Here is a 72,089-nt window from a genome sequence, read left to right on the forward strand (position 1 = left end):
TGTAAATCTGAACGACTGTTAAAAGATTTCTTACAGACTGAGCAGCTGAAAGGTTTTTCTCCTGTGTGGGTTCTCATGTGTGTCTGTAAAGTTGAACGAACGTTAAAAGATTTCTTACAGACTGAGCAGCTGAAAGGTTTTTCTCCTGTGTGGGTTCTCATGTGTATCGTCAGAGTCTGTCTCCTGCCAAATGTTTTCTCACACTCAGAGCATCTAAAACGTTTCTCACCAGCGCTACATCTTGAATCACTGACACGGACGTCATCAGGTTTCACATAGTTTAAACCTGACTGAGGTTCTCTGGTCTTCTTCCAATCACCACCCTCATCAGTGTCAGAAGAGTTTCCAGTCTTCTCATCAGTATCTGGTTCTGGATGTCTATCTGGATCCAAGTTCCTGTCTGGTTCTGGTCCTCCACAGTCCTTTCCATCAACTTCTGTTCCCATCTGTTTAGTTTGTCTTTGATGAAGCTGTGAGGACTGAGCTTCCTCTTCTTCATCTTCACTCTTCACAGGAGTAAATGAGAACTTGACATCAGCCTCCTCCAGACCTTGAAGCTGCTCTCCTTCCTGACTGGTGCAGAGTTCCTCCTGTTCTTCTTTAATATGTGGGGGCTCTGGGTCCTCCTGTTCTTCTTTAATATGTGAGGGCTCTGGGTCCTCCTGTTCTTCTTTAATATGTGGGGGCTCTGGGTCCTCCTGTTCTTCTTTAATATGTGAGGGCTCTGGGTCCTCCTGGTCCAGACTGGAGCTCCACTCCTGCTGCTCAGAGGGAAGCTCTTCTTTAACCAACAACAGCTGCTGGACGTCTGCAGGAAAACAGTAAACACACACAGAGGTGTTACAAAGACAATTTAGAATTGAGCAAATAGTCTCCTGGACATACACTTCCAGAGTATCAACAGAACCAGATAATACAAGAATGTAATCAACTTATGTGACCATGAGCATATGAACCATTTTAAGCTGCCAAATCCATGTGGTGTTATCAAAGAGAACAAACTTGTACTTTAAGTTGAAATATTTCCTGTCATCTAGGGGGGGGGGGTGGGGGGGGGGGGGGGGGGGGGGGGGGGGGGGGGGGGGGGGGGGGGGGGGGGGGGGGGTGTTCCCCAGGAGAATATATTCGATGAACAGAAGACGGTAGACAATCTACAAGTGTTAACAATGTATTAAGTCAAGCATCAAAAACATAGATCTATGGTTTCACAAAACACAAGAATTGATTAAGTAGCCCTAGCAACAGACACAAAGTCAGGGCTCCGTATACGCATCTCTCCTCTCAGTGTTTTGTGAGCGCTATATCTTTCCACTTTATTTGATCGTGTCCAGCACAGGGACGCATTATCTTCACCCACACACAAGCCAGGGTTGGGCCACATTGTGTGTCCTGGAGTCCTGGAGTCTCAGGGATGGGGAAGGTGCTGTTCCTGCAGGTTGCTACACAATGCAACACTATTGCAAATTAACACACACACAATACTGTTGTGTTCAGAATTTCTCAAACAAAAGATAAAAGAAAAAGCCCCCCCCCCCCCCCCCCCCATGCTCTCTGTCTTCCATCTAGGGTTGTCACGATACCAAAATTATGACTTCGATACGATACCTGCCATAAGTATCACGATACCGATACGATACCAGAATTCGATCAAATCCCACAAATAAGAAATACGATACTGGTATAGTTATCTATAATAGTAATAAATAAAACATCTGTACGGTTCCCTTTTTTACCAGCTTGTTCCTGCCCAGCTTTTTGAACACTTAACAAATATTACTATTAGCCTACAGCAGAATGTTACATGTTAGACGTGTTGGCTCCCTTTGTTTGTGTGGCTTTCAAACACTTTTTGCAAACGGGTCTCTGTAGGTCAGTGGGCTTTCCTTCACTATCTGCAATGTAGCCAAAGTATTTCCAGAAGCTACTTCTGGCATCTTGTTTTTCAGCAAGCAGAGGACGGTCGGGAAAAGCTCCTGCACTCGCCATGTCTCCCCTGTGATCACTCGCTGTGAGTGCGCGCGCTGCCTGCTGCTGTGTGAGCGTGCTGGGCAGCCCGCCCCCTTGCAGTCAATTCCTGCAGGCAGCATGACAGGGAGTGGAGCTGCGAGTGCGCTCTGATCGCGTGCTATTTTAATGAAGTATCGATACTAAAAATATGCAGAATCGTATCGTTTTTAACGTACTGGTACCGCGGTACCTTTTTAGTATCGGTACACCGTGCAACATTACTTCCATCATTAAGCAGGGCCGAATCAGCTGGTTGAAGTTTAAATCAAAAGGCGCGGTGGTATTACAGGTGGGGCGCGGGGGAAAATGCAGAATTTTTGTATTAAAAAAAAAAAGTAATAATTAATAAATACATGGTGAAATGCCTGTACTTTCGTGTAAATGTTTACGTTACGCCGTTAACAGGTTACGCTTGCGCATGCACGACGGCCATGATCCTTGGCGACTCACATGTGCGGCTTAGTGTTCCAAATGTACAGACATTTGGCAGGCGGGAACAGAAAAGCAACCGCAAGCGATGCATCCGAGACGAACACGAACATGACGCCTATCTTGCTCTGGGTTTCACAGTGGACGCGTTAGGAGATGAGGAGAGACCAGTCTGTGTTTTATGTCTGAAAACTAGCTGCGGACAGTATGAAACTTGTTTTGTTTAGTTTTTCACAGGTTGCACTTTATTATCTTGAAAAGATGTTTAGTGCAAAACGGGTTAATTGCAGCCAATTGCAATAAGCTATTTTTTGCCAAATTGTAGTTCTTTTTTGCACAGATATAACTTTATTTGCATTGTTCTAACAAAGTGATTGCACATTTTATTTGTTTTTGTATGATGGAGCAATCTGGTTTACTTAAGTGATTGCAATTTTCTTTGTTCTATTATTTGAAAAAGCACAGATGGAGGCGTCACAAAATGTTGTTATTTCAATAAATGTTCAACAAAGACCATTTTGTTACAATTTTGTTGGGGCATGAACATTTTTCTTCCTCCAAAGTGGAGCGCGACAGAAACAGTTTGAGAACCACTGCCTTATGCTGCGTTCACACCGGTCGCATTGATTTTTTGACGCACTGCAAAATCGCGTCCAACGCATCGCAAAAACACGTCCAACGCACCGCCGGTCGTGTTCACACCAAACGCCGCAAAATCGCTCCGTGCCGGAGAGGGGGCGTGGTTTATCGTCCTGGAAGCCGTTCACCTGGCCGTCATTTCTTTCCGCTATCAACCATGAAAGGAATAAGGACAATTGCTGCTTTGTACGTGTTGTGGAAGTCCCTCAAACGTCGGAATGCCAAACGCCGTCATGTCTGGTTCATAATATTGTTCAGAGGAGCTCCGTGGATTGTATCGAGCTGTATTCACTGTGTCTAGCAAGCCACCGGTCGCTGTTTACTACAGCTGTAGGAACACAAAATAAACTGATTTGGCTGTGATTCAACGGCAATAAACCGACAAAAAGGGACTCCGAAATAACTTCGTAATGATACCGATTTGTAGGCTACTTGTCTTCTCAATGGCGCTCTGATGGATCGGTGCTAGGCTATGCTAACATCGTAGCAGGTCCACCAGCACTCAATAACGTCACGTAGACGTAAATACGGCATCGTCTATTCATTGTTTGTACCGTATGGTTTACACACACACACATGCATACACATAGTTTGGTCCGGTCTCTATTGATATGAGGTATCGTAGAGCTCTGGGTGAACACAGACGGCTACAGGATTTATTTCCTGATTCAACAACGGCAGGAAGTCAGTGATGACAGGGGGAGCAACTCAACGCTGATAGGCTATCGCGCCACAGCGTCACGCGATTATTTCGCAGAAGTTGAAAAATTTCAACTCGCGCATTGGCGATTTTGCGGCATCGAACGCGTCCACCGCACTGCAATAACGCGTCAAACGCGCCATCGCAAAATCGCGGTGCGCCAGTCTCATCGCGTCTGTGCATAGACTTTGGATGTAATCTCGACGCGCGTCAAAAAATAAACGCGACCGGTGTGAACGCAGCATAAGCCCATCGATCAGCTCAGTGATTGGCTGAACCCGTCGGACTTCAGTCGGCCACTTCCTTGACCAATTCACCCCCCTTCTTGAAGGCTGTGCTCAGAAACTCGTCAGCAACATCCCCCTCTCTCCGACTTCATGGCGGTGTCATAAATTCTCTGGTTTCTCTCACAATGCACAACAAATTCAGTAACTCTCCCTTTAGTTTAAACCCTCTACAAGTAAACATATTGTTACACATAATATCCATCGCTAGGAGCGCTTTCAAACTTAAATTCCTCACAATACTTACCGGTGCACATTTAATGCCTGTAAATACTGTTGTCATATTTCTACAGTAGCGAGAACCATCGCCCACACAAAATGAAGTGATTACCTTTCATTTAACCCTGTTACTGTATGGCTTCATATTAACTTCGACTGTTACTGTAAAGTAGGGGTGGAAAAAAAAAAATCGATACAGCATAGTATCGCGATATTTTGCGTGGCGATATTGTATCGATACATGGATGCCTAGTATCGATCTTTTATTATATAAACTATAAAAAAAATAATAATAATCTAATAAATTACTTTTTCAGTCCACTAGATGGTGCTGAGTTATTTTCTGGTGAGGTCAGCAAAGGTCCTGGGTCACTCCCCCAGAAGAAATGGCAGCTCCTGTCATATACAGTAGTCTAATGCGCTTGCGCATATACATGGGAGTTCCGGAAATGCATGTAAAGTGAGACACACGGTGATCCTTAAAACCAGCTGAGCAAACTAAGAAGCCTCTATTGCATTAATGTCCAGCTCCCTTCCTCAGAGATCCACTGATGAAGGAGGATATTAGTGTTTTATAGGGCGAGAGTTCTTCCACATCGCCAAGATCCGTTATCACAACATGATGACTTCCTATACGAGCGCTATCGATTCTGCCGACAAGAAATCATTTATTTACAAGACCTTCTCGAGCCATACATTGAACACCACACGCCGCTGCCGAGCACTGACTGTCTCACAGACTGGATGCAGCCTTGAGCTTTTTTGCGAGTGGTACATTGTTGTACAGTGTCGGCGATGCGGAGAACATCGGGAAAGCCGCTGCATGCCGTGCGCAAAGTTTATTTGGCGCTTAATAAACGTATGTGTTCAATACATTACCATGGCACATATTGTGTTGACTCACCATTCTGAATAATGTGTTTGTACTTCGTTTGTACTTGCGCCCATGTCCTCTTGATGGCTGGTTGCATACATGGGGGTTAAAGCACTCATAATTATAGGAGTGTTATAAGTACACCAGCATATCATTATTGCAGAAAATGATTAAGGTGGACTCATGATAAGAAGAGAGAGAATCACACACTATTTATTTTCACTGCTTCAATTGATTGAATTTCTGATTATGAATAATATGACATACATATTGATCCGCCCATACACAGATTCACACACACACATTCAAACTCCTAGTTCTATATGGTAATCTACACAGACATGTATATACACATATATAGTAGGCTACATGATACATACGTGCATACAGTACATATATCCTCATATTAATTCGTATCAATTAGATACTCTTTGGGCTTGTTTTGTCTACTTATTCTGAAAGAGTTGAGATAATTATTTTCGTTATAGATCTCATTCGATGATGCATTTCATTCAGCCTACTGCCAGCAGGCACATTTAAAGACATATCATCTGATTGATTGGGGTGATTAGGCACTTAAAATTAGCCGATACATTTTCCCAACACTTACACATTTAACTTAGTTTTGCACAGGCTGCACTTTATTGTTATTATCTTAAAAATGTATTCAGTGCGAAACAGGTTAATTGCAGCGACAATAAGCTATTTTTTGCCAAATATTCGTTCTTTTTGCACATATAGAACTTTATTTGCATTGTTCTAACAAAGCGATTGCACATTGTATTTGTTTTTGTCTGATGGAGCAATCTGGTTTACTTGAAAGTGATTGCAATTTTCTTTATTCTATTTTTTGAAAACGCACAGATGGAGGAGTCACAAAATGTTGTTCTTTCAATAAAAGTTCAACATGGAGCATTTTGTGCCAATTTTGTTGGGGCGGTGGGGCATGAACATTTTTCTTCGTCCAAAGTGGGGCGTGACAGAAAAAGTTTGAGAACCACTGACTTAACCCAACAAGTCTGAACTGTAACGGAACTTTAACTGTAACGGAGGGAAATGAAGACGCTGTAGACATCTTAACGCTGATTGGCCAAGACTCGATACGTCGCATCAAATACGTTTTATTGCGACGATCACAACATCACCTTTTCTCCTCGTCTCACTCCAATCTGAGAAACGCTGACCGGCTGACCGGCCACACAAAAAAAAACTACGGATGTAGACTACTCACGTGGATGACATTTTGATTAAAGACGGTTTATTTCCCCGAAAAGCGACACGTTTACAGGTATTATCAGGAGAAGAAGAAAACGACGAATTGCAACAGAGTCTCACTCCAAACTACATTAGAAGTTATCAGCCGGAGCATGAACAGTGTTTGAGAACTGAGAGAAGAAATGAAGTGAACCCACGTGCTCTTTGTATCCGGACTTCCGGGTTGAGAACAGCGTCCAGAAGCTCCCGTTGTCGTTTATTCTCCTCTTTTGAACGAGAGAGTTCCTCCTCGTACTCTGCTATCGTTCTTTCAAACAGACCAAATATCTCTTCACCAGCCGCAGTTAGTCGCTGGTTGACTAAAGATCTCAGAATTTCTAGTTTAGACATTTTGAGATGAGTCCTCTTCTTCTTCCTCTCCTCTCCTCTCCTCTTCTCTTTCTTCTTCTTCTTCTTCTTTCACTTAAATGGCGGACTACAAACCCACGTTTAAGGCGCCACCTACTGGACCGGAGTGTGTAACATCATCATTTTATGACAGTTATCATTACACAATAATAGTGTTATTTATAAATAAAGTAAAAGAAGAAAAAGAAACTTAACATTTAAAATAAAATTAATTGAAATAATTGAAATAAAAAATATAGACGTTATATTCTGGATATTGAACCCGTTCCATTCAAAATATTAAATAAAGCCCTTTTAAGCTGAACTAGTTTGTCCCCTGTCTCTAACAGTCCTTTCATGCTCCACTCCCTTCCTGTATCTACCACTCTGTTCTTCAGTCTTTCTCTTTCCACCCTGAACTTCTTCCACTCTATCATGTTCAACAACATGTTCAACAGTTTCTTTACAGTTGCATATCTCACATTTATCCCACTCTGTCTTTTTCATGATGTGTATAACGTGTCATTGAGTCCTGTATGTCCGAACCTCAATCTGAAAGTAACATCTTCTTTTCTACTTTTACTTCCATCACTTCTCAATCTGACTGACGTCTGTATTTTGTTGTAATTTATATCCTTATTGTCATTATTCCAAATTTCCTGCCAAGATGTAATAATTCCGTGCTGTATTACTGATTTTGCTTCTGACCTCCCAAAACAAATTTCTAAAATATCATTTTTGTTTGACGCTCTTTTCTCAAGTTTATCTGCAACCTCATTTCCCTCTATTCCAACATGAGCCGGTGCCCAACAGATATGTACATCTATTCCTAAATGTTGTGAGTTCAGTAATGATGTATAAACTTTAGTTAAAAGATCCTCTCGTACTGTTTGACCGGATTGTATACTTTGTATTGCAGCTGCAGAATGTGAACACAAAAGTACTTTCATTGGTTTGACCTCCTCCACCCACTGAAGACTGATGATTACTGCTGTCAGTTCGTCTGTGTACACTGATAACCAGTTATCTGAGCGTTTAGATCCATCTGTAAAGATATTTCCAGAATTAGAATATCTTTTATTCAGTAAATCTTGAACCAAGTATCCGATGTTTACATTCCTCTCAGTCCATTCTCTTCTCTTCTCTAATATCTCCAGATTTACCTTGGGTTGTGGAAATATCCATGGAGCAATGTTGCTACTAATATGCTGGACTATGTTGTATGGTATCTAATTTGAACTGTTTCACTTTCCTGTTAACTTCCCATCCAAAGCTTTTACCAGAGAATGTCGAGTACTCCCAACCATTGTACAGGACAGTCGCTGCTGTGTTTCCGTTAAGTCCACCCTGAATTCTAATCCAGTGTGATAGTGCTAACTCAGTTCTCCTCACATGTAATGGCAGTTCCCTGGATTTCACCAGCAATGCATTAATGAGTGTGGTTTTGACTCGGGAGATGAGTCAGAGGAAAAACATCCAAAAAAAAAGGTGAACAGATAAAAGTCCATCGAGACAGGTTCTACGAGGAACATCCGGTTTCGCTGCAACTTGGTGGGTAACCAAATAAAAGCCCTTAAACTAATAAAATAGTATACCATTACTCCTATCTTCAGTTACCTTCCATCTGGTCCATATGTAACAGTTGTGGGTCGTGGAACGAGACGACTCAAGTGATTGTTTTCCAACATTTATGTATTGAAGACAAAATATCACCAATGAATTGCCTTCTGATCGTTTTCTGCCCCTCTGCTCCCTCAGCAACGTGTGATTTAATTCCTTTTATTCAAATACACACTGACCAATCAGAGCTCGGTACGTGGACCATTAATGAATGTTACATAATCACACAGTTTAAACTGACAAATGCAAAAAAAGACAGCTGGCAATAAATCTCAGACTGCATGTGTGAAATCGTAAATTAACAGATTTATGACATCACTGCTTCATTTAGAGCAGGATAGATCTGACTATAAGTACATGTGTGTATTATGGTAAATGAATGTGTTGCAGATGTGTTTTCATGGCGTGTATGACAATATTTTAGCCTTGTTCTTTCAGCTGTAGCCTTAGTGGTGCGAAACAGACTTTGGAGTAAATAGAAAAGAAATGTGTAAATATTCTCTCATCACACATTCACTGACGCGTGCCGGCTTCTTGAGTCGTGTCTTACAGTCTCCGGCTACTTTAATGTTTGGTGTGGGTGATTTTAAATCATGGAAGGAAACTTCCTCACTGCTTAGAATTATATTCATATATATTTTTATTTATTTGCCCAAAAGTCCGTTTCACATCGCTGGGTCTCAGCTGAAAGAATAAGAATACATCAAAGTAAAACATGAACGTGAATACACATGTTATTATAGTCAGATCTATCGCGTTATAGATGAAGCAGTGATATTATAAATGGGTTAATTTACAGAATGACACAGTTAGTGATTTCTTGCCAGCTGTCCTTCCTGCATTTGTCAGTTTAAACTGCGTTACTTTTAAACTGCGTTACTTTCAGCCTGACTGAGAGAAATAAACTACCTTGGTTTTGAAATAGAACTCTGCTGTCTGAGTCTGCATTTGGGTCCGCGAAACACCCCACATCATAACAATACAGCTGTTTTCACAATAACTGTATAACCTGGAACCAAGACTGTGATGGCGTCTGTGCAAATTTACAACATGTGATTTCACATTTGATAAAGAGTCTCTTCAGCGTCATAAAACAGTTCACATTATTTTCAAAAGACCTTCTGAGCATGTGCACCCCTACGTTAGGGTATCCCAGTTCTTCCACAGACACTAATCCACGTAGTGCACCTGCGCCTGGAGCTCCTTGGAGATGTACCCGAGAAGGGTCGCCGTCAGCTGCTGCTTCAGGGTGGCGTTGCCCATCACTAGAGCAGTTAGCTGAGCCAAATCTGTCCACTGAATGTCTCCCAGCACGGCCAGAAGACTACCATAAAGCTGCTGCTGCTGCTGAGGACTGAGCTCCATTATGATCTGAGGCAGCGGTTTGAACTGTCCACTGGTCAGCCAGCAGCCCAGAAGGCCTCCGACAGCACCGCCTACATGTTAAGAGGGTTTCAAACATGTGGAATTATGATTGCACACACACGAGTGGGAGAAACTGTTGCATGCATTTATTCCCACTCACCGACTGCGATACCAAGAGGTCCCCCGACTAACCCTCCAGCGAAGGCCAGACCGCCCGCTGCTGCTGCTCCCTTCCCTGAGCCTTTCACTGTGGTCTGGATTTGCTGATTTGCAGATAACTCACAACACAGCTTCATGACATCATCAAGTCGATGGCACATACTGTGGATCAGATTTATACATTTCAGGAGTCTTCGGTGATTGTGTGAGGTAGCCCCTTTCTTGCTATTCTGTGACCAGATATGAAGCCCGTAGTGCGTGTTTTGTAGATGTGATACATTATAAAAGGGAAGCAAGTGTTGTTTACTGGTGGTACATTGCAACTATTATTTAATCTTGATCATTTTAAATGAACCAAACTAAATCCTGAAGAAAACACAAACTGACCCCTTCACCCCTTAATATACTTCATTTATCAGAAGATTATAATAACTTAACATATCTCGACATATTCACCCCAATAACAATTGACCAATGTGTTCAGGCTAAACTAATTACAAGTACCCTAAATTACTTTAATAATCTCTGAATATCACTTTAACATTTTAAAGGTGCACTTGACAGCAACTCATATTTGTGGGATGATCATTTTCAAAACATTTTAAATACAGGAATCAAACATGTATTGTAATATTTCCATGGATTCAGTGATTCAACTCTGATCTGACCTGGAAAGCATCTTTGGGATGCTGTAAAATACATGTGATGTGCTTTATATTCATGTTTGTGGTGATGTAAACTAATATCTGGGGAAATTAATATTTTTATCTTTAGAAGAATGTGACCCACACAGGATGTAGTCACATTGTTGTTCATGTATTTATTTAATTTTGACATAAAATTAACTTTATGTTATGAATGTTAAGAGGATCAGTGTTGGATCCTGTCCAGGCCAGAAGGGGGCAGTAGCGGAGCGGCTGACGTCACCCACTCTAACCTCCAGCTGTTCTGCTTTAGGCAAACATTTCACACTTAAGTCCTTTTAAGCCTCACAAATGTGCCTTCTGATACAAAAGTGATACTTTAAAACATAGATATTTTGTCCTTTTACACGTTTAGGAAATACAACTTCGTAGTTTTTAATTGTCTGGCTCCAAACACTAAGAGCCCTAAAGCTCTCTCATCCACTGTAATGTTATTTAGTTATTTCACATCTGAAAGTCTGTGACACATTCCCCTGCACCTCAGACAACAGTACATCTTCTCCTAAAGACATCTAACCAACATGTTTCAGCACAACAGCTTACTGGCACTATAGGCCATTAGTTGGAGATAATAAGTCACACGTTAGATATTCCATTAAAAGTGTGACATTGTGTCACTTAACTTACTGAAGTCCAGGGGTGGAAGAATAATCCAGATCTAATACACCGCTACTATATTTACTATCTGTAATAATATATTCTAACCTACCTTATGTTGTTATCAACAATCTAACTTTGCAAAGTAACTATAACTAAAGCTTTGAAATATAGTTAATTAATTAGTTAGATTCCACCACTGCAAAAGTAAACATCCGCTCTTATTCATTCAAGGGGTTTGTCAGCAGTTGATACATGATCTAGAATATATATCTCTGTATGTTGTTAGATATTCAGTGAAGCAGATCATGATGGGAAAGCTATACTGTCAGCAAAAAATGTGGCTTTATCATAGTTATTTGGATAATAGTTGAGACTGAGAAGTATTTATTACGACTGGACGTTACAGTAAAGCACATCAACTGTTTTGTGATTATTATTTTTCTTTTGGTTGTGATTATGTTAATATAAGTGATAACTACGCCTAATAGTTTGGGCATTCAAGATACGACCAAAGGGAGAAGTGAGCCATTTAATAAGAAAAGAGCCATATATGCCTGGCTTAAGGATGTGATGTTTTTTTTAAGTCTTGAAAAAATTAAACATGCACTTAGAGCAGGGGTGTCAAGCTCATCTTCACTCCGGGCCACATCAGCATCACGGTCGGCCTCAAAGGGCCGGTTGTAAATGTAAGACGGTGTAAATGTAACTACTCCCAACAGATTGGTAAATAACTGTGTTGGGGTCTGACTCTGACCATATGGCTTCAAAATGTGCTGTGGACAAAGAAAATCAGGCCTTAACTTTTTCAAGCAAAGGTCTCATCCTGACTTGTAGTTTGAGGAGAGCAAAGGGATTTCACACTCAGGTGTGAATTCCCCCCCCCCCCAAATAACCATGGTAACCGCGGCAATCTCATTGGCCGAGAGCCAAGAGACCCCAGGACCCCTGTGGTTCGACCTCTGTTCTATAAAACTATCTGCTGCCCCCACTTCTATGCTTTTTCCAACTCTCCCTCCGGGGTTAACAGGAGGCACACACCGCTCTCCTCGCCCGGACCCCCCCCCTGTCCAGGCCACAGAGAATCCAGCTTTTTCCCGTCGACCTCCGTCGAACAGGGAGCACACCACGCTCTCTTCGCTCGGACACCCCCGTCCAGGCCACAGAGAATCCAGCTTTTCCCCCTTCGACCTCGGTTGAGTTAGGAAGCACACCACGCTCTCTTCGCTCGGACACCCCCCGTCCAGGCCACAGAAGAACCAACTTTCCCCGCCAGCGCAACGCTGGCCACGAGGAAGCAACGGCCCTTCAACCCTACTCAAACCCTGACAAGCCGTTTCGCTGGATGAAACAGCCCGCGATAACGAATCTGCTTCAGCGATCAGTTCAGCGCTTTTTGCTCCTTTTTCTTTTGGTGCACACATTCCGGCGAAGGAAAGACGACAACGCCTCCCTCCTTCACCGACGATTCCCGGTAAGACGCACGGACCACGCCGTCAGCCGCAATTAGATCACCCTCCCTGCCGCGAGGACAGATCACGTCTGCGTTTGCTCCAGAGCGAGCTGCGCCACGACAGACCGAAACAGCGCCAGCTCAACGCCGCGCTGAGAAGCACCCCCCCCCCCCTTCCTCTCGAAGAAAAAGGACAACTTTGCTCAAGAACCCTTCAACGTTGCAACGAAGCATCTACAAGTAAGATTCTTGGCATTTGGGCATAGCTTAGCTTAAATTAACTTAAGTTTAAGTCAGGCCATTCATTTATATGTTGATATTCCCGTGTTTTTGTGTGTTTAAATTACTGTCGCGTGATATTGAGGTATTACGCAATCATTACGGCGCAGAGAAGCGCCGCTGTATTTGTGTATCAACTATGACTGTTTATTTGATTTCTTTTCATTCATTGTCTTCCACTCCGGGTGGAAGTTCTCTTTTCATTAACTCGACTCGGTGAGTGAGCTGAGGTGCGTGGTTTATCACGGCATAAGTTACCGGCAGTTCGAAGACGACAGCGGTATATTTATGCATGATAGAACCAGCAATCAGGCTCCCTACCACATCGCACGCCGAAGCGTGATTCACTTCGAGTTCTCGCTCCTTTTTTCTCTTTCCTCCTTTCACGAAACACACACACATACAGCAGCCTAACTGCCATTTTGGTCCGCGTCACTCGACTCCGCCATCTTTGTAGTTTTTAGCTGTAGTTCTTAAGGCCCCTCCCCTTTGGCCAGCGTCACTCGACGCCGCCATCTTTGTAGTCTTTAGCGTAGCTGTAAGACTCCTTCCTGTTCACCCACAGACCCACACACACACATACACATACACACACAGACATACACCCTCATCCACCTTATTCATTCTTTAGTTTAGGCATATAAAATTGTATGATAACGTTTGTTGGTTGCAATATTAATTGATTTGATCATTTATTATTTTGATTCAATAAACTCTGTTATACTTTCAGGAGCAGTCGTCTGTGATTACTTGTGCATATGTATTTGATAAGACTGTATGTAGTAGCCTGTGCTCGAACTTAAAAACCTTCACTGTCACTGAATGTATAGTCATACGCAGACTATTGACATTATGAGTGACTACTAATTATGAGACTTAGTTTTATCGTTTGGTTATTGGTCCCTGTTCGCAGGGTGGTGCCCCGTTTATATTAATAATCATTAATAATTGTTACATACATCAATAATTCTATTGATGTCAAGAATTCAGTTTCTTAAATGCTGATAACCCAAACACGCTCCTTTAGATCCCAACATAATGGTGCCCCGTGTGAGGGTACGTTATTCCAGTTTTGTTACAGTATATATGCACATTAATCCATAATTATTTTTGAATAATTAATTTTCCAAAAAATATTTTTTTTCGAAAAATTATTTTTTTTCTTCTTTTGAATGATCCAAATTCCTGAAACTTATTTCCCAAAATAGGTAGGCTTTGATATTCAAAATCTTTTCTTATTGTAATTAAATTTTTGATTTTAAATCCAGATTTTTAATCTTAATCTTTAATTCCCTTCTCGAAATTTTATTTCGTTTCCAGGTTTAATTATTTGTTTCATTTCTTAAAACTAACAGCCAGCTGTGTAGTAGATTTGATCGTTTATTTGTAATACCTTGCTTGCTTTCTTAAATCCCTCCAAAGAAGTTACACACAGCTGTCACAGGCCCAAAGTGCTAAACCACATTAGCATTTTCGCACCTCTGGCTGCAAAGCAGTAGTGATACCTCAGAGCAGCAACAGTAGAAACGTAAGTCACAGAGCTAGACATTTCACTGTGCGCCTGCATGAACCGTAACACTAACAGTAATTAACATCTAACAGTAGAAATCCTAAGTTACAGAACTAGACATTTCACTGAGAACCGTAAACACGAACAGTTTCCGTTCTAACACTAGGGAATTAACAACTACTGGGAGTCGTGCTCATTAGAGAGAATGAGCAACGAGAAATCCCTCATTCCTGGAGCTGTAGCTCCAGAAGACACCGCATTACGAGATGTGGTGGCTGATGTCCTCGGACTCACAGCAAAGGAAAGAGAGTACTTTGCAAAATACACTGCTGTCCTATGCGACGAGCAATTAGAGCAGCTGGTGGCTTATGTAAATAACCCAGCAGGTAACAGAGAGCGCCTGATTCAGAACGTAATCGGCGAAATACTGCTCATCTACCATCAGAAAATGCAGCTGCAAGCTGCCCGAACCCGGGCACAGAGCGACCAGCAGCAACGCGAGATCTGGACACTCCGAACAGAGGTTCAGGAGTTGTCACGTGACTGTAGAGCCCTACAGTCAGAAAATAGTAGCCTGCGCAGTGACCTCAGAGAGGTCAACCTAGAACTCTCTAAAGCATCAGAGAGTGATGACAAACTGAAAGCGCTTCAAGGTGTTCCAGCAACCCCGGTAGGTACTGCTACCCCCTACCGAGCCTTTCAGCCCAGTCATTTCTTGGTCTCGGCTCCCTCATTCCCCGAGACCCGAACCACCTTGCATTTCTTGAAAGCGACATCCCCAACCAGGAGGAGAGAGGACCAACACCAGGTCCTAGTCGGCCCAGGTGGCTTCAAAACCACCTCAGGCGACCGCAATCCTCCACGCAGTTCACGCGCGCGACAAGAACTGACCCCATCCCCCTCAGGGAGGGAGGATGATAGTCGTTACCACCATCGCGAGTATGGAGACTCAGACGACTCGGACGGCCCAGGCCCCATCAACCTTGGAGGCCTGCATACTCGACAGATTGAGTCTCTGGCAAAAGACGTAGAGCGCTTCAATCCCGATAATCACGACTCGAGCATCGATGACTACCTAAGGGAGATCGATCGCTGCCTCCTCGACCTATCACGCCCCTCATCGCGCGAAAAGCTAAAGCTAGTGTGGAAAACCACTGCGCGAAGCGTCCACGCTTTCATTGAAACGCTCCAGCCGAGCATCCGCGACTGCTATTCATCCCTTTGTCACGCCCTTAGGGAGGAGTACTCCCTGTACTCCAACCCAGCTTCTGCCACCCTCGGCGCCTTTGCCATTTCCCAGGAAAGGCTAGAGTCTCCGAGAGACTACCTCAGGCGCTTGAGATCTGCGTACTTCCAAGGACGTAACGCCCCAGGTCTAGAAGAAGACCATGCCTTCAAGTCGCTATTCTTGCACAATCTCCACGACAACGTGAGATACGATGTTACTATGCACTGCAGAACGAGTAACCTCACCATGCCAGAGATTAGGAAGTACGCGCAACGTGCATGGAAGACACGCGGACGGCCGACAAATCGGTACGAAGACACCGCCATAGTCTTAGGCATCCAACAGTCGAGCGACTCCGACCTAGCGTCGGAAGACGACGAGAGGACTTGGCCTAGCGAGCCCTGGTCACCCCCGAGGAACAGACGACCCTGGCGGTCGAAAGACCAACGGAACCAGGGGGGTGAAAGACGCCCTCAAGGGCAACACCTCAGGTAACGCTGACTCGCAGCCCACCGGACTAAGCCAAGTGACCTTTCCCCCTGCTGCCAAGTCGACGTGGTAGGGGGGGGGAAGAGAACTCAGCACACTTCCGGAAACGACCACTCCCATTCTCGCACCTCGTTCTTCAACCTTCTTGGGTGACCTTGTTCGCAAAGGCAATGCCCGTTATGTATATATCTATACATATTCTTCAGTCTTACTGGGGGATCATAACACTCTTGCTCTACCCGACTCCGGGTCAGAAACGAGCCTCATGTGTTCCCCCACCTTTTCGCATACACCTCTAGGGTGCCACAACCTTAGAGGCCCTTTCGAGCATCCTAGCTCGTAAGATCTTTCGTCAACTAAGCCTTCTTCTCCTGCTCTGTCAGCAGGATCCACCTCCAGCTTGTTCCACGAAGCCACCGCCTTCTTTCAGCCGAGTCATCGCCCGGGCCTGTCAAGTCGCCAGTGCCGTAGGTAACTGAACTTGACCTGTGCGCCGGACCTGTCTCCATCTCTAATTAGGAGGGTGGGGGAGGGAGATATCACCAGCCCGCCATGACACACTCCAGAGTGAAACTGTTCGCGACGTTTCCCTGAGTGCTGGCGGTAACGTGGTATATCTGCCCTCGCCACTTGAACAGCGCGAGGGGGGTGGATCTCTGACAACAGAAACTTAGAGAGATGCACTTCACAGGAAGTACACTCTAATCTCGCCAGTGCCGAAACCAACCGGCAGAATGGCAGCTTACTATTGACTACTAACGTTTAACTGCATGCTCCAACTCACCCTGTAGACATGCACTAACCGCTAACACAGCCAACTTCAACCAGAACAGTTGCATGACCTGACAAACCATTGTGACTGTAAACTGATGCTCCACTCTCATAGAGAACCCTTTGCATGCTTTATAGACTCTACCAGAAGTAACCAGAGAAGACATAACCTCTGCCGTAGCAGTCAGATTTAACCCAGGACCTCATCCGAGAAGGCTCAGCTGTCAACAGCTGGAGCAGCGAGAGACCAGCCTAGCTAGTCACACTAGCCGTGCTAATGAAATCTGTAAATCTGCTACCACTACTGTTATGCAACCCTCACAGGTACCTCTGACCTATAGTCTTGGCAACGCAACTCCAATATCGATAGATTCTAAAACTTAGACACAGGACTCGCTCTAAATCTACCGATTAGAGAGAGGTAGACGCACATATCATGTACTAATAGATCCAGAAGCGACAGACTAACTGGATTCCCTCCTATTCATAACACCACGTAGCCAACCTACGACTGCTCCGCCGACGGACTCCAGTCCTGTCTAGGAGTTGAACCAGTAACCACTGTTTGCCCCTCACCTGCTTCTTGTCTTTCTATTCTTTCCTTCTCTCTCTTTTGTGTTTTGTGTTTTGTTTTATTTGGGTTGTTACTTTCTTTGACACTGTGCCGCAATGCTAGATTATCACAACATCATAATAGCGATTGAATTATTTGGGAATAATGTTTTGCTCACCTATGATTTGAATTGTGTATGATAGTAGATGTAGGTAGAAGTAGTTAAAGTCATCTGCCCAGATGCCACCTTAGTCATCTGCCCAGATGCCAATGAACTCTGAACTTGAACACAATGAACTTGACCACTATGAACCTTGAACTCTATGAACAATGAACACTGCCTGTTTTAACCACTGCTTTTGGTCTCAGGAACACTTGGACTGTCTCACCTCTTCAGGTTTCCCCACCACATGGATGCACATGCCAGCCCTTGGTTTGCTCTAAAGACCGAAGCCAACACCTCGCTCTTCAGAACAAAGGGGGGATGTTGGGGTCTGACTCTGACCATATGGCTTCAAAATGTGCTGTGGACAAAGAAAATCAGGCCTTAACTTTTTCAAGCAAAGGTCTCATCCTGACTTGTAGTTTGAGGAGAGCAAAGGGATTTCACACTCAGGTGTGAATTCCCCCCCCCCCAAATAACCATGGTAACCGCGGCAATCTCATTGGCCGAGAGCCAAGAGACCCCAGGACCCCTGTGGTTCGACCTCTGTTCTATAAAACTATCTGCTGCCCCCACTTCTATGCTTTTTCCAACTCTCCCTCCGGGGTTAACAGGAGGCACACACCGCTCTCCTCGCCCGGACCCCCCCCCTGTCCAGGCCACAGAGAATCCAGCTTTTCCCCGTCGACCTCCGTCGAACAGGGAGCACACCACGCTCTCTTCGCTCGGACACCCCCGTCCAGGCCACAGAGAATCCAGCTTTTCCCCCTTCGACCTCGGTTGAGTTAGGAAGCACACCACGCTCTCTTCGCTCGGACACCCCCCGTCCAGGCCACAGAAGAACCAACTTTCCCCGCCAGCGCAACGCTGGCCACGAGGAAGCAACGGCCCTTCAACCCTACTCAAACCCTGACAAGCCGTTTCGCTGGATGAAACAGCCCGCGATAACGAATCTGCTTCAGCGATCAGTTCAGCGTTTTTTGCTCCTTTTTCTTTTGGTGCACACATTCCGGCGAAGGAAAGACGACAACGCCTCCCTCCTTCACCGACGATTCCCGGTAAGACGCACGGACCACGCCGTCAGCCGAAATTAGATCACCCTCCCTGCCGCGAGGACAGATCACGTCTGCGTTTGCTCCAGAGCGAGCTGCGCCACGACAGACCGAAACAGCGCCAGCTCAACGCCGCGCTGAGAAGCACCCCCCCCCCTTCCTCTCGAAGAAAAAGGACAACTTTGCTCAAGAACCCTTCAACGTTGCAACGAAGCATCTACAAGTAAGATTCTTGGCATTTGGGCATAGCTTAGCTTAAATTAACTTAAGTTTAAGTCAGGCCATTCATTTATATGTTGATATTCCCGTGTTTTTGTGTGTTTAAATTACTGTCGCGTGATATTGAGGTATTACGCAATCATTACGGCGCAGAGAAGCGCCGCTGTATTTGTGTATCAACTATGACTGTTTATTTGATTTCTTTTCATTCATTGTCTTCCACTCCGGGTGGAAGTTCTCTTTTCATTAACTCGACTCGGTGAGTGAGCTGAGGTGCGTGGTTTATCACGGCATAAGTTACCGGCAGTTCGAAGACGACAGCGGTATATTTATGCATGATAGAACCAGCAATCAGGCTCCCTACCACATCGCACGCCGAAGCGTGATTCACTTCGAGTTCTCGCTCCTTTTTTCTCTTTCCTCCTTTCACGAAACACACACACATACAGCAGCCTAACTGCCATTTTGGTCCGCGTCACTCGACTCCGCCATCTTTGTAGTTTTTAGCTGTAGTTCTTAAGGCCCCTCCCCTTTGGCCAGCGTCACTCGACGCCGCCATCTTTGTAGTCTTTAGCGTAGCTGTAAGACTCCTTCCTGTTCACCCACAGACCCACACACACACATACACATACACACACAGACATACACCCTCATCCACCTTATTCATTCTTTAGTTTAGGCATATAAAATTGTATGATAACGTTTGTTGGTTGCAATATTAATTGATTTGATCATTTATTATTTTGATTCAATAAACTCTGTTATACTTTCAGGAGCAGTCGTCTGTGATTACTTGTGCATATGTATTTGATAAGACTGTATGTAGTAGCCTGTGCTCGAACTTAAAAACCTTCACTGTCACTGAATGTATAGTCATACGCAGACTATTGACATTATGAGTGACTACTAATTATGAGACTTAGTTTTATCGTTTGGTTATTGGTCCCTGTTCGCAGGGTGGTGCCCCGTTTATATTAATAATCATTAATAATTGTTACATACATCAATAATTCTATTGATGTCAAGAATTCAGTTTCTTAAATGCTGATAACCCAAACACGCTCCTTTAGATCCCAACATAATGGTGCCCCGTGTGAGGGTACGTTATTCCAGTTTTGTTACAGTATATATGCACATTAATCCATAATTATTTTTGAATAATTAATTTTCCAAAAAATATTTTTTTTCGAAAAATTATTTTTTTTCTTCTTTTGAATGATCCAAATTCCTGAAACTTATTTCCCAAAATAGGTAGGCTTTGATATTCAAAATCTTTTCTTATTGTAATTAAATTTTTGATTTTAAATCCAGATTTTTAATCTTAATCTTTAATTCCCTTCTCGAAATTTTATTTCGTTTCCAGGTTTAATTATTTGTTTCATTTCTTAAAACTAACAGCCAGCTGTGTAGTAGATTTGATCGTTTATTTGTAATACCTTGCTTGCTTTCTTAAATCCCTCCAAAGAAGTTACACACAGCTGTCACAGGCCCAAAGTGCTAAACCACATTAGCATTTTCGCACCTCTGGCTGCAAAGCAGTAGTGATACCTCAGAGCAGCAACAGTAGAAACGTAAGTCACAGAGCTAGACATTTCACTGTGCGCCTGCATGAACCGTAACACTAACAGTAATTAACATCTAACAGTAGAAATCCTAAGTTACAGAACTAGACATTTCACTGAGAACCGTAAACACGAACAGTTTCCGTTCTAACACTAGGGAATTAACAACTACTGGGAGTCGTGCTCATTAGAGAGAATGAGCAACGAGAAATCCCTCATTCCTGGAGCTGTAGCTCCAGAAGACACCGCATTACGAGATGTGGTGGCTGATGTCCTCGGACTCACAGCAAAGGAAAGAGAGTACTTTGCAAAATACACTGCTGTCCTATGCGACGAGCAATTAGAGCAGCTGGTGGCTTATGTAAATAACCCAGCAGGTAACAGAGAGCGCCTGATTCAGAACGTAATCGGCGAAATACTGCTCATCTACCATCAGAAAATGCAGCTGCAAGCTGCCCGAACCCGGGCACAGAGCGACCAGCAGCAACGCGAGATCTGGACACTCCGAACAGAGGTTCAGGAGTTGTCACGTGACTGTAGAGCCCTACAGTCAGAAAATAGTAGCCTGCGCAGTGACCTCAGAGAGGTCAACCTAGAACTCTCTAAAGCATCAGAGAGTGATGACAAACTGAAAGCGCTTCAAGGTGTTCCAGCAACCCCGGTAGGTACTGCTACCCCCTACCGAGCCTTTCAGCCCAGTCATTTCTTGGTCTCGGCTCCCTCATTCCCCGAGACCCGAACCACCTTGCATTTCTTGAAAGCGACATCCCCAACCAGGAGGAGAGAGGACCAACACCAGGTCCTAGTCGGCCCAGGTGGCTTCAAAACCACCTCAGGCGACCGCAATCCTCCACGCAGTTCATGCGCGCGACAAGAACTGACCCCATCCCCCTCAGGGAGGGAGGATGATAGTCGTTACCACCATCGCGAGTATGGAGACTCAGACGACTCGGACGGCCCAGGCCCCATCAACCTTGGAGGCCTGCATACTCGACAGATTGAGTCTCTGGCAAAAGACGTAGAGCGCTTCAATCCCGATAATCACGACTCGAGCATCGATGACTACCTAAGGGAGATCGATCGCTGCCTCCTCGACCTATCACGCCCCTCATCGCGCGAAAAGCTAAAGCTAGTGTGGAAAACCACTGCGCGAAGCGTCCACGCTTTCATTGAAACGCTCCAGCCGAGCATCCGCGACTGCTATTCATCCCTTTGTCACGCCCTTAGGGAGGAGTACTCCCTGTACTCCAACCCAGCTTCTGCCACCCTCGGCGCCTTTGCCATTTCCCAGGAAAGGCTAGAGTCTCCGAGAGACTACCTCAGGCGCTTGAGATCTGCGTACTTCCAAGGACGTAACGCCCCAGGTCTAGAAGAAGACCATGCCTTCAAGTCGCTATTCTTGCACAATCTCCACGACAACGTGAGATACGATGTTACTATGCACTGCAGAACGAGTAACCTCACCATGCCAGAGATTAGGAAGTACGCGCAACGTGCATGGAAGACACGCGGACGGCCGACAAATCGGTACGAAGACACCGCCATAGTCTTAGGCATCCAACAGTCGAGCGACTCCGACCTAGCGTCGGAAGACGACGAGAGGACTTGGCCTAGCGAGCCCTGGTCACCCCCGAGGAACAGACGACCCTGGCGGTCGAAAGACCAACGGAACCAGGGGGGTGAAAGACGCCCTCAAGGGCAACACCTCAGGTAACGCTGACTCGCAGCCCACCGGACTAAGCCAAGTGACCTTTCCCCCTGCTGCCAAGTCGACGTGGTAGGGGGGGGGAAGAGAACTCAGCACACTTCCGGAAACGACCACTCCCATTCTCGCACCTCGTTCTTCAACCTTCTTGGGTGACCTTGTTCGCAAAGGCAATGCCCGTTATGTATATATCTATACATATTCTTCAGTCTTACTGGGGGATCATAACACTCTTGCTCTACCCGACTCCGGGTCAGAAACGAGCCTCATGTGTTCCCCCACCTTTTCGCATACACCTCTAGGGTGCCACAACCTTAGAGGCCCTTTCGAGCATCCTAGCTCGTAAGATCTTTCGTCAACTAAGCCTTCTTCTCCTGCTCTGTCAGCAGGATCCACCTCCAGCTTGTTCCACGAAGCCACCGCCTTCTTTCAGCCGAGTCATCGCCCGGGCCTGTCAAGTCGCCAGTGCCGTAGGTAACTGAACTTGACCTGTGCGCCGGACCTGTCTCCATCTCTAATTAGGAGGGTGGGGGAGGGAGATATCACCAGCCCGCCATGACACACTCCAGAGTGAAACTGTTCGCGACGTTTCCCTGAGTGCTGGCGGTAACGTGGTATATCTGCCCTCGCCACTTGAACAGCGCGAGGGGGGTGGATCTCTGACAACAGAAACTTAGAGAGATGCACTTCACAGGAAGTACACTCTAATCTCGCCAGTGCCGAAACCAACCGGCAGAATGGCAGCTTACTATTGACTACTAACGTTTAACTGCATGCTCCAACTCACCCTGTAGACATGCACTAACCGCTAACACAGCCAACTTCAACCAGAACAGTTGCATGACCTGACAAACCATTGTGACTGTAAACTGATGCTCCACTCTCATAGAGAACCCTTTGCATGCTTTATAGACTCTACCAGAAGTAACCAGAGAAGACATAACCTCTGCCGTAGCAGTCAGATTTAACCCAGGACCTCATCCGAGAAGGCTCAGCTGTCAACAGCTGGAGCAGCGAGAGACCAGCCTAGCTAGTCACACTAGCCGTGCTAATGAAATCTGTAAATCTGCTACCACTACTGTTATGCAACCCTCACAGGTACCTCTGACCTATAGTCTTGGCAACGCAACTCCAATATCGATAGATTCTAAAACTTAGACACAGGACTCGCTCTAAATCTACCGATTAGAGAGAGGTAGACGCACATATCATGTACTAATAGATCCAGAAGCGACAGACTAACTGGATTCCCTCCTATTCATAACACCACGTAGCCAACCTACGACTGCTCCGCCGACGGACTCCAGTCCTGTCTAGGAGTTGAACCAGTAACCACTGTTTGCCCCTCACCTGCTTCTTGTCTTTCTATTCTTTCCTTCTCTCTCTTTTGTGTTTTGTGTTTTGTTTTATTTGGGTTGTTACTTTCTTTGACACTGTGCCGCAATGCTAGATTATCACAACATCATAATAGCGATTGAATTATTTGGGAATAATGTTTTGCTCACCTATGATTTGAATTGTGTATGATAGTAGATGTAGGTAGAAGTAGTTAAAGTCATCTGCCCAGATGCCACCTTAGTCATCTGCCCAGATGCCAATGAACTCTGAACTTGAACACAATGAACTTGACCACTATGAACCTTGAACTCTATGAACAATGAACACTGCCTGTTTTAACCACTGCTTTTGGTCTCAGGAACACTTGGACTGTCTCACCTCTTCAGGTTTCCCCACCACATGGATGCACATGCCAGCCCTTGGTTTGCTCTAAAGACCGAAGCCAACACCTCGCTCTTCAGAACAAAGGGGGGATGTTGGGGTCTGACTCTGACCATATGGCTTCAAAATGTGCTGTGGACAAAGAAAATCAGGCCTTAACTTTTTCAAGCAAAGGTCTCATCCTGACTTGTAGTTTGAGGAGAGCAAAGGGATTTCACACTCAGGTGTGAATTCCCCCCCCCCCCAAATAACCATGGTAACCGCGGCAATCTCATTGGCCGAGAGCCAAGAGACCCCAGGACCCCTGTGGTTCGACCTCTGTTCTATAAAACTATCTGCTGCCCCCACTTCTATGCTTTTTCCAACTCTCCCTCCGGGGTTAACAGGAGGCACACACCGCTCTCCTCGCCCGGACCCCCCCCCTGTCCAGGCCACAGAGAATCCAGCTTTTCCCCGTCGACCTCCGTCGAACAGGGAGCACACCACGCTCTCTTCGCTCGGACACCCCCGTCCAGGCCACAGAGAATCCAGCTTTTCCCCCTTTGACCTCGGTTGAGTTAGGAAGCACACCACGCTCTCTTCGCTCGGACACCCCCCGTCCAGGCCACAGAAGAACCAACTTTCCCCGCCAGCGCAACGCTGGCCACGAGGAAGCAACGGCCCTTCAACCCTACTCAAACCCTGACAAGCCGTTTCGCTGGATGAAACAGCCCGCGATAACGAATCTGCTTCAGCGATCAGTTCAGCGTTTTTTGCTCCTTTTTCTTTTGGTGCACACATTCCGGCGAAGGAAAGACGACAACGCCTCCCTCCTTCACCGACGATTCCCGGTAAGACGCACGGACCACGCCGTCAGCCGAAATTAGATCACCCTCCCTGCCGCGAGGACAGATCACGTCTGCGTTTGCTCCAGAGCGAGCTGCGCCACGACAGACCGAAACAGCGCCAGCTCAACGCCGCGCTGAGAAGCACCCCCCCCCCCTTCCTCTCGAAGAAAAAGGACAACTTTGCTCAAGAACCCTTCAACGTTGCAACGAAGCATCTACAAGTAAGATTCTTGGCATTTGGGCATAGCTTAGCTTAAATTAACTTAAGTTTAAGTCAGGCCATTCATTTATATGTTGATATTCCCGTGTTTTTGTGTGTTTAAATTACTGTCGCGTGATATTGAGGTATTACGCAATCATTACGGCGCAGAGAAGCGCCGCTGTATTTGTGTATCAACTATGACTGTTTATTTGATTTCTTTTCATTCATTGTCTTCCACTCCGGGTGGAAGTTCTCTTTTCATTAACTCGACTCGGTGAGTGAGCTGAGGTGCGTGGTTTATCACGGCATAAGTTACCGGCAGTTCGAAGACGACAGCGGTATATTTATGCATGATAGAACCAGCAATCAGGCTCCCTACCACATCGCACGCCGAAGCGTGATTCACTTCGAGTTCTCGCTCCTTTTTTCTCTTTCCTCCTTTCACGAAACACACACACATACAGCAGCCTAACTGCCATTTTGGTCCGCGTCACTCGACTCCGCCATCTTTGTAGTTTTTAGCTGTAGTTCTTAAGGCCCCTCCCCTTTGGCCAGCGTCACTCGACGCCGCCATCTTTGTAGTCTTTAGCGTAGCTGTAAGACTCCTTCCTGTTCACCCACAGACCCACACACACACATACACATACACACACAGACATACACCCTCATCCACCTTATTCATTCTTTAGTTTAGGCATATAAAATTGTATGATAACGTTTGTTGGTTGCAATATTAATTGATTTGATCATTTATTATTTTGATTCAATAAACTCTGTTATACTTTCAGGAGCAGTCGTCTGTGATTACTTGTGCATATGTATTTGATAAGACTGTATGTAGTAGCCTGTGCTCGAACTTAAAAACCTTCACTGTCACTGAATGTATAGTCATACGCAGACTATTGACATTATGAGTGACTACTAATTATGAGACTTAGTTTTATCGTTTGGTTATTGGTCCCTGTTCGCAGGGTGGTGCCCCGTTTATATTAATAATCATTAATAATTGTTACATACATCAATAATTCTATTGATGTCAAGAATTCAGTTTCTTAAATGCTGATAACCCAAACACGCTCCTTTAGATCCCAACAACTGTCTCTGCATTTGATTGTTTATTCAAATGTTAAAATATTGTACATGCAGTTATATAAATGTAAAACTATATTTCAGCACATTTCTGTTATTATAACTTAAATCCTTTTAATTTAGGGTTAAGAAACCCAGATTACTCTATCAAAGATCAAACTATTAAAGAAAATAGCAAACACAAGTAATTATAATAACTTTATTCAAAGCTTAAAATCCTTTCAAGGGTGCGTTTGCACAATCCCACGTGAAGTGTTTCATGTGTTGTAAAGCCACGTTTAAAGTAGTCATCAATATACTCACAATAATATTTGCAAGTGTACAGTAAGCAGCCAAAGAGCTGCTTCTGTGACTGTGTGTTTAAGTAGCTCATCATTATGCCTTTCTATCTCATAACTTCGACTTTCGATCTCATGATTTCGACGATGGGGATATTTTTATTATCAAATCTAACTTTTTATTTTATTTTTTTTAAATCAAAAGAAAATAAATTCTGGCGGATTCGTGGGCCACATAAAATGACGTGGCGGCACCCCTGACTTAAACTGTCTGAGAAGTTCGAGGGAGGTCAGAGACTTTCTAGTGGGTTGGTGGTTTTGCCCGTCCTGGCTCTCTGTCCTTCTCTCCAGCCCCTGCTCACTCCCCAGACCTGCCAGTCCTGGTCACATGACAGCCCCTCCCACCTACACACCTGTTCCCACTTTCCTCATCAGACCTGTAGTTTCTAGAAAACGCACCGAACACATTTTACTCTACTATATATTTGAAGATTTTTTACGATAAGTAATTGTTTGTATGTGAGAAACATTTCACCAACAAAGACCACGCTTCTTATGATTGCAAATTAGTTTGAAATAAAATAACATACATCACAAAAAACAAAACAAATAGAACTGAAGCCACCGGGAGATCATTGACACACTTATACAGGGAGACACAGCTTGTTAAATCAGGAGAAACTTAATTTACAGTGAACAAATACATTTATTAAATTGTGCAAAGTAAAGTTAAAATTTTGGAGAGTCGACACTGGTAGAGTTGTTGAAGACAGTAGGGGCAGGTTGAAGATAGATGATGGCATGTGGAGTGGGACTGCCCTCAGTGGAAGAAACCTTGAACACCAGATGTAATGATGAATGGGGAGGAGGGTCACATCGGTTCGTACTGAAATGACAGCTGACTGCACAGAAGAGAACAGGTCTTTAAAGTTTGACAGGAAATATATGATTGGCTGAGGGAGGCCGTGGCGAAATCGCCCACTGTCAGCTGATAGAGTAGGAGCCAGAGAGTGAGAGTCAGAGAGATGAGGGAGTGAATAAGAGCATACAAAGACTGTCCTAATGTAGGAAGTCAGAGTAAATCCTCAAACTTTACATACCGGTAGTTATAGTATTTATAGTCATACAGTTGTAAATTAATTATTTCAAAATATCACTCCTCTGAGCAAAGCTCTATACGTTTTACTGTACTTGACCCTCAGTAAATAATCAATACGAACAATTTGATATTCAAGGAGGGATTTGGTAATCCTTAAATTATTATAGTGGCACCAAACATACTAAGCCAAATTACGAAAAGTGCTGACGGACAAAGTCTATTCTGAATCCAATGCTACAGGTCAGATATGCTGCTGGTTCACACGACAGGAGTTTGGTGAGAGTATATTACCCCATCATTGTACATCGGACACCGGAAGTACCCAAACGCATGTTGGCACATGATTTGAAGACTGGCCATCCCCTTGTTTGATACTACTGAAACAGCAGCCCAACACAGCGACATGTCACCGTTCAGGACTCTCACTCAGGAGATACGTGACTGCCTCTCCCCGACAGTACACGCTCACTGTCACGATCAGGGCAACCAGGGAAGTTACTCTTGCATGTGTCACAACTACGTTAGAGGCAAGACCAGTGTCCAGATATAACAATGATCCATAGAAACTTGTGAGGAGAGAAAGCACAGAGAGTGAGTGAATGACAGCATGAAAACACTGTCCTAATGTAGGAGGTTAGAGTAAATGCCAACATTTTACACAGTTAGTTCATTATTTTACAACTGTATGATTATAAATACTATATTTCAAAATATCCCTCCTCTAAGCAAAGCTCTCTAAGTTTTACTGTACTTTACTCTCAGTAAATAATCAATGCTAACAATTTGATATTCAAGGAGGGATTTGGTAATCCTTCAATTATAATAGTGGCACCAAACATCGTGAGCCAAATTATGAAAAGTGGTAGCAGTCAAAGTCTATTCTGAATCCAAAGTTACAGGTCAGATATGCTCCTGGTTTACACGACAGGAGTTTGGTGAGGGTATTGTTAGATCCTGGGTACTTCTGGCCCGATACGGGGCTAATTACTGACTCAGCTCTCTATTAAAAGATTCTCGAGCTGGTGTTCTGGCGAGGGAACTCGCCTGGCTCCGCTAACTGCCGTTACTCCCGACGTCTACCCTGCTTCCTCCGGTCAGAGCGCGCTCGGCCGAGAGACCAGTCCTGGCCCCGGGCGCTCCCACCAGTCGCGTCGGTTATGGCAGCTTCCCTCTTATGGATCCGCGCTCTTGGTAAATGCCAGGTTAGGTTTTAACGGCTAGGATTAATTCTTGCTAAAACCGTAAGGGATTGTTAAGTGGATTCGGTCTCTAGGATAACCTTTCAGAACTCAGTTGTTAGACATACAATAGCTTTAACTTTTTACTGTCACGAGGAACTCTTTACTACTCGAGCAAATTAATGCACTTGAGGATTTCACTTTAAATGCAGATTAGATATTTATTGCAGGTTATATTTAGTTAGTTTGCAGGGGTTACAGCTACAGCTCACATAAAATGTCACTACACATGATTAGTCAATTTAATTATCTTCTTCGATTATACTCATTAGTTTTAGTCGCCGAGACGGCTCGGTTGGAGCTGGATGTCCAATGGTGCGATGAAAAGAGTTCTTTTGGAGTTGTTAGGAGCGAAGGTCCGGCCGGACCCTCGATCCTCCCGCTCCGCAACGGAGCCCGTTCAGCTGTTCTCAAAACTCAGTACAAAGTCTTTCTCAGGCAGCTGCGGCTTCTCAGTCGTCCAGATGTTTAAGAGGCGAGCGGTGGGGAGAGTTAGAACCTTCGTCTTTTAATGTCAATGTCCACGAACAGAGGTCTCTTTTCCGTGAACAGAGACGAAGTCCTCAATACATCAGCTGCAGGCTGTAGTATCTTCCTCCGATGCGCTTGGTCGGCATCCGCGATGAAATCCCAGCTTGTTCTCCGCAAGCGTCTGCTTATATTCCTCATATGGGCTGTGATCAGCCCCCACCTGTTTGGTCCATTACTCATCCCCCCTCCCTCTGGAAAGGGCGTTAAGCCGAACATTGCCTGTATGACTCAACTATTACATCAGTTTCTAGATCTTTCTCTTGACTACACCCAACCTCTGGTCTTGATTACAGCAATGTCATTCTTGCCTAATACTTGCCCAATACATCTATCTCAGCTCCACAGAACACACAGAAACATTCATTACATTTGTTTAAATCACTTCTATGCAGTTAAACATTTGTTACACAATTGATTAGAACATTTCGTTATATTATTCATACATTTTATCCGTTTGATTACACGTCAACGTTGAATATATGCTTTGCGCTCTTATAGCCTGACTTCTCTCCCTTGAATGTGTCGACACGTTACCGAGGCAGCTTCTGAGAGGTCAACTCTTCTTGACACCCCCTTCTTGAGGTCTCAAGCTGCCGCACCGTGCCCCAGGTAATCCTCTAGGAACTCATCGTCGTCCTCGGCGGTGATGATGAGAACGTCGTCTTCCGGCTCGGATTCGTGTTGCCAGCTGTCGAGCACCACCAGGCCTTCCAGACCTGGTGGCTGGAAATCCAGGAGGGCGTTGTCATCTTCCTCGTCATCTATGGCATCCTTCATCTGCTCGTCCAGGCTCAGCACCAGGGCCAACACATTCTGGTTCAGAATGCTGTCAGGGGAGAGGGAGGCCGGAGTAGGGACGGGGCTGGTTGATGCTTTGTCCTCATCCTCGCCTGGAACTATCAATCCTTCAGGGATTACCTCCACCAGCTCTCCGCAGTCCTCGTCGTATCCCCACATCCCCATTAGATTTGGTACTACTCCTGCGAGCATCGTCTGGCTACCCACGTCTCGGTGTTCCACACCCGTGATGCTTGCAGTGTCGTCATCTTCTTCTGGAGTTGGTACTGGATACTGCAGGGCGGGCAGGCGTGGTCCAATGACGACAAAGCGGCCATCGGTGAGGTGGGTGCTGGACACCCGGATGCCATCAGGATACGCCCATATTTTTGTGTATACTGGGCAGTATACACCATCAGCATAGAGCAGGACCTCTGGTGGGGTTCTCCCAGCGGAAGTCCACACTGGTTTTGCTTTAGCCTCTAATTCCATACAGTCGACTACATTCATCGCAGGCATATAAGGGGTACTTCCTTTGCAGAAGAGGCCGCTGGCTGCTCCTACCGGGAATTGCCCCAGGTAGCATTGGGTGCACCATAGGGCTTGGTTTACCTCCCACAGGTGCAACATTAGCTCCGGAGGAATCCCACAGCGGACACAGCAGACCTCCTCCTGAATGTTGTTGAACACAAAGACTTCATTAATCATTACATTTTCAGCGCATTTTTACAAGCTAAGCTTAGCAAGCAGGGGGTGGTCTTATTTTCATTCTTTTTTTAAGGCCCCCTCTCAGTATTGGAGCGCTTTGCAGAGCGCCTCAGAGCCAGAGAATGCAGCCATGGAGATGCCAACACCATTGGAGGAGGTGTTAGGCCTGGGCTTGTAGGCCTAACCCTTCTTGGAAACAAAGGCTCATACAGCATGAGCCAGGCTGCTATCCCGATTGATGATTCAGAACCCGACCAGTAGATGGCGACAGTTATGCCCCAACCTATGCCCCAAAGAGCAATGGCGCCGATCTTGTGGAGCCAACGCCCTCTTCCTCTTTCTTTCATAGCCATGGTCATGGCCACGAGATACGTCAGGGCCGCAACCGCCAGAAAGGCCTCGACGATTGCCGAGACCATCTTTAGGGGGTTGTAGAAAACTGCAGCGACGTCGATTCCCAGCCAGATGATCACCATTCCACCTTTTACTAGACCGCAGCGAGTAGAGTCGATGTGGATTCTCCCCAGGAGGTATGTAGCGAACCATGTCAGGGTAAGCCACAGTGATCCTCGATAGATGTTTTCAATCGCTGTTTTCAGACACCCTACAGCCAGGGCCAGTATTCTTAGCGGCTGATTCATGGACCATTCGCCCATGCAACAGTAGAAGAACCATATGATCTCAAGGACCCAAAAGTCCAGGTCGGTTAAGCGAAGAAATGGCCTGCATCTGCGTGCTGTGTCGGAGGAGTTCTGTAATGCTTCAGTTATACTCATTCCGAAGGTGGTCATGCCTGGAGGTACAATAGTCGTGGTGTTGGTCATACTCACTCCGAAAGTGGTCATGCCTGGGGGAGAAGTGGCGTTCATGCCTGGAGGTGCAATGGTTGTGGTGTTGGTCATGTTGGTCATCTTGGCTTTCTTAGGTTTATTCGTTCTTATTTCAGTATGAGGCTCTTGGTTCAGGTTCCGGGTCTGCAATGGCTATGGCGCTCCAGTTGTTCACCCTTTATAGGTGGGTGGACTCCTCCTTCCTTCGTGGGAGGAGTCCCTTCTTCACTTCTCCTTTTTCCTTCAACTTCCCCTTAAAGCACGAGGCAACAGTGGCTGCTACCCCGCCCTTAATGGCGGCACAGATTATCAGGCCCAGGATCACAATTCCAACTATCATCAACAAATAAGGCCAAAGCCAGGAGAACAAACTCCCCATCCATCCCTTTATGACCGAGAATCCTTCTCCAATCTTCCCTGCCACTTCTTCCACTACGATGGTTGCGGTCCCGGCTATGGAGGCGCCCGTTAGTTCGATCCAACTGCACTCGTGTTCTCGTCGGCCGCTCCCGCAACTCAGCCAGTGTTCTTCTGGCTCGTAGCATGTTCCGTTCCCGTAGAGGCGGTTAACCCCTACCCATTCAAATCCTTTGTCTTCTTTACCCTCGCAGAGGCTTTTCCTGAAGGCGTGGCCCTCAGCTAGAAAGACTGTAGGGTCGGTTACTGGGGGAATGATTTGGCCGTTCACGTTCACTCTGTCTTTCATGCGATGGCCCAGGATTAAGTTGGTACAGCTGCTGGTCAGGGGCCCTGACCGTCTCCATTTCTTGTCTTTATCCTTCACCCAGGTTACTTCTTGCACGTGGGTTTCATATTCTGCTCCATAGTGGGTCTGGCAATGGTCTTCCCATCCTGGCACAGTCTCACAATGTCCCCCGGCCAGGCTGATGTTGCAGGTCGTGTTTCCTCGATTGCATTCCATCTTCCAGGGCCGCGGGCCTACATATGGTTCTGGTCGGCTCCAAGCACCAGGCCAGATGTCTCTTTCTTTCGAGTACACTGTGGCCAGGTACTGATACTTCACCCAGTAGTTGTCGGTTTGAGTTAGACATGGCACCACCCATTCTAACACTTCATCCTTCTGTAGGCCCCACCAGGTTGAGCTGTCGTCCCGAGTGTGGGCCTCTTTCCATGCCTGCAGGGTTCCTTTGATCGTCTTGTTCGTCTTCAGGCCTGTGCAGTCATATAGCCACGTTCCCCAAGCCCGATACCACTCTTGCCAGAGTGTGCATCTCGGGGAGGCGCCGTCGGCTAGATACTCTGTTCCATTCAGAGCGATGAACATTTTGTTGGTCACACAAGTGTCAATTTTTTGGAAATCCCCTCTTGGGGCTGTCATTAACTCCTCGGGTTTCGGCAGCTTTTGTACATACATGTCGGTCGTTCTTGGTCCCAAAAGGCCGTAGCTGGCTCTGGAGTATCCCTCCGTGAAGGCTCCTTTGAAATGCTTCAGCTCGGTTATCCATATCCACGGCAGGGTGTTGTTGAGCCAGGCCTCGTGCCGGGCATTAGGTTCGGGTAGATAGATGAACTTATGAGCCTGATACTGTGGTTTGTTTACCGGAGTTATTACGAAGTAATTCTGACCTTCGCAATAAAAGAACACATTCCAGAAGCACTTATCTAGGAGAGGGAGCTTGCTGGTTTTACAGTGCTTCGTCCATTTCCTGCTCCGATTTCTCCGCAGACTGTCACTTGACTTGAATACCGGCGGCGGCTGCGGCTGCTCTTCTTTTTCCTCTGAAGCCGTAGGTAGTACTTCCACTACTTCTTCTTCCCTCTGCTGCGTGACATTCACGGCTCGGCTGGTGAGGTTGTTCCGCTGGCAGTCGGTGGAGTTACCTAGTGTGGTGTTACCTAGTGGCCTCACCTTAACTTTAATCCGCCGTGGTTTACGTCGCGGTTGTGTGGCCTCACAGGTGAGATTGTAGTGTCCCCAGAACATTCCTTCTGCCGGTAAAATCATCAAACACGTATCATTGCGGTGGCTCGCTGCATAGGTTACCTCGGGTTTCCAGTATCCCTCGTTCCCTTGCTCTGACCATGAGACACATGCCCATGAACAGTACCAGCCTGGGACACCGTTTTCGGGGTAGATCCAATTACACTGTGCCCGTTTTTCTTCTTGTGCTTTCTTTATCATTACCGTAATCTTCATCTCCGCTCCCAGCGTAGATACTTCATCTATTCTCCATGTCGAATTCTCTATTACCTTCTGGAATTCGCCTGCCCAGTCTGTTTCTTCACCCGTGTCGTTGATTTTCGAATCGTTGATTTTCTGTTCCCAGATAGTCATCCACGCGATGATAGTAGCTGTCAGGTTCGGAGCCGTCCCACCCCCTTCTTGGACTTGACGGGTGGCATTAGAGCCAACCTCAAGGTCCAACCAGGGCGAGGCGCGCTTCTGTCCAGCGAGTTGAGAGAGAACGATCGTTCCAGAGTCGACCGTCCAGCATGTCTGGTCGAACTTCTTTGTGGTAGTGTAGGACACCCTCACATGGGTGAGGGCCCATGGGATACTACCATAGTAGTACAGTATAGCCAGGACAAGGCATAGTCCTGTTAATACTGCTACTACTTTAGCCATTAAGCAAAGCCATAGTCGTTTTCCATTCCGAGGTCGTTCACTTGATTGGTCCAGTCGCTTGCCGGGGCGTCTTAATGAGACGGGGGTAAAGGTTGAGGATCGCCTAAATTCATGAACTCTCCCGTGAAGTAGCGGGAGATCCATGGTCTCGGGTTCTGCAGTGCTCGGGTCGGTAGCACTTCTGGAAGAGGTGCTAGGCATCCGGAGCTGAGGCGCGGGGGAGAGTCAGGATCGCACTGACTAATCCTGCCCTTCAGTAGCTGGTGATATAGCACCGATGGGTATCTGCCAATGGCTAAGTCCAGCCCCCGCCACACCCATTGGTAGTAGGTGACGATTAACGAGGGGGCGCAGGGGGGGGGTTCAAAGCAACCCTCGTTCCCAGCAATTTTTTTGCGCCGCAGCCATGCGTACACCTGTCTGTCCACAAGGTCGATAAGGTTCCGGACTTTGGCAAGAGATGCACAATCTTTTCGCCTCATCGTTTGTGGAACTGGCTTTTACCATAAGCCATTTCTGTGTCAGGTATTCTTGCACTGATTCTTTTGGGTCTCGGTTTGTCACCATCGCCTTGATCTTTTTGAACTCACCAAAGCTCTGGGTGGAAGCCTGCATCTTTGTTATGCAGTCATTTTCTTCAGCGGTGGTGGGGCAGCTGCTTCGTGCGAGGCCCTGCCCTGGAGGTGGCTGTTCGTCCTCGGTGTCCGAGATGTCTTGCCTCCGCTCTTTGTCTTCCTCCGCTGCCAGCTTGTAGGCTGCTTTCTTCAGGCGTCGCAACATGACGTCGTACACGATTGTCACAAAGCCTGTGCGAAAGTTACCCGTCAGCTCCGTGGCTGTTGCGAGGGAGCCGTAGGTCGGGGTCATTAGAAAATTCGCCCATTCTCTTTTTGTCGCGTAGACCATTGTTCCTTTCATTCCTTCGAGGTCGTGCAGCCATATTTCTGGAACATCATAACTTGTTTGACCGACCTCTGGAGCATAGGCTTTTCTTCCGTCTTTGGTGGTCATGGGCCCGTAACGATCGTCTCGGGGGAATTTCAGCGAAGCCGTGCACACTGAAACTAGGGGCAGCGCGTTCTTCTTGCCTTTTCTGCTTCCTATTCTCAGGTCGGTCATTCCTCCCGGAGCCTCGTATTCGATGGAGGTCAGGCTTGGCGCTGTTTCTTCTTCATCTGAACTCACATCTGCGGCTTCTTCCTGCGCCTCTCGTTCTGGTTCTGCTGACGGCGAGGCCGGCTGAACTGGTTCTGGCATTCTTTGTGGAGTCCTGGGACTTTCCCTGTTCCCGCTGGGACTTTCGAACCTTATCATGGCCGCTTCTCCGCCTCCTGAGTAGCGCATTGTCTGCAGGCCGACGGACTCTGCTGGGCTGGGGATCCCCCGTGGAGGTTTGGTTGGCACGGGGGTTTCCTCTTCTGTCTGCACCGCTACTGTCCGGGGAGAGGGGATTGGAGTTCTTCTTTCCTTTTGTGGTTTTTCCTGGCTCAAGATGACCTGTGGACGTCGCTCCTCCCGTCCTGAAGGACCGGGTGTTGATTCCTGGTAGCTCCTCTGCTCCGTCCTGGTTTCTTTCTTCAATCTTGCTGATTGCGGGAGCCGTGGCAGAACTGCTTTCGCAACTGGGGCGTTCTCGTCCTCGTATTCCGGCGGTCCTGCCCTCCAGTTGTTTGGCCCCTCCGTTTTGAAGAGGGGTCTCAGTATTCTCTCTTTTCTCTCTTGGTATTGGGCCACCGAGGTGACTATCACCAACTCGCGGATGTTGTTCCACCCGTGGGGAGCGTTCATCAGGAGGTGCAGAATCCTCATTGCCGCTTCTTCTGCTACCTCCCAGGGTAGGTTGCCGGACCTGGCGCCGTCGTTACATATAACGACTCTTTTGTAGGACAATTCGCTTGCTCGGGTGACACCTTTTTCTAATGCCTCCTCTATGCTGTCCCGATAGGCGTTCTGATCTTCGCTATCTTCATATCTTTTGATCGGTACGTGTAGCACCGCAAAATGGCTTGATGCTCCGCCGCTCGTAACCACCACCTCCTCCTGTCTTTGTCTGCATCCGTGGAGGCGCCCCTCAAGTTCTTCTTTGTAGAGGCTGCCTGCCTCTCTTACCAGATTCTTTCTGAACCGGGAGATATGAGGCTTTAGATGTGAGTTGGTTAAGACAACCAGTCCATGGCTGTCTATGTCCCAAGGCTCTCCGAAGTGGTTATATGCGGTTAACCCTGTCTGGTTCGCATATTTTTTGGTCCCCTCGGGCATCTTTTTCAACTTTTGAAGATGCTCTTCTGGGTTCGGGGAGTGAACATGTCTGGTCTTACCCCTAGCTTTCTGGGGCCGCCTCGGCTCTGGGCCGTTGTAGTCCTTCAGGATCGTGCGTACTGCAGTGGCAGCGGGAGTCCCGGATCCCATGGAGGGCGGGAGCAGTTGGTACTCGTCGCTCTCGTTCAGCTTTGAGTCTTCCCCCACTTCGTCCTCCTCTGAGATCTCCTCGTCTTTGCCACTGTCCTGTTCGTCTCCCACTTCGGCTTCCGAGGACGCCTCCGTAGAGGAGTCCGTGTACACCTCGGTCCCTTGGGTGCTGTGCTGATCGTCGCCGGTCTCCTCAGTATAACTTAGGTTGGTGGCTATGTATGCCGCTATTGCGTCTTGCTCTTTTTTATTTTCTTTATAGCGGGCGGTGGCTATCACTTTCTGCTTTATAGTCACTGCCCCCGCTCCGATTTCTGCAGCGAGCATCTTCACGACTGAGTCGTATTCTTTTGACGGGCTAATAATGGTGACTATTTTTCCTTTAATAACCCTCATTACTACTAGCCACCATTGTAGCCACTCTCCCACTTTCTTCTTGCCTGAGGGGGGTCCTGCACACCCTACCACTGCCGCCACCATTCCGGACTTATGGGTGAGGGGAGCAAGATAACCCCCCTCCCTTTCGCAATTCTTTTTTACTTCTTCTCCCACCTTCGCTCTATCTGCCTTGTCATGCAGCACGAGTAGGTGTTTTTGAATAGATTTGTCCCAGGTGTCCCATCCTCTGCCATTCAGGATGATCTGATGTTGGACGTTGCTTCTGCCTCTTGGAGCCGGTGTCGGTGTCGGTTCTCCCGATGTCGCTCCTCGTTGTCCAGCGTCGCCCTCTCCCTGGTTCCCGCTGCTCTCTGCTGCCTGGTCCAGGGGCGCTGTCACTGGCTCGTTCTGCTGAGGCGTCGCCGTCTGCGGGCTGCCTCCGTCGCCGTCGGGTCCTCTCTGCTGTCCGGTGGCGCTTCCTCCATCAGGGCCGTTGGCTCGTCCCACTGGGTCGCCTCCGCCGCTATCGGATCCTCCGGGCGATTCTTCCATCTTGGACTTTGTCTTTGTCTTTGTTGTCTCGAGTCGCCTTCCTCCCAAAGCCTCTCGTCGCGCGTTGAGGAAGGGATGGGATCAGGCTCTGGTCCCTCTACAGGTCGGGCGAGTCTGGTCGATGCTCCCCGTCGCCTGCGGATTCTCCTGTGTTGGCCTGTAAATACCACACACAGCTTCGATTCGTGGATGTCTTCGCAATCGGACTTCTTCGAGGCTTGGGCAGCTTTGCTTTCTACCACAACGCCTCCTCTCAGGTCTTTTCGTACACGAACGACAGCCTCTCTTAGCTGCCGGGGTTCTTCTTTTGGACTCAACGTACTCCTTTTCCGTCGAGCCCCACGTTGGGCGCCACGTGTTAGATCCTGGGTACTTCTGGCCCGATACGGGGCTAATTACTGACTCAGCTCTCTATTAAAAGATTCTCGAGCTGGTGTTCTGGCGAGGGAACTCGCCTGGCTCCGCTAACTGCCGTTACTCCCGACGTCTACCCTGCTTCCTCCGGTCAGAGCGCGCTCGGCCGAGAGACCAGTCCTGGCCCCGGGCGCTCCCACCAGTCGCGTCGGTTATGGCAGCTTCCCTCTTATGGATCCGCGCTCTTGGTAAATGCCAGGTTAGGTTTTAACGGCTAGGATTAATTCTTGCTAAAACCGTAAGGGATTGTTAAGTGGATTCGGTCTCTAGGATAACCTTTCAGAACTCAGTTGTTAGACATACAATAGCTTTAACTTTTTACTGTCACGAGGAACTCTTTACTACTCGAGCAAATTAATGCACTTGAGGATTTCACTTTAAATGCAGATTAGATATTTATTGCAGGTTATATTTAGTTAGTTTGCAGGGGTTACAGCTACAGCTCACATAAAATGTCACTACACATGATTAGTCAATTTAATTATCTTCTTCGATTATACTCATTAGTTTTAGTCGCCGAGACGGCTCGGTTGGAGCTGGATGTCCAATGGTGCGATGAAAAGAGTTCTTTTGGAGTTGTTAGGAGCGAAGGTCCGGCCGGACCCTCGATCCTCCCGCTCCGCAACGGAGCCCGTTCAGCTGTTCTCAAAACTCAGTACAAAGTCTTTCTCAGGCAGCTGCGGCTTCTCAGTCGTCCAGATGTTTAAGAGGCGAGCGGTGGGGAGAGTTAGAACCTTCGTCTTTTAATGTCAATGTCCACGAACAGAGGTCTCTTTTCCGTGAACAGAGACGAAGTCCTCAATACATCAGCTGCAGGCTGTAGTATCTTCCTCCGATGCGCTTGGTCGGCATCCGCGATGAAATCCCAGCTTGTTCTCCGCAAGCGTCTGCTTATATTCCTCATATGGGCTGTGATCAGCCCCCACCTGTTTGGTCCATTACTCATCCCCCCTCCCTCTGGAAAGGGCGTTAAGCCGAACATTGCCTGTATGACTCAACTATTACATCAGTTTCTAGATCTTTCTCTTGACTACACCCAACCTCTGGTCTTGATTACAGCAATGTCATTCTTGCCTAATACTTGCCCAATACATCTATCTCAGCTCCACAGAACACACAGAAACATTCATTACATTTGTTTAAATCACTTCTATGCAGTTAAACATTTGTTACACAATTGATTAGAACATTTCGTTATATTATTCATACATTTTATCCGTTTGATTACACGTCAACGTTGAATATATGCTTTGCGCTCTTATAGCCTGACTTCTCTCCCTTGAATGTGTCGACACGTTACCGAGGCAGCTTCTGAGAGGTCAACTCTTCTTGACAGTATATTACCACAGCAGCCGACATCGGACACACCGGAAGCCTGAAGTGAGGTTGAAAAGCTTGCAAGTTCATCTGCCAATTTGCCAGATGACAGACCTTCACCTCAACAGGGAGTCTGACCAGTCATATAAAATAAAATAAAATAAAATACTTTACAAGAAATTTTGAGGAGTGGTTTTGCCTGTGGCTTCCCTCAGAGCTGTCCAGCTGTCCTCTGTGGAGCACTGGGCTTCATCCACAAGATGACACCTCAACATTCTAATCCCAGAACTCAGCTGTGTTCCAGTTCCATCCAGCATTCTATTCTATTCTGTTCTATTCTATGAATTCACTATTTGCTAGTCCAGTGTTCAGCATGTTTTCCATGGCAGTTTTCACAAAACTCCACACATTATGACCCATTAGCAGTAATGATACAACACTGTATATTAAAAAAAATTATTTTGTCTGTTGCTTTGCAGATATTTAAAATCATACATGCAAGTCACAACAAAAGTTTAAGCTGTTGCAAGTAACTCCACAAATGATCCTTTTAACATTGCTGAATCGGTGGCAGCCCTCCCATTAGTCTCCCATTACCCCATCTGGGGGTAATGGGAGACAATGACACCCGAAGTCTGTTCTTGATGTCCACTCTACTCCGCCATTTTGTTTTGATTGCTGTCACTGCAGAACATCCCGCTTCACAAAGAGGATGTTGGAAATGGAAGCAGGGTTTTCAGTGCTTTAGTGGCGATCTCAGGATATTCAGCCTCGATTTTAATCCAAAACACCAGCAGAGTTGTGACCGAGACAAAGCGTCTTGACATGTCAAGAGGCACAGGCGGATGAAATTGCGAGAGAATCCGGTCATTTTTCAAAATAAAACTTCCTTCAGACTCTGATAATCAATAAAACGGAAATAATATACAGTCCTTTGATGCTCCACTCCCTTCCTGTATCTACCACTCTGTTCTTCAGTCTTTCTCTTTCTACCCTGAACTTCTTCCACTCTATCATGTTCAACAACATGTTCAACAGTTTCTTTACAGTTGCATATCTCACATTTATCCCACTCTGTCTTTTTCATGATGTGTATAATGTGTCATTGAGTCCTGTATGTCCGAACCTCAATCTGAAAGTAACATCTTCTTTTCTACTTTTACTTCCATCACTTCTCAATCTGACTGACGTCTGTATTTTGTTGTAATTTATATCCTTATTGTCATTATTCCAAATTTCCTGCCAAGATGTAATAATTCCGTGCTGTATTACTGATTTTGCTTCTGACCTCCCAAAACAAATTTCTAAAATATCATTTTTGTTTGACGCTCTTTTCTCAAGATTATCTGCAACCTCATTTCCCTCTATTCCAACATGAGCCGGTGCCCAACAGAGATGTACATCTATTCCTAAATGTTGTGAGTTCAGTAATGATGTATAAACTTTAGTTAAAAGATCCTCTCGTACTGTTTGACCGGATTGTATACTTTGTATTGCAGCTGCAGAATGTACAAAAGTACTTTCATTGGTTTGACCTCCTCCACCCACTGAAGACTGATGATTACTGCTGTCAGTTCGGCTGTGTACACTGATAACCAGTTATCTGAGCGTTTAGATCCATCTGTAAAGATATTTCCAGAATTAGAATATCTTTTATTCAGTAAATCTTGAACCAAGTATCCGATGTTTACATTCCTCTCAGTCCATTCTCTTCTCTTCTCTAATATCTCCAGATTTACCTTGGGTTGTGGAAATATCCATGGAGCAATGTTGCTACTAATATGCTGGACTATGTTGTATGGTATCAAATTTGAACTGTTTCACTTTCCTGTTAACTTCCCATCCAAAGCTTTTACCAGAGAATGTCGAGTACTCCCAACCATTGTACAGGACAGTCGCTGCTGTGTTTCCGTTAAGTCCACCCTGAATTCTAATCCAGTGTGATAGTGCTAACTCAGTTCTCCTCACATGTAATGGCAGTTCCCTGGATTTCACCAGCAATGCATTAATGGGTGTGGTTTTGACTCGGGAGATGAGTCAGAGGAAAAACATCCAAAAAAAAAGGTGAACAGATAAAAGTCCATCGAGACAGGTTCTACGAGGAACATCCGGTTTCGCTGCAACTTGGTGGGTAACCAAATAAAAGCCCTTAAACTAATAAAATAGTATATCATTACTCCTATCTTCAGTTACCTTCCATCTGGTCCATATGTAACAGTTGTGGGTCGTGGAACGAGACGACTCAAGTGATTCTTTTCCAACATTTATGTATTGAAGACAAAATATCACCAATGAATTGCCTTCTGATCGTTTTCTGCCCCTCTGCTCCCTCAGCAACGTGTGATTTAATTCCTTTTATTCAAATACACACTGACCAATCAGAGCTCGGTACGTGGACCATTAATGAATGTTACATAATCACACAGTTTAAACTGACAAATGCAAAAAAAGACAGCTGGCAATAAATCTCAGACTGCATGTGTGAAATAGTAAATTAACAGATTTATGACATCACTGCTTCATTTAGAGCAGGATAGATCTGACTATAAGTACATGTGTGTATTATGGTAAATGAATGTGTTGCAGATGTGTTTTCATGGCGTGTATGACAATATTTTAGCCTTGTTCTTTCAGCTGTAGCCTTAGTGGTGCGAAACAGACTTTGGAGTAAATAGAAAATAAATGTGTAAATATTCTCTCATCACACATTCACTGACGCGTGCCGGCTTCTTGAGTCGTGTCTTACAGTCTCCGGCAACTTTAATGTTTGGTGTGGGTGATTTTAAATCATGGAAGGAAACTTCCTCACTGCTTAGAATTATATTCATATATATTTTTATTTATTTGCCCAAAAGTCCGTTTCACATCGCTGGGTCTCAGCTGAAAGAATAAGAATACATCAAAGTAAAACATGAACGTGAATACACGTGTTATTATAGTCAGATCTATCGCGTTATAGATGAAGCAGTGATATTATAAATGGGTTAATTTACAGAATGACACAGTTAGTGATTTCTTGCCAGCTGTCCTTCCTGCATTTGTCAGTTTAAACTGCGTTACTTTCAGCCTGAATTATGTTCATGTTCTTGATGTTGGTCTCAGAGTGCACCAGACTGATACATTTAACTTTAAAATGTACAACATTTTCTTCCAGGTGAGCGTGTCCCCGGCCCCCTCTAGAAAACCAACACTAACTAGAAAATAAAAACTCAATTCGTCTACCGGATCAAGCTAAAGACAGTACCAAATCTGAGCGTGGACTCAATGAGCGATGCTCTCAAATTGAAAGAACACGGTCTTGGATAAAGATAGGATGAAAGCGCCATCGTTCCTCCCCTGTGTGATGTTTCATGTGGTGTGTCAAATGTATTTTATACATTTTGTATAAAACCGTTATCACAAACAGAACCACTATGTCTCTTATATGATTAACAGTGCCATTGATGAATACATAATTCCTTCATCTGATGAGTGTACTTCCAATAATAAATGAATCCAGGTATACATGTGACCTGCCACCTCCCGGCTAGGATCCGTGCGGAGCGCGAGGACGTGCCTCCGTATTTGACGTTTGACAGTTTTCCTGTCTGCTTCGTCTGCCGCTGTGTAGGATTAGCCACTTTCCGGCTTGGAACCGTGCGGAGGCGTGGAGACGCCTCCTATTGCCTTTGGCCATTACCTGTCTTTTCCCTTGACTGAGAGAAATAAACTACCTTGGTTTTGAAATAGAACTCTGCTGTCTGAGTCTGCATTTGGGTCCGCGAAACACCCCACATCATAACAATACAGCTGTTTTCACAATAACTGTATAACCTGGAACCAAGACTGTGATGGCGTCTGTGCAAATTTACAACATGTGATTTCACATTTGATAAAGAGTCTCTTCAGCGTCATAAAACAGTTCACATTATTTTCAAAAGACCTTCTGAGCATGTGCACCCCTACGTTAGGGTATCCCAGTTCTTCCACAGACACTAATCCACGTAGTGCACCTGCGCCTGGAGCTCCTTGGAGATGTACCCGAGAAGGGTCGCCGTCAGCTGCTGCTTCAGGGTGGCGTTGCCCATCACTAGAGCAGTTAGCTGAGCCAAATCTGTCCACTGAATGTCTCCCAGCACGGCCAGAAGACTACCATAAAGCTGCTGCTGCTGCTGAGGACTGAGCTCCATTATGATCTGAGGCAGCGGTTTGAACTGTCCACTGGTCAGCCAGCAGCCCAGAAGGCCTCCGACAGCACCGCCTACATGTTAAGAGGGTTTCAAACATGTGGAATTATGATTGCACACACACGAGTGGGAGAAACTGTTGCATGCATTTATTCCCACTCACCGACTGCGATACCAAGAGGTCCCCCGACTAACCCTCCAGCGAAGGCCAGACCGCCCGCTGCTGCTGCTCCCTTCCCTGAGCCTTTCACTGTGGTCTGGATTTGCTGATTTGCAGATAACTCACAACACAGCTTCATGACATCATCAAGTCGATGGATCAGATTTATACATTTCAGGAGTCTTCGGTGATTGTGTGAGGTAGCCCCTTTCTTGCTATTCTGTGACCAGATATGAAGCCCGTAGTGCGTGTTTTGTAGATGTGATACATTATAAAAGGGAAGCAAGTGTTGTTTACTGGTGGTACATTGCAACTATTATTTAATCTTGATCATTTTAAATGAACCAAACTAAATCCTGAAGAAAACACAAACTGACCCCTTCACCCCTTAATATACTTCATTTATCAGAAGATTATAATAACTTAACATATCTCGACATATTCACCCCAATAACAATTGACCAATGTGTTCAGGCTAAACTAATTACAAGTACCCTAAATTACTTTAATAATCTCTGAATATCACTTTAACATTTTAAAGGTGCACTTGACAGCAACTCATATTTGTGGGATGATCATTTTCAAAACATTTTAAATACAGGAATCAAACATGTATTGTAATATTTCCATGGATTCAGTGATTCAACTCTGATCTGACCTGGAAAGCATCTTTGGGATGCTGTAAAATACATGTGATGTGCTTTATATTCATGTTTGTGGTGATGTAAACTAATATCTGGGGAAATTAATATTTTTATCTTTAGAAGAATGTGACCCACACAGGATGTAGTCACATTGTTGTTCATGTATTTATTTTATTTTGACATAAAATTAACTTTATGTTATGAATGTTAAGAGGATCAGTGTTGGATCCTGTCCAGGCCAGAAGGGGGCAGTAGCGGAGCGGCTGACGTCACCCACTCTAACCTCCAGCTGTTCTGCTTTAGGCAAACATTTCACACTTAAGTCCTTATAAGCCTCACAAATGTGCCTTCTGATACAAAAGTGATACTTTAAAACATAGATATTTTGTCCTTTTACACGTTTAGGAAATACAACTTCGTAGTTTTTAATTGTCTGGCTCCAAACACTAAGAGCCCTAAAGCTCTCTCATCCACTGTAATGTTATTTAGTTATTTCACATCTGAAAGTCTGTGACACATTCCCCTGCACCTCAGACAACAGTACAGCTTCTCCTAAAGACATCTAACCAACATGTTTCAGCACAACAGCTTACTGGCACTATAGGCCATTAGTTGGAGATAATAAGTCACACGTTAGATATTCCATTAAAAGTGTGACATTGTGTCACTTAACTTACTGAAGTCCAGGGGTGGAAGAATAATCCAGATCTAATACACCGCTACTATATTTACTATCTGTAATAATATATTCTAACCTACCTTATGTTGTTATCAACAATCTAACTTTGCAAAGTAACTATAACTAAAGCTTTGAAATATAGTTAATTAATTAGTTAGATTCCACCACTGCAAAAGTAAACATCCGCTCTTATTCATTCAAGGGGTTTGTCAGCAGTTGATACATGATCTAGAATATATATCTCTGTATGTTGTTAGATATTCAGTGAAGCAGATCATGATGGGAAAGCTATACTGTCAGCAAAAAATGTGGCTTTATCATAGTTATTTGGATAATAGTTGAGACTGAGAAGTATTTATTACGACTGGACGTTACAGTAAAGCACATCAACTGTTTTGTGATTATTATTTTTCTTTTGGTTGTGATTATGTTAATATAAGTGATAACTACGCCTAATAGTTTGGGCATTCAAGATACGACCAAAGGGAGAAGTGAGCCATTTAATAAGAAAAGAGCCATATATGCCTGGCTTAAGGATGTGATGTTTTTTTTAAGTCTTGAAAAAATTAAACATGCACTTAGAGCAGGGGTGTCAAGCTCATCTTCACTCCGGGCCACATCAGCATCACGGTCGGCCTCAAAGGGCCGGTTGTAAATGTAAGACGGTGTAAATGTAACTACTCCCAACAGATTGGTAAATAACTGTCTCTGCATTTGATTGTTTATTCAAATGTTAAAATATTGTACATGCAGTTATATAAATGTAAAACTATATTTCAGCACATTTCTGTTATTATAACTTAAATCCTTTTAATTTAGGGTTAAGAAACCCAGATTACTCTATCAAAGATCAAACTATTAAAGAAAATAGCAAACACAAGTAATTATAATAACTTTGTTCAAAGCTTAAAATCCTTTCAAGGGTGCGTTTGCACAATCCCACGTGAAGTGTTTCATGTGTTGTAAAGCCACGTTTAAAGTAGTCATCAATATACTCACAATAATATTTGCAAGTGTACAGTAAGCAGCCAAAGAGCTGCTTCTGTGACTGTGTGTTTAAGTTGCTCATCATTATGCCTTTCTATCTCATAACTTCGACTTTCGATCTCATCATTTCGACGATGGGGATATTTTTATTATCAAATCTAACTTTTTATTTTTTATTTTAATAAAAAAAGAAAATAAATTCTGGCGGATTCGTGGGCCACATAAAATGACGTGGCGGCACCCCTGACTTAAACTGTCTGAGAAGTTCGAGGGAGGTCAGAGACTTTCTAGTGGGTTGGTGGTTTTGCCCGTCCTGGCTCTCTGTCCTTCTCTCCAGCCCCTGCTCACTCCCCAGACCTGCCAGTCCTGGTCACATGACAGCCCCTCCCACCTACACACCTGTTCCCACTTTCCTCATCAGACCTGTAGTTTCTAGAAAACGCACCGAAAACATTTTACTCTACTATATATTTGAAGATTTTTTATGATAAGTAATTGTTTGTATGTGAGAAACATTTCACCAACAAAGACCACGCTTCTTATGATTGCAAATTAGTTTGAAATAAAATAACATACATCACAAAAAACAAAACAAATAGAACTGAAGCCACCGGGAGATCATTGACACACTTATACAGGGAGACACAGCTTGTTAAATCAGGAGAAACTTAATTTACAGTGAACAAATACATTTATTAAATTGTGCAAAGTAAAGTTAAAATTGTGGAGAGTCGACACTGGTAGAGTTGTTGAAGACAGTAGGGGCAGGTTGAAGATAGATGATTGTATGTGGAGTGGGACTGCCCTCAGTGGAAGAAACCTTGAACACCAGATGTAATGATGAATGGGGAGGAGGGTCACATCGGTTCGTACTGAAATGACAGCTGACTGCACAGAAGAGAACAGGTCTTTAAAGTTTGACAGGAAATATATGATTGGCTGAGGGAGGCCGTGGCGAAATCGCCCACTGTCAGCTGATAGAGTAGGAGCCAGAGAGCGAGAGTCAGAGAGATGAGGGAGTGAATAAGAGCATACAAAGACTGTCCTAATGTAGGAAGTCAGAGTAAATCCTCAAACTTTACATACCGGTAGTTATAGTATTTATAGTCATACAGTTGTAAATTAATTATTTCAAAATATCACTCCTCTGAGCAAAGCTCTATACGTTTTACTGTACTTGACCCTCAGTAAATAATCAATGCTAACAATTTGATATTCAAGGAGGGATTTGGTAATCCTTAAATTATTATAGTGGCACCAAACATACTAAGCCAAATTACGAAAAGTGCTGACGGACAAAGTCTATTCTGAATCCAATGCTACAGGTCAGATATGCTGCTGGTTCACACGACAGGAGTTTGGTGAGAGTATATTACCCCATCATTGTACATCGGACACCGGAAGTACCCAAACGCATGTTGGCACATGATTTGAAGACTGGCCATCCCCTTGTTTGATACTACTGAAACAGCAGCCCAACACGGCGACATGTCACCGTTCAGGACTCTCACTCAGGAGATACGTGACTGCCTCTCCCCGACAGTACACGCTCACTGTCACGATCAGGGCAACCAGGGAAGTTACTCTTGCATGTGTCACAACTACGTTAGAGGCAAGACCAGTGTCCAGATATAACAATGATCCATAGAAACTTGTGAGGAGAGAAAGCACAGAGAGTGAGTGAATGACAGCATGAAAACACTGTCCTAATAGGAGGTTAGAGTAAATGCCAACATTTTACACAGTTAGTTCATTATTTTACAACTGTATGATTATAAATACTATATTTCAAAATATCCCTCCTCTAAGCAAAGCTCTCTAAGTTTTACTGTACTTTACTCTCAGTAAATAATCAATGCTAACAATTTGATATTCAAGGAGGGATTTGGTAATCCTTCAATTATAATAGTGGCACCAAACATCGTGAGCCAAATTATGAAAAGTGGTAGCAGTCAAAGTCTATTCTGAATCCAAAGTTACAGGTCAGATATGCTCCTGGTTTACACGACAGGAGTTTGGTGAGGGTATATTACCACAGCAGCCGACATCGGACACACCGGAAGCCTGAAGTGAGGTTGAAAAGCTTGCAAGTTCATCTGCCAATTTGCCAGATGACAGACCTTCACCTCAACAGGGAGTCTGACCAGTCATATAAAATAAAATAAAATACTTTACAAGAAATTTTGAGGAGTGGTTTTGCCTGTGGCTTCCCTCAGAGCTGTCCAGCTGTCCTCTGTGGAGCACTGGGCTTCATCCACAAGATGACACCTCAACATTCTAATCCCAGAACTCAGCTGTGTTCCAGTTCCATCCAGCATTCTATTCTATTCTGTTCTATTCTATGAATTCACTATTTGCTAGTCCAGTGTTCAGCATGTTTTCCATGGCAGTTTTCACAAAACTCCACACATTATGACCCATTAGCAGTAATGATACAACACTGTATATTAAAAAAAATTATTTTGTCTGTTGCTTTGCAGATATTTAAAATCATACATGCAACAAGTCACAACAAAAGTTTAAGCTGTTGCAAGTAACTCCACAAATGATCCTTTTAACATTGCTGAATCGGTGGCAGCCCTCCCATTAGTCTCCCATTACCCCATCTGGGGGTAATGGGAGACAATGACACCCGAAGTCTGTTCTTGATGTCCACTCTACTCCGCCATTTTGTTTTGATTGCTGTCACTGCAGAACATCCCGCTTCACAAAGAGGATGTTGGAAATGGAAGCAGGGTTTTCAGTGCTTTAGTGGCGATCTCAGGATATTCAGCCTCGATTTTAATCCAAAACACCAGCAGAGTTGTGACCGAGACAAAGCGTCTTGACATGTCAAGAGGCACAGGCGGATGAAATTGCGAGAGAATCCGGTCATTTTTCAAAATAAAACTTCCTTCAGACTCTGATAATCAATAAAACGGAAATAATATACAGTCCTTTGATGCTCCACTCCCTTCCTGTATCTACCACTCTGTTCTTCAGTCTTTCTCTTTCCACCCTGAACTTCTTCCACTCTATCATGTTCAACAACATGTTCAACAGTTTCTTTACAGTTGCATATCTCACATTTATCCCACTCTGTCTTTTTCATGATGTGTATAACGTGTCATTGAGTCCTGTATGTCCGAACCTCAATCTGAAAGTAACATCTTCTTTTCTACTTTTACTTCCATCACTTCTCAATCTGACTGACGTCTGTATTTTGTTGTAATTTATATCCTTATTGTCATTATTCCAAATTTCCTGCCAAGATGTAATAATTCCGTGCTGTATTACTGATTTTGCTTCTGACCTCCGAAAACAAATTTCTAAAATATCATTTTTGTTTGACGCTCTTTTCTCAAGTTTATCTGCAACCTCATTTCCCTCTATTCCAACATGAGCCGGTGCCCAACAGAGATGTACATCTATTCCTAAATGTTGTGAGTTCAGTAATGATGTATAAACTTTAGTTAAAAGATCCTCTCGTACTGTTTGACCGGATTGTATACTTTGTATTGCAGCTGCAGAATGTGAACACAAAAGTACTTTCATTGGTTTGACCTCCTCCACCCACTGAAGACTGATGATTACTGCTGTCAGTTCGGCTGTGTACACTGATAACCAGTTATCTGAGCGTTTAGATCCATCTGTAAAGATATTTCCAGAATTAGAATATCTTTTATTCAGTAAATCTTGAACCAAGTATCCGATGTTTACATTCCTCTCAGTCCATTCTCTTCTCTTCTCTAATATCTCCAGATTTACCTTGGGTTGTGGAAATATCCATGGAGCAATGTTGCTACTAATATGCTGGACTATGTTGTATGGTATCAAATTTGAACTGTTTCACTTTCCTGTTAACTTCCCATCCAAAGCTTTTACCAGAGAATGTCGAGTACTCCCAACCATTGTACAGGACAGTCGCTGCTGTGTTTCCGTTAAGTCCACCCTGAATTCTAATCCAGTGTGATAGTGCTAACTCAGTTCTCCTCACATGTAATGGCAGTTCCCTGGATTTCACCAGCAATGCATTAATGGGTGTGGTTTTGACTCGGGAGATGAGTCAGAGGAAAAACATCCAAAAAAAAGGTGAACAGATAAAAGTCCATCGAGACAGGTTCTACGAGGAACATCCGGTTTCGCTGCAACTTGGTGGGTAACCAAATAAAAGCCCTTAAACTAATAAAATAGTATATCATTACTCCTATCTTCAGTTACCTTCCATCTGGTCCATATGTAACAGTTGTGGGTCGTGGAACGAGACGACTCAAGTGATTGTTTTCCAACATTTATGTATTGAAGACAAAATATCACCAATGAATTGCCTTCTGATCGTTTTCTGCCCCTCTGCTCCCTCAGCAACGTGTGATTTAATTCCTTTTATTCAAATACACACTGACCAATCAGAGCTCGGTACGTGGACCATTAATGAATGTTACATAATCACACAGTTTAAACTGACAAATGCAAAAAAAGACAGCTGGCAATAAATCTCAGACTGCATGTGTGAAATCGTAAATTAACAGATTCATGACATCACTGCTTCATTTAGAGCAGGATAGATCTGACTATAAGTACATGTGTGTATTATGGTAAATGAATGTGTTGCAGATGTGTTTTCATGGCGTGTATGACAATATTTTAGCCTTGTTCTTTCAGCTGTAGCCTTAGTGGTGCGAAACAGACTTTGGAGTAAATAGAAAAGAAATGTGTAAATATTCTCTCATCACACATTCACTGACGCGTGCCGGCTTCTTGAGTCGTGTCTTACAGTCTCCGGCTACTTTAATGTTTGGTGTGGGTGATTTTAAATCATGGAAGGAAACTTCCTCACTGCTTAGAATTATATTCATATATATTTTTATTTATTTGCCCAAAAGTCCGTTTCACATCGCTGGGTCTCAGCTGAAAGAATAAGAATACATCAAAGTAAAACATGAACGTGAATACACGTGTTATTATAGTCAGATCTATCGCGTTATAGATGAAGCAGTGATATTATAAATGGGTTAATTTACAGAATGACACAGTTAGTGATTTCTTGCCAGCTGTCCTTCCTGCATTTGTCAGTTTAAACTGCGTTACTTTCAGCCTGAATTATGTTCATGTTCTTGATGTTGGTCTCAGAGTGCACCAGACTGATACATTTAACTTTAAAATGTACAACATTTTCTTCCAGGTGAGCGTGTCCCCGGCCCCCTCTAGAAAACCAACACTAACTAGAAAATAAAAACTCAATTCGTCTACCGGATCAAGCTAAAGACAGTACCAAATCTGAGCGTGGACTCAATGAGCGATGCTCTCAAATTGAAAGAACACGGTCTTGGATAAAGATAGGATGAAAGCTCCATCGTTCCTCCCCTGTGTGATGTTTCATGTGGTGTGTCAAATGTATTTTATACATTTTGTATAAAACCGTTATCACAAACAGAACCACTATGTCTCTTATATGATTAACAGTGCCATTGATGAATACATAATTCCTTCATCTGATGAGTGTACTTCCAATAATAAATGAATCCAGGTATACATGTGACCTGCCACCTCCCGGCTAGGATCCGTGCGGAGCGCGAGGACGTGCCTCCGTATTTGACGTTTGACAGTTTTCCTGTCTGCTTCGTCTGCCGCTGTGTAGGATTAGCCACTTTCCGGCTTGGAACCGTGCGGAGGCGTGGAGACGCCTCCTATTGCCTTTGGCCATTACCTGTCTTTTCCCTTGACTGAGAGAAATAAACTACCTTGGTTTTGAAATAGAACTCTGCTGTCTGAGTCTGCATTTGGGTCCGCGAAACACCCCACATCATAACAATACAGCTGTTTTCACAATAACTGTATAACCTGGAACCAAGACTGTGATGGCGTCTGTGCAAATTTACAACATGTGATTTCACATTTGATAAAGAGTCTCTTCAGCGTCATAAAACAGTTCACATTATTTTCAAAAGACCTTCTGAGCATGTGCACCCCTACGTTAGGGTATCCCAGTTCTTCCACAGACACTAATCCACGTAGTGCACCTGCGCCTGGAGCTCCTTGGAGATGTACCCGAGAAGGGTCGCCGTCAGCTGCTGCTTCAGGGTGGCGTTGCCCATCACTAGAGCAGTTAGCTGAGCCAAATCTGTCCACTGAATGTCTCCCAGCACGGCCAGAAGACTACCATAAAGCTGCTGCTGCTGCTGAGGACTGAGCTCCATTATGATCTGAGGCAGCGGTTTGAACTGTCCACTGGTCAGCCAGCAGCCCAGAAGGCCTCCGACAGCACCGCCTACATGTTAAGAGGGTTTCAAACATGTGGAATTATGATTGCACACACACGAGTGGGAGAAACTGTTGCATGCATTTATTCCCACTCACCGACTGCGATACCAAGAGGTCCCCCGACTAACCCTCCAGCGAAGGCCAGACCGCCCGCTGCTGCTGCTCCCTTCCCTGAGCCTTTCACTGTGGTCTGGATTTGCTGATTTGCAGATAACTCACAACACAGCTTCATGACATCATCAAGTCGATGGATCAGATTTATACATTTCAGGAGTCTTCGGTGATTGTGTGAGGTAGCCCCTTTCTTGCTATTCTGTGACCAGATATGAAGCCCGTAGTGCGTGTTTTGTAGATGTGATACATTATAAAAGGGAAGCAAGTGTTGTTTACTGGTGGTACATTGCAACTATTATTTAATCTTGATCATTTTAAATGAACCAAACTAAATCCTGAAGAAAACACAAACTGACCCCTTCACCCCTTAATATACTTCATTTATCAGAAGATTATAATAACTTAACATATCTCGACATATTCACCCCAATAACAATTGACCAATGTGTTCAGGCTAAACTAATTACAAGTACCCTAAATTACTTTAATAATCTCTGAATATCACTTTAACATTTTAAAGGTGCACTTGACAGCAACTCATATTTGTGGGATGATCATTTTCAAAACATTTTAAATACAGGAATCAAACATGTATTGTAATATTTCCATGGATTCAGTGATTCAACTCTGATCTGACCTGGAAAGCATCTTTGGGATGCTGTAAAATACATGTGATGTGCTTTATATTCATGTTTGTGGTGATGTAAACTAATATCTGGGGAAATTAATATTTTTATCTTTAGAAGAATGTGACCCACACAGGATGTAGTCACATTGTTGTTCATGTATTTATTTTATTTTGACATAAAATTAACTTTATGTTATGAATGTTAAGAGGATCAGTGTTGGATCCTGTCCAGGCCAGAAGGGGGCAGTAGCGGAGCGGCTGACGTCACCCACTCTAACCTCCAGCTGTTCTGCTTTAGGCAAACATTTCACACTTAAGTCCTTATAAGCCTCACAAATGTGCCTTCTGATACAAAAGTGATACTTTAAAACATAGATATTTTGTCCTTTTACACGTTTAGGAAATACAACTTTGTAGTTTTTAATTGTCTGGCTCCAAACACTAAGAGCCCTAAAGCTCTCTCATCCACTGTAATGTTATTTAGTTATTTCACATCTGAAAGTCTGTGACACATTCCCCTGCACCTCAGACAACAGTACATCTTCTCCTAAAGACATCTAACCAACATGTTTCAGCACAACAGCTTACTGGCACTATAGGCCATTAGTTGGAGATAATAAGTCACACGTAAGATATTCCATTAAAAGTGTGACATTGTGTCACTTAATTTACTGAAGTCCAGGGGTGGAAGAATAATCCAGATCTAATACACCGCTACTATATTTACTATCTGTAATAATATATTCTAACCTACCTTATGTTGTTATCAACAATCTAACTTTGCAAAGTAACTATAACTAAAGCTTTGAAATATAGTTAATTAATTAGTTAGATTCCACCACTGCAAAAGTAAACATCCGCTCTTATTCATTCAAGGGGTTTGTCAGCAGTTGATACATGATCTAGAATATATATCGCTGTATGTTGTTAGATATTCAGTGAAGCAGATCATGATGGGAAAGCTATACTGTCAGCAAAAAATGTGGCTTTATCATAGTTATTTGGATAATAGTTGAGACTGAGAAGTATTTATTACGACTGGACGTTACAGTAAAGCACATCAACCCTTTTTGTGATTATTATTTTTCTTTTGGTTGTGATTATGTTAATATAAGTGATAACTACGCCTAATAGTTTGGGCATTCAAGATACGACCAAAGGGAGAAGTGAGCCATTTAATAAGAAAAGAGCCATATATGCCTGGCTTAAGGATGTGATGTTTTTTTTAAGTCTTGAAAAAATTAAACATGCACTTAGAGCAGGGGTGTCAAGCTCATCTTCACTCCGGGCCACATCAGCATCACGGTCGGCCTCAAAGGGCCGGTTGTAAATGTAAGACGGTGTAAATGTAACTACTCCCAACAGATTGGTAAATAACTGTCTCTGCATTTGATTGTTTATTCAAATGTTAAAATATTGTACATGCAGTTATATAAATGTAAAACTATATTTCAGCACATTTCTGTTATTATAACTTAAATCCTTTTAATTTAGGGTTAAGAAACCCAGATTACTCTATCAAAGATCAAACTATTAAAGAAAATAGCAAACACAAGTAATTATAATAACTTTGTTCAAAGCTTAAAATCCTTTCAAGGGTGCGTTTGCACAATCCCACGTGAAGTGTTTCATGTGTTGTAAAGCCACGTTTAAAGTAGTCATCAATATACTCACAATAATATTTGCAAGTGTACAGTAAGCAGCCAAAGAGCTGCTTCTGTGACTGTGTGTTTAAGTAGCTCATCATTATGCCTTTCTATCTCATAACTTCGACTTTCGATCTCATCATTTCGACGATGGGGATATTTTTATTATCAAATCTAACTTTTTATTTTATTTTTTTTAAATCAAAAGAAAATAAATTCTGGCGGATTCGTGGGCCACATAAAATGACGTGGCGGCACCCCTGACTTAAACTGTCTGAGAAGTTCGAGGGAGGTCAGAGACTTTCTAGTGGGTTGGTGGTTTTGCCCGTCCTGGCTCTCTGTCCTTCTCTCCAGCCCCTGCTCACTCCCCAGACCTGCCAGTCCTGGTCACATGACAGCCCCTCCCACCTACACACCTGTTCCCACTTTCCTCATCAGACCTGTAGTTTCTAGAAAACGCACCGAAAACATTTGACTCTACTATATATTTGAAGATTTTTTACGATAAGTAATTGTTTGTATGTGAGAAACATTTCACCAACAAAGACCACGCTTCTTATGATTGCAAATTAGTTTGAAATAAAATAACATACATCACAAAAAACAAAACAAATAGAACTGAAGCCACCGGGAGATCATTGACACACTTATACAGGGAGACACAGCTTGTTAAATCAGGAGAAACTTAATTTACAGTGAACAAATACATTTATTAAATTGTGCAAAGTAAAGTTAAAATTTTGGAGAGTCGACACTGGTAGAGTTGTTGAAGACAGTAGGGGCAGGTTGAAGATAGATGATGGCATGTGGAGTGGGACTGCCCTCAGTGGAAGAAACCTTGAACACCAGATGTAATGATGAATGGGGAGGAGGGTCACATCGGTTCGTACTGAAATGACAGCTGACTGCACAGAAGAGAACAGGTCTTTAAAGTTTGACAGGAAATATATGATTGTCAGCTGATAGACTGTCAGCTGATAGAGTAGGAGCCAGAGAGCGAGAGTCAGAGAGATGAGGGAGTGAATGAGAGCATACAAAGACTGTCCTAATGTAGGAAGTCAGAGTAAATCCTCAAACTTTACATACCGGTAGTTATAGTATTTATAGTCATACAGTTGTAAATTAATTATTTCAAAATATCACTCCTCTGAGCAAAGCTCTATACGTTTTACTGTACTTGACCCTCAGTAAATAATCAATGCTAACAATTTGATATTCAAGGAGGGATTTGGTAATCCTTAAATTATTATAGTGGCACCAAACATACTAAGCCAAATTACGAAAAGTGCTGACGGACAAAGTCTATTCTGAATCCAATGCTACAGGTCAGATATGCTGCTGGTTCACACGACAGGAGTTTGGTGAGAGTATATTACCCCATCATTGTACATCGGACACCGGAAGTACCCAAACGCATGTTGGCACATGATTTGAAGACTGGCCATCCCCTTGTTTGATACTACTGAAACAGCAGCCCAACACAGCGACATGTCACCGTTCAGGACTCTCACTCAGGAGATACGTGACTGCCTCTCCCCGACAGTACACGCTCACTGTCACGATCAGGGCAACCAGGGAAGTTACTCTTGCATGTGTCACAACTACGTTAGAGGCAAGACCAGTGTCCAGATATAACAATGATCCATAGAAACTTGTGAGGAGAGAAAGCACAGAGAGTGAGTGAATGACAGCATGAAAACACTGTCCTAATGTAGGAGGTTAGAGTAAATGCCAACATTTTACACAGTTAGTTCATTATTTTACAACTGTATGATTATAAATACTATATTTCAAAATATCCCTCCTCTAAGCAAAGCTCTCTAAGTTTTACTGTACTTTACTCTCAGTAAATAATCAATGCTAACAATTTGATATTCAAGGAGGGATTTGGTAATCCTTCAATTATAATAGTGGCACCAAACATCGTGAGCCAAATTATGAAAAGTGGTAGCAGTCAAAGTCTATTCTGAATCCAAAGTTACAGGTCAGATATGCTCCTGGTTTACACGACAGGAGTTTGGTGAGGGTATATTACCACAGCAGCCGACATCGGACACACCGGAAGCCTGAAGTGAGGTTGAAAAGCTTGCAAGTTCATCTGCCAATTTGCCAGATGACAGACCTTCACCTCAACAGGGAGTCTGACCAGTCATATAAAATAAAATAAAATACTTTACAAGAAATTTTGAGGAGTGGTTTTGCCTGTGGCTTCCCTCAGAGCTGTCCAGCTGTCCTCTGTGGAGCACTGGGCTTCATCCACAAGATGACACCTCAACATTCTAATCCCAGAACTCAGCTGTGTTCCAGTTCCAGCCAGCATTCTATTCTATTCTGTTCTATTCTATGAATTCACTATTTGCTAGTCCAGTGTTCAGCATGTTTTCCATGGCAGTTTTCACAAAACTCCACACATTATGACCCATTAGCAGTAATGATACAACACTGTATATTAAAAAAATTTATTTTGTCTGTTGCTTTGCAGATATTTAAAATCATACATGCAACAAGTCACAACAAAAGTTTAAGCTGTTGCAAGTAACTCCACAAATGATCCTTTTAACATTGCTGAATCGGTGGCAGCCCTCCCATTAGTCTCCCATTACCCCATCTGGGGGTAATGGGAGACAATGACACCCGAAGTCTGTTCTTGATGTCCACTCTACTCCGCCATTTTGTTTTGATTGCTGTCACTGCAGAACATCCCGCTTCACAAAGAGGATGTTGGAAATGGAAGCAGGGTTTTCAGTGCTTTAGTGGCGATCTCAGGATATTCAGCCTCGATTTTAATCCAAAACACCAGCAGAGTTGTGACCGAGACAAAGCGTCTTGACATGTCAAGAGGCACAGGCGGATGAAATTGCGAGAGAATCCGGTCATTTTTCAAAATAAAACTTCCTTCAGACTCTGATAATCAATAAAACGGAAATAATATAATATTTATTCTTCCTGTGCGGCCCGGTACCGGTGGTTGGGGACCACTGCTCTAAACTAAAGCTAACCTCAGTTACTATAAACAATGATATAATTATCAGTGAGGTTATGTCGGCCATATGATCAACATGCAGTAGATTCAGACTAAATCATCATGATGGGCCTTAATGTTGCCACCTGTCCTGTAAAATGCATTTATCAGCTGTTTTTGATTTATATTACGTTCTGCTGTCCCCTTGGCCAGGACCATATACCTTTTCCTTTCTATAAGTTCACTTGACACTGTTGTATTCATTTTGCTTTTAAGTTCTGAACAAAAAAAGAGAAAACACTCAGTACTTTTCATTTATTGAAGTCACAGCAGTATACAAAAATATACTTGACCATGTGGTCATTTCATAATAAGGTTATTTATGTCTCAAAATGACGTAAAAAATACAGAAAAAAATACAGAAATTGAAAAAAATACAGAAATACACTGCATTATAATTTTACAGTAATATGCTGTTAAGTCATTTCACGGTATGAATACTGTAGAATTACAGTACATTGCTGGCGTCTCTGCTGCCAGCACTTTACTGTTATTTGACAGAGAAATTGTAGTGTAGGAATGTTTCTTTTATATTTATATTGAATGAGAGGACTACAGATGTTTGTTCCTCATTGTGAGAATTAAGCCTCCAGAGAGGCGGATACAAAGATTCATCACTTTACTTTGCAGCTCTGCAGAACGTTTAAGCCTCTTTAAGCTCATTGTTTTGGTTTAGGACACATTTAGGGTTTGGTTCGGTGTCCCCACTCTCGTCAACAAGCAGCTGTTTTGAGCTGACACACCAATACAAATCCACTGAGCGCTGCCTGCTCGGCACCAAATAACGGACAGAAAGTGGAGCGGTCAGTGTCTTAGAGCAGGGGTTCTTAACCTTTTTGACCTCGGGGCCCAACTTTTCAAGTACAAAGTGTCCCGGGGCCCACTCTGACTATATGCATCAAAAGTGTCAGACAACCTGTAGGTCATACAGAAACAGAGCAGTGGGCCTTTGGAGTCAGTACAAATTTAAGATTTTTGTCCGCATAAAATAAAAAAGTTTGGAGGTGCTGGTGATGTCTGCCTTAGGTGACCGGCATCTTCGCCTGCGAGGCGGATGGGGAACGTGGCGTGATCGATTCTTATGTACTTTGTGGAGTAGTCCAGGCTGGGAATTAGGTGGAGCCTGGTGATGTCTGCGCAGGTTGGGAGTGGTTGTTTGAGTGCAGCGGCCGAGCTTGGTTAGCAATTCCCAGGAGATGTGGGGATTGCGTGTGGATGGCTCGATAATCGGGCGAGGTCCATGTGGTTACCGGTGATCGATAGCCTGTGTTGTGTTGAACGGAAAGGCAGGAGCGAGGGAAGAGGAAAAGATGCTGGCATGCATGTGCGTGGGTTGGAAGTGCAGATTGGGGAAAAGAGGCTGCAGGGTGAGATATCCCTGATGCAGAGAGAGTAAGGAGGGGGTGCAATACGAACCGGCCCTCTAGAGGGGCTGGTGCGAGTGACTGGCCGTAGTTTGCCCATGCAAACTTGTCTGGGTTTGTCTGGGCGGGTTGTGACTGACGCTGACGCCTGACGCTGGTGGCTCGGCGATCAAGGGAGGTGTACTGCTCCCTAGTTGTGCCATATACCTACCTGTTCTGTTGTTGGAGCGGTCTGTCAAAATTCTTGTCCATCGCCGCACAGAGAAGGAAATCGCAGCAGAGGAGGGTGTGAATCTGGCGGAGCTCCGTGACCCCCAGCATGACAAGGACAGTGATTAACCCCCGCTGGGTCATCGTCCTCGGTGTGTGCACCCATCTGGGTTGTGTGCCCATCGCCAACGCCGGATACTTCGGAGGCTACTACTGATCCGTGCCATGGCTCCCACTACGATGCTTCAGGAAGGATAAAAAAGGGACCTGCTCCTCTAAACCTAGAGGTTCCCTTCTATGAGTTCACTGAGGACGTAGTCATAGTGGGATAAATACTGGAGCGCTGTCTCAGTTCCTCCCTGTAATATGTATTTTTTAGATGGCTCCATGTGAGTGACATAAAACGTGTGCATTTACTGTTAAAGACATATTTCCAACTCTATGATTGAGCTATTGTCTTTTCCCTTGGAAAAGAGTGAGTTGTTTTTCTTTGATTGATCTGCATCACTTAGCTTGATGTCTTTTGATTCACTGACATTTTATTTATTGTTTTAATCTCCATGGATTTCTTTCATTCCGCACTATTTTTAGTATTTTCCAAACAGCATTATGTGACACAAAAAGTTAAAGAGTGCTTCACAGAAAATGGAAGCAAAGGAATGCGGGCCGGGTGTGATCAGGTCCAATCCCTTTGCTGCCGCACCAATCCTGATATATTGTGTTGGAGCTGTGTGATAAAGTCAAAGGTGGGGCCTGTTTCATGCATGGTGACCTAAAGTTGAGCTGGTAAAAGTGCTCATACACATGAACAAGAGGCCTGGGGAGCACAATGATGAGGATAAGATGATGGTACGATCAAGAAAAGCCACCGGCAATCTAAAAAAGTATCGACAAGTTGTGAACACATTCAGGAATGTGTCGGCCTGTTAATCAACTGGAAGGAACTATAGATCGAGATCAGGATGTTGTTGGTTTGTGACTCCAAAGAATGTGTAGATTGCTTTTTCTAAAGGACCTTTTTATGAGTGTGTCAGACAAGATGACAATTGTATACCAGTAATGGCAGCAGCAAAGAGTGCAAACTGCCAAGTAAGATAAAGAACTATTGAGTCACACTCCAGTCACTGATGGATTTAATCCTGACGAACAAAGTGTGCTATGTACAACTGCATGAACCAGTGAAATACACAAACCTTTTTCTTTTTATTGATGAAATCATTTAAATACAATATACTGTGCACAGATGCAGGTAAAACCATCGTCTTAAACCTACATTACCATCAAACAGGGTAGGAAATCTACAAACAAAAAACAAACATAAATCAGACAATCATATTCAATTTCATTCTTATTTCTTTGTGGTTATTTATTGTTATTATTAAATGTTTAACAACTGTTAACAATTATTAAGTCAACGATGCCTTGATTACATATACATCAGTCATTGTGTGGAATTTGAGAAAAATATTTTTATAGCACCTTAAAAATTAAAAGAAATGTGCCATTTGAAGGTACAAATTCAGTTCAGAGTTTTTACTTCGTAAAATATCTCAATTGACTGTCAGTCAGGTTTTATTCATTTCCAGCAACCCTCAAATCAAAGAATAAAGACACTTTACGCACAACTTAGGTGTATTTTACCTTTAACTCACGAGATGCAGGTAGCATGTTTTATACTTAATGTGAATATAATTCATTGAATCTAATTTCCATTATGCAATATGTACACTTTGTTGGCATCTTATTCTGAAAACCGGATGTTCGTCGGAAGAAATCGGATGTTGTCTCATGTTAATCTTTCCGTTAACTTTCAAAGTCCTTCGCTCGCTCCCGATCTGCGCCGTTTGAATGAGTTTACCGTGAATTTCAGGATATAGGTGCACTAAAATTTAAGCGTCTGCTGAGTTGACCGCAGTCGCAGGTCTGATTAAGAAGTGCTCCATTTTTTTTATTCGTTTAGAAAGTTCGGGGGCATTTTTTGCCCCTGTCCTAGTGATATCAGGGGCAAAATTATATTTCTTAGGGGCAGTTTTGCCCTTTGCCCTCGTGTATTTCCAACGCTGCCATCAAATCAATCATCAATATAATCATCAAAACTATTTCAAACTGTACAGTTGGCGCTCATTCAGTGCATAACTTTTTGTATTGAAACATTGAAATCAGTGGAGTTGAACCGCGGTTAATCATGTGTAACTTCAGAGGTGACTCGTGCTGAAAGCTTTTACCACAAACGGAAACTTTACTGCAACCAGAACAGCTAAAGGGGATTGTCTCCTGTGTGGGTTTTCATGTGCTTCTGTAAAGTTGAACGATCGTTAAAAGATTTCTTACAGACTGAGCAGCAGAAAGGTTTTTCTCCTGTGTGGGTTCTCATGTGTCTCTGTAAATGTGAACGGTGGTTAAAAGATTTCTCACAGACTGAGCAGCTGAAAGGTTTTTCTCCTGTGTGGGTTCTCATGTGTGTCTGTAAAGTTGAACGCTGGTTAAAAGATTTCTTACAGACTGAGCAGCTGAAAGGTTTTTCTCCTGTGTGGGTTCTCATGTGCTTCTGTAAAGTTGAACGAACGCTAAAAGATTTCTTACAGACTGAGCAGCTGAAAGGTTTTTCTCCTGTGTGGGTTCTCATGTGTATCTGTAAATCTGAACGACTGTTAAAAGATTTCTTACAGACTGAGCAGCTGAAAGGTTTTTCTCCTGTGTGGGTTCTCATGTGTGTCTGTAAAGTTGAACGAACGCAAAAAGATTTCTGACAGACTGAGCAGCTGAAAGGTTTTTCTCTTGTGTGGGTTCTCATGTGTGTCTGTAAATTTGAACGACTGTTAAAAGATTTCTTACAGACTGAGCAGCTGAAAGGTTTTTCTCCTGTGTGGGTTCTCATGTGGCTCTGTAAATGTGAACGACTGTTAAAAGATTTCTTACAGACTGAGCAGCTGAAAGGTTTTTCTCCTGTGTGGGTTCTCATGTGTCTCTGTAAATGTGAACGATTGTTAAAAGATTTTTTACAGACTGAGCAGCTGAAAGGTTTTTCTCCTGTGTGGGTTCTCATGTGTATCGTCAGAGTCTGTCTCTTGCCAAATGTTTTCTCACACTCAGAGCATCTAAAACGTTTCTCACCAGCGCTACATCTTGAATCACTGACACGGACGTCATCAGGTTTCACATAGTTTAAACCTGACTGAGGTTCTCTGGTCTTCTTCCAATCACCACCCTCATCAGTGTCAGAAGAGTTTCCAGTCTTCTCATCAGTATCTGGTTCTGGATGTCTATCTGGATCCAAGTTCCTGTCTGGTTCTGGTCCTCCACAGTCCTTTCCATCAACTTCTGTTCCCATCTGTTTAGTTTGTCTTTGATGAAGCTGTGAGCACTGAGCTTCCTCTTCTTCATCTTCACTCTTCACAGGAGTGAATGAGAACTTGACATCAGCCTCCTCCAGACCTTGAAGCTGCTCTCCTTCCTGACTGGTGCAGAGTTCCTCCTGTTCTTCTTTAATATGTGGGGGCTCTGGGTCCTCCTGTTCTTCTTTAATATGTGGGGGCTCTGGGTCCTCCTGTTCTTCTTTAATATGTGGGGGCTCTGGGTCCTCCTGTTCTTCTTTAATATGTGGGGGCTCTGGGTCCTCCTGTTCTTCTTTAATATGTGGGGGCTCTGGGTCCTCCTGTTCTTCTTTAATATGTGGGGGCTCTGGGTCCTCCTGTTCTTCTTTAATATGTGAGGGCTCTGGGTCCTCCTGTTCTTCTTTAATATGTGGGGGCTCTGGGTCCTCCTGTTCTTCTTTAATATGTGGGGGCTCTGGGTCCTCCTGTTCTTCTTTAATGTGTGAGGGCTCTGGGTCCTCCTGTTCTTCTTTAATATGTGAGGGCTCTGGGTCCTCCTGGTCCAGACTGGAGCTCCACTCCTGCTGCTCAGAGGGAACCTCTTCTTTAACCAACAACAGCTGCTGGACGTCTGCAGGAAAACAGTAAACACACACAGAGGTGTTACAAAGACATTTTAGAATTGAGCAAATAGTCTCCTGGACATACACTTCCAGAGTATCAACAGAACCAGATAATACAAGAATGTAATCAACTTATGTGACCATGAACATATGAACCATTTTAAGCTGCCAAATCCATGTGGTGTTATCAAAGAGAACAAACTTGTACTTTAAGTTGAAATATTTCCTGTCATCTAGGGGGGGGGGGGGGTGTTCCCCAGGAGAATTATATTCGATGAACAGAAGATGGTAGACAATCTACAAGTGTTAACAATGTATTAAGTCAAGCATCAAAAACATAGATCTATGGTTTCACAAAACACAAGAATTGATTAAGTAGCCCTAGCAACAGACACAAAGTCAGGGCTCCGTATATGCATCTCTCCTCTCAGTGTTTTGTGAGCCCTGTATCTTTACACTTTATTTGATCGTGTCCAGCACAGGGACGCATTATCTTCACCCACACACAAGCCAGGGTTGGGCCACATTGTGTGTGGGAGTCCTGGAGTCTCAGGGATGGGGAAGGTGCTGTTCCTGCAGGTTGCTACACAACGCAACACTATTGCAAATTAACACACACACACATAATACTGTTGTGTTCAAAATTTCTCAAACAAAAGGTAAAAGAAAAAGCCCCCCCCCCATGCTCTCTTTCTTCCATCTAGGGTTGTCACGATACCAAAATTATGACTTCGATACGATACCTGCCATAAGTATCACGATACCGATACGATACCAGAATTCGATACAATCCCACAAATAAGAAATACGATACTGGTATAGTTATCTATAATAGTAATAAATAAAACATCTGTACGGTTCCCTTTTTTACCAGCTTGTTCCTGCCCAGCTTTTTGAACACTTAACAAATATTACTATTAGCCTACAGCAGAATGTTACATGTTAGACGTGTTGGCTCCCTTTGTTTGTGTGGCTTTCAAACACTTTTTGCAAACGGGTCTCTGTAGGTCAGTGGGCTTTCCTTCACTATCTGCAATGTAGCCAAAGTATTTCCAGAAGCTACTTCTGGCATCTTGTTTTTCAGCAAGCAGAGGACGGTCGGGAAAAGCTCCTGCACTCGCCATGTCTCCCCTGTGATCACTCGCTGTGAGTGCGCGCGCTGCCTGCTGCTGTGTGAGCGCGCTGGGCAGCCCGCCCCCTTGCAGTCAATTCCTGCAGGCAGCATGACAGGGAGCGGAGCTGCGAGTGCGCTCTGATCGCGTGCTATTTTAATGAAGTATCGATACTAAAAATAAGCAGAATCGTATCGTTTTTAACGTACTGGTACCGCGGTACCTTTTTAGTATCGGTACACCGTGCAACATTACTTCCATCATTAAGCAGGGCCGAATCAGCTGGTTGAAGTTTAAATCAAAAGGCGCGGTGGTATTACAGGTGGGGCGCGGGGGAAAATGCAGAATTTTTGTATTAAAAAAAAAGTAATAATTAATAAATACATGGTGAAATGCCTGTACTTTCGTGTAAATGTTTACGTTACGCCGTTAACAGGTTACGCTTGCGCATGCGCGACGGCCATGATCCTTGGCGACTCACATGTGCGGCTTAGTGTTCCAAATGTACAGACATTTGGCAGGCGGGAACAGAAAAACAACCGCAAGCGATGCATCCGAGACGAACACGAACACGACGCCTATCTTGCTCTGGGTTTCACAGTGGACGCGTTAGGAGATGAGGAGAGACCAGTCTGTGTTTTATGTCTGAAAACTAGCTGCGGACAGTATGAAACTTGTTTTGTTTAGTTTTTCACAGGTTGCACTTTATTATCTTGAAAAGATGTTTAGTGCAAAACGGGTTAATTGCAGCCAATTGCAATAAGCTATTTTTTGCCAAATTGTAGTTCTTTTTTGCACAGATATAACTTTATTTGCATTGTTCTAACAAAGTGATTGCACATTTTATTTGTTTTTGTATGATGGAGCAATCTGGATTACTTAAGTGATTGCAATTTTCTTTGTTCTATTATTTGAAAAAGCACAGATGGAGGCGTCACAAAATGTTGTTATTTCAATAAATGTTCAACAAAGACCATTTTGTTACAATTTTGTTGGGGCATGAACATTTTTCTTCCTCCAAAGTGGAGCGCGACAGAAACAGTTTGAGAACCACTGCCTTATGCTGCGTTCACACCGGTCGCATTGATTTTTTGACGCACTGCAAAATCGCGTCCAACGCATCGCAAAAACACGTCCAACGCACCGCCGGTCGTGTTCACACCAAACGCCGCAAAATCGCTCCGTGCCGGAGAGGGGGCGTGGTTTATCGTCCTGGAAGCCGTTCACCTGGCCGTCATTTCTTTCCGCTATCAACCATGAAAGGAATAAGGACAATTGCTGCTTTGTACGTGTTGTGGAAGTCCCTCAAACGTCGGAATGCCAAACGCCGTCATGTCTGGTTCATAATATTGTTCAGAGGAGCTCCGTGGATTGTATCGAGCTGTATTCACTGTGTCTAGCAAGCCACCGGTCGCTGTTTACTACAGCTGTAGGAACACAAAATAAACTGATTTGGCTGTGATTCAACGGCAATAAACCGACAAAAAGGGACTCCGAAATAACTTCGTAATGATACCGATTTGTAGGCTACTTGTCTTCTCAATGGCGCTCTGATGGATCGGTGCTAGGCTATGCTAACATCGTAGCAGCTCCACCAGCACTCAATAACGTCACGTAGACGTAAATACGGCAGCGTCTATTCATTGTTTGTACCGTATGGTTTACACACACACACATGCATACACATAGTTTGGTCCGGTCTCTATTGATATGAGGTATCGTAGAGCTCTGGGTGAACACAGACGGCTACAGGATTTATTTCCTGATTCAACAACGGCAGGAAGTCAGTGATGACAGGGGGAGCAACTCAACGCTGATAGGCTATCGCGCCACAGCGTCACGCGATTATTTCGCAGAAGTTGAAAAATTTCAACTCGCGCATTGGCGATTTTGCGGCGTCGAACGCGTCCACCGCACTGCAATAACGCGTCCAACGCGCCATCGCAAAATCGCGGTGCGCCAGTCTCATCGCGTCTGTGCATAGACTTTGGATGTAATCTCGACGCGCGTCAAAAAATAAACGCGACCGGTGTGAACGCAGCATAAGCCCATCGATCAGCTCAGTGATTGGCTGAACCCGTCGGACTTCAGTCGGCCACTTCCTTGACCAATTCACCCCCCTTCTTGAAGGCTGTGCTCAGAAACTCGTCAGCAACATCCCCCTCTCTCCGACTTCATGGCGGTGTCATAAATTCTCTGGTTTCTCTCACAATGCACAACAAATTCAGTAACTCTCCCTTTAGTTTAAACCCTCTACAAGTAAACATATTGTAACACATAATATCCATCGCTAGGAGCGCTTTCAAACTTAAATTCCTCACAATACTTACCGGTGCACATTTAATGCCTGTAAATACTGTTGTCATATTTCTACAGTAGCGAGAACCATCGCCCACACAAAATGAAGTGATTAGCTTTCATTTAACCCTGTTACTGTATGGCTTCATATTAACTTCGACTGTTATTGTAAAGTAGGGGTGGAAAAAAAAAAAATCGATACAGCATAGTATCGCGATATTTTGCGTGGCGATATTGTATCGATACATGGATGCCTAGTATCGATCTTTTATTATATAAACTATAAAAAAAATAATAATAATCTAATAAATTACTTTTTCAGTCCACTAGATGGTGCTGAGTTATTTTCTGGTGAGGTCAGCAAAGGTCCTGGGTCAGCGTGATTGGTAGGAAGTTGGTCAAAACAAAGAGAGACATCTGGGCCCCGTTCCTCGTACGTGGCTAACTTAGTTAGCCGGATACTTTTCAGGATAAGATGACGTAGATCAGGCTTTTCGGTTCCACGAAGCAAGTTCGGCAAAATCACCATGGCAACACATCCATAAGCTTGAACCTGCTCCAGCGCAGGCTAAGTGAGGGTAGCTGGATAAGCTGGTCACTCCGCCGGAAAAAATGGCAGCTCCTGTCATATACAGTAGTCTAATGCGCTTGCGCATATACTGGGGGATATACGGGAGTTCCGGAAATGCATGTAAAGTGAGACACACGGTGATCCTTAAAACCAGCTGAGCAAACTAAGAAGCCTCTATTGCATTAATGTCCAGCTCCCTTCCTCAGAGATCCACTGATGAAGGAGGATATGGATATTAGTTAGATTCGCGTTTTATAGGGCGAGAGTTCTTCCACATCGCCAAGATCCGTTATTACATCATGATGACTTCCTATACGAGCGCTATCGATTCTGCCGACAGGAAATCATTAATTTACAAGACCTTCTCGAGCCATACATTGAACACCACACGCCGCTGCCGAGCACTGACTGTCTCACAGACTGGATGCAGCCTTGAGCTTTTTTGCGAGTGGTACATTGTTGTACAGTGTCGGCGATGCGGAGAACATCGGGAAAGCCGCTGCATGCCGTGCACAAAGTTTATTTGGCACTTAATAAACGTATGTGTTCAATACATTACCATGGCACATATTGTGTTGACTCACCATTCTGAATAATGTGTTTGTACTTCGTTTGTACTTGCGCCCATGTCCTCTTGATGGCTGGTTGCATACATGGGGGTTAAAACACTCATAATTATAGGACAGTGTTATAAGTACACCAGCATATCATTATTGCAGAAAATGATTAAGGTGGACTCATGATAAGAAGAGAGAATCACTTCAATTGATTGAATTTCTGATTATGAATAATATGACATACATATTGATCCGCCCATACACAGATTCACACACACACATTCAAACTCCTAGTTCTATATGGTAATCTATACAGACAGGTATATACACATATATAGTAGGCTACATGATACATACGTGCTGTGACAGCCCCCGGGGTGGCAAGGGGGTTTCACGACAACACGGACCAATAAACACAACCAGTCGGTAGATAAATGGTGCAAGTGAGGTTTTTACTGAAGATAGAGAGTGGATAGAGGTAGGATAGACACTCAACAATACACTGTCCGCTTTCCAGAGGGATGGTCGGGGTTCACTTCCACGGTTCGGTGCACAACGGGTATTCCTCATACGGTCCAGGGCGCGGGCAGGAGCAGGGTAGTCGTACAGGCAGGGGTCGGGAGCCGGGCGGGTAGTCAGACGTTCCAGGGTGATCAAGGGGTAAGCCAGGTGTCTCCAATGCGTTTGCTGTGTCTCCGTCTCTTTCCACTCCTACTCTCTCCTAGTTTCCTGTGTCCGGGGCCCTTTTATAGTCCCCTCCTCCTCCTCCGATAGGGTGTGGTCGCTCCCTCGGCTCTCCTCCTCAGGTGTTGCTTGTTTGGGCTGATGGTGGTTTGGCGCTCTTTTCCACTCCCTGACATGGGGCTCCGCCTCCATGTCCGGCAATATCGTCCCTCTACCACTTCTCCTCTGAGGTTGCCCCTCCGGCTGCCACATACCCCCCCCCTTAAATCCGACCTGGGGGGAGGACTGCTCCAGGAACCTAGGGCGTCCCGTCTAGACAGGGCGTCCGCGTTTCCATGAGCGGCCCCGGATCTGTGGACAACAGAGAAAGCATATGGTTGAAGGGATAAAAACCAGCGTGTGACCCGGGCGTTATTGTCTTTTGAACGGGACATCCATACCAGGGGGGCGTGGTCCGTGACCAGGGTAAAGTGTCGTCCCAGCAGATAATATTTCAACTCCCCCAGAGCCCATTTGATGGCCAAACACTCCTTCTCGACCGTGGCGTATCTCGTTTCTCTCGGTAATAATTTTCTGCTTACGTATGTGATCGGGTGCTCCTCTCCATCCCTCAGCTGGGACAGGACGGCACCCACCCCGGTCTCGGAGGCATCTGTCTGTACCACCAATGGTTGCGTAAAGTCCGGGGTCACCAGCACTGGTTCAGAACAGAGTACTTCCTTCAGCTTCTCGAAGGCGTCCTCGGTCTCTGCCGTCCATACGATCCGATCTGGCAGCCGGTTTTTTGTTAGGTCCGTCAGGGGTGCTGCAAGAGCAGAGAACTGGGGAACAAACCGTCGATAGTAGCTAGCTAGCCCAATGAATGCTCGTACCTGTTTCTTTGTGCGGGGGCGGGGCCATTCCCGGATCGCCTCGACTTTCCCTACCTGGGGCTTGACGCAGCCGCGGCCGATGGTGTACCCCAGGTAGTCAGCTTCCCGGAGGCCGAGGCGACATTTCTTGGGGTTGGCTGTCAGCCCCGCCCCTCGCAGAGCTTTCAGGACGGCTTCCAGTCTTTGGAGGTGAGCCCCCCATTCCTCCCCGTGCACGACGATGTCGTCCAGATAGGCTGCCGCGTATTCTCGATGGGGACGTAGTACCTGGTCCATCAGTCTCTGGTACGTGGGGGGGGCTCCGTGGAGACCGAACGGCAGCCTCTTATAGTGGTACAGTCCCATGGGCGTAGTGAAGGCCGTTTTTTCCCTGTCTTCGGGGGCTACTGCCACTTGCCAGTAGCCTTTAGTCAAGTCGAGGGTGGTGATGTATCTGGCCCTCCCGATGCGCTCTATCATCTCGTCCACCCGGGGCATCGGGTAGGCATCGAATTTTGAGATGGCGTTGAGCTGCCTAAAGTCATTGCAGAACCTGACCGAGCCATCGGGTTTCGGAACCAACACTATAGGGCTGCACCACTCGCTCGTCGAGGGTTCGATGATGTCGGCCTCCAGCATACTCTGTACCTCCCTCTCTATCGCCCCCCGGCGGGCTTCGGGGATGCGGTACGGCCTTAGCTTCACCTTCTTCCCGGGCTCGGTGATTATCCGGTGTTGCACCAGTGTGGTGTATCCGGGGTCCGGGGAGAACACGTCCCGGAACCGATCCACCATTTCCCGGACGTCCTGCTTCTGCCGGGGGGTCAACTCTTCTCCCACGGGTACCTCGACTGGCTCCGTTTTTCCTGGGAGGGTAGAGAGAGAGAAACAGAGCATGGCATCCCTACGCACCCATTTCTTGAGCAGGTTCACATGATAAACCTTCGTCGGGTGCCTCCGACCTGGTTGCCGGACTCGGTAGTTTACCGGCCCCACTTTCTCCATTACTTCATACGGCCCCCTCCATCGGGCTAGAAACTTACATTCCGCCGTGGGTACCAGGACCAACACCCGATCCCCTGGGTTAAACACTCGGGGTTGGGTTCCCCGGTTGTACACGCGGGCTTGGGCCGCCTGTGCCTCGGCCATGTGTTCTCGGACGATGGGCCAGAGGGATGCCATCCTCACCCTCATCTCCTCGACGTGGTCCACCATGGTGCGGTAGGGGGAGGGTTGGTGTTCCCAGGCTTCTTTGGCCAGGTCGAGTAGCCCCCGGGGTCGTCGACCGTACAGGAGCTCGAAGGGCGAGAATCCGGTAGATGCCTGGGGCACCTCTCTGATGGAGAACATCAGGAAGGGTAGCAGTTGGTCCCAATTCTTCCCGTCCTGGTCCATGGTTTTTTTCAACATTTTCTTCAGTGTCTGGTTGAATCGTTCTACTAGTCCGTCCGTTTGGGGGTGATACACCGACGTCCTCAGTTGGGTCACCTTCAGCATGCCACACAGATCCTTCATGATCCTAGACATGAACGGGGTTCCTTGGTCGGTGAGAATCTCCTCCGGTATTCCGACCCTGGAAAACAACATCACCAGCTCCCTTGCAATGCCCTTGGTGGCCATAGAGCGTAGGGGAATGGCTTCGGGATACCGGGTGGCGTAATCCACTATCACCAGGATGTACCTGTGTCCCCGGTTGGTCTTGGGTAGGGGCCCCACTAGGTCCATCCCGATCCTGCTGAAGGGGACGGTGATGATCGGCAGGGGCACCAGCGGGTTTCTGTGATGGGGTTGTGGGGCCACTTGTTGACATTCGGGGCAGCTCCGGCAGTAATCCTCCACGGCTTTTTTTATTCCGGGCCAGTGGAACCTGGCCCTCACCCTTTCCAGGGTTTTCTCCACTCCTAGATGGGCACCTAAGATATGGGAGTGGGCTAACTGGAGGACAGAGGGTATGAAAGGACGTGGTACCAGTAACAACCTGAGGGGGGCCCCGTCCTTTATTACTACCTGGTAGAGGAGCCCGTTATAAATGGAGAAATGTGTGGGAGGGAGGTCTCTTACCCCGTCCAGTGGTCGTCCGTCTACGGCGGCCACCTGCCGAAGGGCGTGGGCTAGGTTGGGGTCCTCCCACTGGGCCGTCCCAAACCTCCCTGTGAGGGGCCCGGGTAAGATGGGCTCCTCCGGGTCCTGGGGGACCAGCCCGGCCAGCTCCTCTTCTTCGAGGGAGGGGGTATCTGCCTCCTCGGGGATGGGTGGCGCCTCTCCTTCGGGCTCACTGGGGCTGGAGGGTCCGTCGTTCTCGACGGCTGTGGCATATACGTCCTCGGGGTTGGGTTGGGTGGCCTCCACCAACGCCCGGGCCACGGCACTGGCGACTCCTTCCGATAGGGGATCGGTGGAGATCTCCTCCCCCAGCCCACAGATGGCTTTCTTCTTGGACTTTCGGTGAGGGGTCGTACCTGGTTTCCCCACCAGGCTGCGCCACAGCTCCTGGAACACGGGCAGGTCTCGGCCGACCAGCACCTCTACGGGGAGTCCTTCCACTACTCCTGCAGTGCCGACGTATCTACCCCTCGTCGTGTATATTTCGAGGGCGGTGGTGGGGTATTCGCGGGTCTCCCCATGGATGCACGTGACCGCTCGGGTGCCGGTTAGGAGCGGGTACTGAGCAAACGTAGGTCTCACCAAGGTAATCGCGCTCCCGGAATCCACCATCGCGGAGGCGTCGCGGCCGTTTACTTTGACCGGGGTGAGGGGCATGAGGTCCTCGTGAGTGGCCCAGCATCCGGTAATCAGTCCGCATGGGCGACTCCCCTCACTGGCCGTGGTCATGGGTGCGTCCTGGCGGTGAGGACATTCCCATGCGATGTGCCCGATCTCGCCGCAGTGGTAGCACCTCCTCTCTTCCGGTCCACCCGCCGGCCGACGTCGGGGAAAGCCTGGGGGAAAGGAGGGAGACACATAGGTAGTTTCCTCCGTTCTCATCTTTTCTTTGCGGGTGGACCCCTCCACTTTCGGGTTTCTTCCCCCACGCACTAACGCTTGTGCTGCGTGGTAACCCTCCATGATCTCTACCAGTTC

At 45.1% G+C, this 72,089-nt stretch overlaps 3 protein-coding genes across 3 annotated transcripts; all 3 read right to left on the reverse strand.

Moving 5' to 3' along the window:
- Positions 1 to 9,544: 9,544 nt before the first annotated feature.
- On the reverse strand, positions 9,545 to 10,059 carry LOC306784773 (protein C19orf12 homolog; the record flags this gene model as incomplete). Its single annotated transcript, XM_079278890.1, has 2 exons — positions 9,545 to 9,810; positions 9,900 to 10,059. 2 exons carry the CDS (start codon positions 10,057 to 10,059, stop codon positions 9,545 to 9,547), a joined length of 426 nt encoding a protein of 141 aa, XP_079135016.1.
- Positions 10,060 to 43,112: 33,053 nt separating this feature from the next.
- On the reverse strand, positions 43,113 to 44,176 carry LOC306781496 (protein C19orf12 homolog; the record flags this gene model as incomplete). The annotated part of the gene is made up of 3 exons (XM_079274372.1): positions 43,113 to 43,378; positions 43,468 to 43,684; positions 44,123 to 44,176. The coding sequence occupies 3 exons, from the start codon at positions 44,174 to 44,176 to the stop codon at positions 43,113 to 43,115; spliced, it is 537 nt and encodes a 178-aa protein (XP_079130498.1).
- Positions 44,177 to 51,755: 7,579 nt separating this feature from the next.
- Positions 51,756 to 52,819, reverse strand: LOC306781505 (protein C19orf12 homolog; the record flags this gene model as incomplete). The annotated part of the gene is made up of 3 exons (XM_079274384.1): positions 51,756 to 52,021; positions 52,111 to 52,327; positions 52,766 to 52,819. 3 exons carry the CDS (start codon positions 52,817 to 52,819, stop codon positions 51,756 to 51,758), a joined length of 537 nt encoding a protein of 178 aa, XP_079130510.1.
- Between the last annotated feature and the right edge of the window lie 19,270 nt (positions 52,820 to 72,089).

The sequence above is a fragment of the Melanostigma gelatinosum genome (assembly GCF_949748355.1).
Source record: "Melanostigma gelatinosum genome assembly, chromosome: 1".
Classification (NCBI taxonomy): Eukaryota; Metazoa; Chordata; class Actinopteri; order Perciformes; family Zoarcidae; genus Melanostigma; species Melanostigma gelatinosum.